General features: G+C 48.6%; 1 protein-coding gene across 1 annotated transcript; it reads left to right on the top strand.

Moving 5' to 3' along the window:
* Positions 1-5,768: 5,768 nt before the first annotated feature.
* Positions 5,769-55,870, top strand: CCND2 (cyclin D2). The gene is made up of 5 exons (XM_068160921.1): positions 5,769-7,060; positions 8,634-8,849; positions 11,577-11,736; positions 29,620-29,750; positions 54,911-55,870. The coding sequence occupies exons 1-5, from the start codon at positions 6,866-6,868 to the stop codon at positions 55,064-55,066; spliced, it is 858 nt and encodes a 285-aa protein (XP_068017022.1). The 5' UTR covers positions 5,769-6,865; the 3' UTR covers positions 55,067-55,870.
* Positions 55,871-70,344: the final 14,474 nt, after the last annotated feature.

The following is a 70,344-nucleotide window of genomic DNA, read 5'->3' on the forward strand; positions in this document are numbered from 1 at the left end:
GATTCAATCATTTTAAGGCGCTGAACACATCCCTGGTTACAAATCTGATTTATAATTGAGTTTTTTTCTGTAATACTGGTCACAGAAACAGTCCTCCTTGAACTGTGCAGCTGTGATTTGCAGTGGAATATACTCTCTAGGCTTTAACCTCATCTAACCTTGAATGAAATATCAAGGGACAAATTAAACTTGCAGTTGAACCAGCTCCCTTAGCTGTTAGCCTAAATGTAGTGCCACCACCCCTACCATCCTGGATCTCCCAGCATTTCCCTAGATTTCTCTAGCTCACATTAATGTCAAATCTGGGCTAACTGTGATGGAATTGCAAAATTTTCCAGCCTAAAACATGAGGAGAGGCTGAGGGAGCTGGGGTTGCTTAGCCTGGAGAAGAGGAGGCTCAGGGAGACCTTCTTGCTGTTTACAGCTTCCTGAAAGGAGGTTGTAGCCAGGTAGGGGTTGGTCTCTTCTCTCAGGCAACCAACAACAGGAGGACACAGTCTCAAGATGCACCACGAGAAGTTTAGGCTCAAGGTGAGGAGAAAGTTCGTCACAGAAAGAGAGACTGGCCATTGGAATGTGCTGCCCAGGGAGGGTGGTGGAGTCCCCCATCCCTGGAGGTGTTCAAAAAAGGCTGGGATGTGGGCACTTGGAGCCATAGTTTAGTTGTCCTGAGGTGTTAGGGTATTAGGTAATAGGTTGGACTTGATCTCTGAGGTCTTTTCCAGCCCAATTGATTCTATGACCTCTGTGAGTCCCAGGTACATGTATCATTCATGTAGCTCTTGCCCATTGGAATGGGCTTGCCCAGAGAGGGTGGTGGACTGACTGTGTCATTGGAGGTGCTCAGAAGGAGACTTGATAGGATGCTTGGTTGCATGGTTTAGTTGATTAGGTACGTTGGATTAGCTGATGGGTTGATGGGACATGATGATCTTGAAGGTCTCTTCCAACCTGGTCTGGTCTGGTCTGGTCTGGTCTATTCTATTCTATTCTATTCTATTCTATTCTATTCTATTCTATTCTATTCTATTCTATTCTATTCTATTCCCTTCCCATCTCACCTGACAAAAGAAACCTCAGCAAAATTGTGGACTGCTTGCACTGGGCAATGCACAAACCGAGTTTCCAGCTCCTGCTCTCACTAAGTTTAAGCTAAGGAACGAGAAAGGAACAGGAACTAACTTTGCATGGAATAGAAAAGGGGAAATCATTAAAAAGTACACTCAGCAATCACACAGAATTCACTAGTTAATGCTGCAACCGTTGTGACTGCATAAAATCACTTTCTGAAGGCAAGTATAGTTTTATTACAGGATAGATTTCACCCCCTCAGTAATTAAGGTGGTTGTAAATGATAAAGCTGCCACTACAGTGGTATTTGGAGTTGAAAATTGCCAGTGGTATTAAACTTAGCTCCTTAAAAATACACAGGCAACGTACAGCAGTTCCTGTGGTATCCACAGCCTTTCTGAGTCTTTAACCAGATATCAGAGGAAAAGTTAATTTTTACCATACTGATCCTGCTTTGATGCATCACTTGGAATGATGGAATTCACCTTTGAACAGCTGAAAATCAGGTACGGGGAGGGAAGGCTCATATATTCGGAAACAAATGGTTTTCTTGCTTCCTTTGAAATGACTGCAAAGCCTTGCAGATCAATGAAAACAGAAGCAGAGACAAGAAGAGAGAAAAGAGAAAAATAAAAGGAAGGGGAAAAGGGAGAAAGAGAGGGAAGGTTTGGGAAGGTTTGGGAAGGGAAGGTTTGGGAAGGTTTGGGAAGGGAAGGTTTGGGAAGGGAAGGGAAGGCTTGGGAAGGGAAGGGAAGGTTTGGGAAGGGAAGGTTTGGGAAGGGAAGGGAAGGTTTGGGAAGGTTTGGGAAGGTTTGGGAAGGTTTGGGAAGGTTTGGGAAGGTTTGGGAAGGTTTGGGAAGGGAAGGGAAGGGAAGGGAAGGGAAGGGAAGGGAAGGGAAGGGAAGGGAAGGGAAGGGAAGGGAAGGGAAGGGAGGAAGGAGAAGAGAAGAAAGAAAAGAAAGAGGAGAGGAGAGGAGAGGAGAGGAGAGGAGAGGAGAGGAGAGGAGAGGAGAGGAGAGGAGAGGAGAGGAGAGGAGAGGAGAGGAGAGGAGAGGAGAGGTTCGGAGAGGAGAGGAGAGGAGAGGTTCGGAGAGGAGAGGTTCGGAGAGGAGAGGTTCGGAGAGGAGAGGAGAGGAGAGGTTCGGAGAGGAGAGGTTCGGAGAGGAGAGGAGAGGTTCGGAGAGGAGAGGTTCGGAGAGGAGAGGTTCAGAGAGGAGAGGAGAGGTTCGGAGAGGAGAGGAGAGGTTCGGAGAGGAGAGGTTCGGAGAGGAGAGGAGAGGTTCGGAGAGGAGAGGAGAGGTTCGGAGAGGAGAGGAGAGGAGAGGTTCGGAGAGGAGAGGAGAGGTTCGGAGAGGAGAGGAGAGGAGAGGTTCGGAGAGGAGAGGAGAGGTTCGGAGAGGAGAGGTTCGGAGAGGAGAGGTTCGGAGAGGAGAGGAGAGGAGAGGTTCGGAGAGGAGAGGAGAGGTTCGGAGAGGAGAGGTTCGGAGAGGAGAGGTTCGGAGAGGAGAGGTTCGGAGAGGAGAGGTTCGGAGAGGAGAGGTTCGGAGAGGAGAGGAGAGGAGAGGTTCGGAGAGGAGAGGAGAGGAGAGGTTCGGAGAGGAGAGGAGAGGAGAGGAGAGGTTCGGAGAGGTTCGGAGAGGAGAGGAGAAAAGGAAAGGAAAGGAAAGGAAAGGAAAGGAAAGGAAAGGAAAGGAAAGGAAAGGAAAGGAAAGGAAAGGAAAGGAAAGGAAAGGAAAGGAAAGGAAAGGAAAGGAAAGGAAAGGAAAGGAAAGGAAAGAAGGAAAGGAAAGGAAAGGAAAGAAGGAAAGGAAAGGAGAAAGGAAAGGAGAAAGGAAAGGAAAAGAAAAGGAAAGAAAAGAAAGAAAAGAGAAAAAAAGAAGAAAGAAAGCACGAAGACAGACTGCTTCCAGTGACTGTTGCCGGACTAATTGCATTTCAAATATCTTGCACATTTTTTGATTCCCGGTGTTTGTTTGCTTTCGGGGCTTTCCCCAGCTTGGACAGCGGAAACACATTCATCTGTTTCTTTTTTGGCTTACAGTCGGTTTCACTTTCAGATTCTCATGTTTCACACTCCAGCTTTCAGGTTCCAAGCCCTGCAAGGGAATACTTACTTCATTTAAACAAACAAAACAAAACAAAACAAAAAACCAGCGGCCGCCGGGCGCACACATAACTTGGCCATTGGTCTGCGGTTCAAAGGCAAAGCTTCATCCCTCGACGTCCCCCTCAAGCACCTTCAAGACGTTCCTCTGGGATTCGCAAATAACAGAAAGAAATAGGAGCGATGACGAATGAAGGAGCCAGCTGAAAAGGAAAGAAGAGTCACGGCGTTTTGCAGCCTCCTGGGAGTCACGCCAATGAAATACCATTACACAGCACCGATATCATGATAACGGCGTGTCACGTCAATGATGAGGCGCCGGGACACCCCGGGCACCATGACCTGCGCCAGAGGGGCTCCCACGGCAAACGCAGGGCCCGCGACGTTGCCACCCGTGGTGGGGCTGGGAGCAGGGCTGCCCCCTCCCGCAAGGTTGCCGGGAGCGGGGAACAGAGGGCGGCGGCCGTCCCGGCAGAGCGGGTCGCCCACTGCGGCGGCGGCTCCGCATAGGGCTGCGGAGAGCGGCGCTCCCGGCGCCGCCGGGGCAAGAACCGTACACCGGAGATGTTGTTATTTCATCCTTTAGGCTTTTAAAAACGGGCGAAGAGGCTCAGCAAAAGAAGGGGAGAGAGTGCGAAATGTATTTCTTATTTTATTTTTTAAATTTTTTTTTCCTTTTTTTTTTTTTTTTTCTCTCTCTTTTTTCCCCCTCTCTTTTTTTTCCGGAGGGAGGGTGGTATTTAACATATGGCACTCGGTAATCTCTACACGGAGGCTGTTAAAACATCTGCTGCCTCCAAACGCAGGCGGCAGCGCCCGTAGGCACAGGGACAGGAGAAGGGGCAGATAGGGCACACTGGTTGGTTTCCGCGGATGCGGATCTCCCACCGGCCGCCCCGGCTGCCTCCCCGCCGGCTGCGTTTCACAGAACCGCCGTTTCCCCGTTAGAAACGGGGGTTACCGCGTATCTAACACGCATCGCACCGGGAAAGGGGGGTTGTTTTTTGGTTGGTGGTTTTACTTTTCACGACGTCGCTGCGGATCGACGGCACCTCCGCGTGCAGAGCTGGCATGCTTCCATTCATTGATTTTGGGGGTTGGTTTTGTTTTCGGTTTGTGTTTCGTTTTGTTCTGTGGGTTGTTTGGTTTTTTTCCTGACGGGAGTTCCCCCCCCCCCGCTCCAAGAAGGTTGGCGGGGAGAGGCTGCAGCCCTCCCGCGGGGCCCTTGGCTGCTCCCTCGGCAGCTGCCCCATCGCGGGGAGCGGGGGCCCCCGCATCCCTCCCATGGTCTCCGCGGCTCCCCGCCGCCGGCAGCCGCGCCGTGCCCCAGACATCACCCCACTTCGGAAAGTCGGTGCCGGACAATTAGGACACCCGTTGTCCTCCCCCCCGAAACCCACATAAATCACAATCGCTGCATTGTCGGGCTACAAAGCCAGACGGGAGCGCTTATGAATTTAAGTTTGGAGAAGGAAAACGTGCGCTGACACAACACGCTCCCTGTTCACAGGAGTAGCCAGGAAGGGGAAATGAATGGTGGAAGTTAAAGAGCCTTTCATTGCGGAGCACGCCGCAACGCAGCGGGTCACCGCTCGCCGCCCTCGACGTACGGCGGGGGGTGCCCCCTCCTCGCTCCCTTCCTTCGCCCTCCTAAAACGCCAGTCTTGCCGGGCAAAGCTCTGCCTAAATCCGCCTACGGCGGGCTCGGCCCCGGTAAGCTCCCGCCTGGGCGGGGAGGGGGGTCGGGGAGGACGGGAGGCGAGGGGCCACACACAGTGGCCGGCAGCTCCCGAACCACGCCGCGACCGCCACTTGGTTTCGGCTGTGGCCGGGAGGTGCGCGCTCCGTGGATGGGACGAGGGGTCGCGGAAATGATTTTCCGACAAATGCTGCTGGCAGTCCGTGGAGGCTAGAAGGCTCGGCTGTCCCTGCCAGGCTCTGCGTTACTGGGGGACGGGAAGGAAAGGGAATCCTGCTGGCTTTTTTGGTGGCTAGGCAGCCGTTCGCTCCGACGGGGCGCGTTAGGTGCGGAGCTGTCCCAGCCGGTTTTTGCAAGGGAACCCTTGCCGCTGGACGCCGGAGAGATGCAACCCACGACAAAGCCGATCTCATCCCTCCCATCCGTTTTGATCTGGAGGGGCTAGAGCTGGCGTGGGAGCGCGTGCGCTTGACCACTCGCGGGCAACGGCAGCCGGCCGGCCGCCTTCCTTGGTACCAGCAGGACCCGTACTGCTCCCGGGACCGGCGCTGAGGTTAGGTGAGGGGGATCCAGCTCGCCCCCTTCCCTCCTGGGTTGCTTTCGATGCGGGCAGCATGCGTCCTTAAAATATAATCTGCCCGGTAACAATCAGCGCGCAGCGGCAAGAGCCCCAGAGCTATTGGCTATGCAAATAGAGGGAGGGGAAGCGGCGCCCCAAACTCCCCAGTCACACTTTTAAGGCGGTATTTCTTTCCTCCCCCTACCCCCGCCGCTCAGCGCACCTCCGCGGCGCCTGGGGTTGGGAGGGGGGCCGGGGGGAGTGGGGTAGGCGGGTCGGCAGGAGGCTTCGGGGATAGTGCTCCTCGCATCCCCCTGCGGGGCCGCCTCCTTGCCGCGGCTGCCCGGTTAGCTCATCCCCGGGCAGCCTCTTTTCCCCGCTCGGGAGCCTCTTGCTCTGCCGTAGCAGGCAACGGCAGAGACTTCGCAAAGTTGACACATTTTGCAGGCGGGGAGCAACTGCGACGCCGGTGGAGTGCGAGGAGGGTGGAAGTCACCTAGTGCGGGATGTAACTCTTTTCCCCCTCCCCCCCCCCCAACCCCAGCCAACCTCTCTACCTCCCCCGCTGCATTTCCTAGAAAGTTTTATCAGTGTGGTCGTGCAGTGCTAAAACGGTTCGCCTGCTAGAAACTCTTGTGTCTGCCGGATGAAGTGGTGATTATTGTTAGATTTGCACCCCGAAAACGCCGCGGAACCCCGCCCCCACCCCGCTAAGAGGTTTGAAGTCTTTTTCGGGTTTGGTGTTAACGCTACAGTTAGCAGGAAGCTCCGTCCCTCTCCGGGGACAGATGAAGGGGGTGCCGGAGAGGGGAGTGGGTCAAGGGCTTGCGGGGCGTGGATCTGGCAGCCCGCTAAACCGGGACATTTCATCCTTCGCCCCCGTCGGTTCGGTGGGTACCGGTGGAGGCTTAGTTCCTTGCAATAAGAAAAGGGGTCTGAGTTAAGTTCAGATGGGTTCTTGGAGGAGGAAAGTGCGGAGCGCATTTCATTTGGTAGCTGGAAGCAAGCAAAAGAGAAGCTGTCATTTGTGTGTGTCCCTATACGAGGGCCTCCTGGTTCCTTGTTAGCTTATAGAGGGGAAGAAAAAAAAAAAAAAAGCGCGTTTGATGTTACGTCTGACCAGCTGCTGTTCTCCATAATAACAAGAGAGAGAGAGAGAGAGAGAGAACTGCCTGCCCTGGCGAGTTGCGTCACTTTGCTTCAACTTTAGGCTAGAAATCAGAGAGGAGAGAGGAGTTTTCAAGCGAGGCAGGAGCGAGCTGGAAAGCCCTGCCGTCTTCTTCCCACCCACCTACCCCTCCTCCTTTACCCCTCTCCTTTCCCCACCCCCTTCCCCCCCACCTCCGAAAGAAAAAAAAAAAGAAGAAGAAGAAGGAAAAAAAAAAAAGAAACCACTTTTCCATCAGAGAAAGAGGGAGATCTCTTTGGAAACATGGAGCTGCTGTGCTGTGAGGTGGATCCCACGAGGAGAGCTCTGCCCGACCCAAACTTGCTCTACGATGACCGCGTTTTGCACAACTTACTAACCATAGAGGAGAGGTATCTGCCCCAGTGCTCCTACTTCAAGTGCGTCCAGAAGGACATCCAGCCCTTCATGAGAAGGATGGTGGCCACTTGGATGCTGGAGGTTTGTGTCCCGGCGCCTTTCCCTGGCCCCCTAAGAGCGATGACGGTCAGCGCGGGGGGATATCAGGGCGGCCGCCTGCGAGGTTCCTGCCGCGGGCAGCCCCTCCGCTTTGCTTCGAACCCCCCCACCATGCAGCCTTTCGCCCCTCCGGTCGCGGTGGGGGTTCTGCTTGTCCTTCCCCATCCCCCGTCCTGAGCTCACCCGGTGCGGTGGGGGAAGGGGCGCCGGGGAGCAGCAACAACCCGCGGGGGAAGCGACCGTTTCTGGGGTGCTGCTGCAAAGCGGGGTGCCGGGGAAGGGGGGTGTGGAGCTGGAAAAGTAATTTGCAATTAAAAAGTAAAGAAAAGCCGCCTCCGGCTGCGGGCGGCCGGGAGCGCCTGAGATTGAGGCTTTTCTGGGAGAAGGGAGCTGTGCCCGGGGCATGGTGAGGGGCAGCGTTGCCCGGTGACCCCCGCATTTTGCCCAGCGAGGGTTTCATGCCCACGTATGCAGTGGGGAGGACGAGCCTTTTTTTTCGCCATGTTGCGTTGCTTGCAACTCGGTTCGGAGGCGCCGTGCCCGTCTTCCCCCTTCCATTGCAAGAAGGGGCTTGGAAATGCCCCTTGCCACCGCCCCCCCCCCCGGTTTCTCCGGCCGGGCGGGGGACTATCGGGGAGCCCGAGTGTGCGGCGAACCTCCGCTTCGCCTCGGTAACTTCAGGCGGAGCGGCCAAGGGCCCAGTTCCCTGCAGAGTCCCCTGCCTTGCTCCTGGCCCCACCACCCATCATTTGCCCCTTCGGATCTCCTTTTGGGGGGACCGTAGCCGGACCAAACCCCGTGGGTTGGAAAGCCCAGGCTCCCCGCTTAGTTTTCATGTGCGATTTGTGCATTTTCTTCTCGGCTCCGATTTTTGGTAAATTTTTGAAATAATTTTTTTTTTTTTCGTTCGCTGTTGCTGAAGGGCTCCAAGACTGCTCGGGCTCTCCCCACCCCACCTCACCCTTGCTGTCTCTCCCGTCCTCCACCCCGCCAACGTTCCATCGGGGGCTCGGGGCTGGGGAACACCCCCCGGGGGAATTTTTGCAATTGTCGGAAAAGATAGGGGACCGACCCGGCATGCCGCCGGCACCGAAATCAGGACCTCCGGGGGAGTTTTAATATTTTTTATCGATTTTTTGAAAATATGACGAAATCAAAGAGGGGAAAAAAAAAAAAAATGGGTCGCAAAGAGGAAAAAAAAAAAAAAAAAAAGAAGGAGTCGGAGGCTGCTCGCTTGCTGCTGGATTGGGCTTTTCGGCTCTCCCACACAGTGTCTTGAATTCATTTCTTACTGAATGAACTAAAGGAATGTGAAAGCCGATTGACAGCCTTCCCAGGCTCTCCAGAGATCTCCCCCTCCCCCAAAATTTAGCTCCCCGGGAAACAAAAATAGCAGGAGACAGGGCAGGGAGGCAGTGGTCTGGTTTCGTGTGATCACTCATTGATGTTTTTCCTTCTTGTCTCTTTCTGTCTGTCGTGTCCCCCACACCGAACCCTCTCACCCACTCCTCTCACCGTCCCGTCCTCCCCTCCCCACCGCTCCTCCCGCTCGCAGGTCTGTGAAGAGCAGAAGTGCGAAGAAGAAGTTTTTCCTCTGGCCATGAATTACTTGGACAGATTCTTAGCTGTGGTGCCCACTCGAAAGTGCCATCTGCAGCTGCTGGGGGCGGTGTGCATGTTCCTGGCCTCCAAGCTGAAAGAGACAATCCCCCTCACAGCTGAGAAGCTGTGCATATATACGGACAATTCCATCAGACCCCAAGAGCTGCTGGTAAGCAGCAGCAGGCCACCCCGCCACCTTCTCTCCGCTGGCTGCCTTCTCCTTCCCCTCCTTCCCTGGGTCGGGCTCCTCTGAAGCCGGCGTTCAGCCGCTCTCCGTGCCTCATTCACAGGCGCAGCGCTGCCGGCGGGACGCCGCAGGGGAAGTTGTGCTTGGGGTCGTCCCGTGTCCCCGTTCCCAAGCCCCTGCCCCCAGCCGCGTGTGTGCCCGTGGCCTGCCCGCCCGCTTCCCCGTGGGTGTGGGTCTGGGTCTCCCCGCGGGGGGACCTCGTCGGGAGGGAGGGAGGGAGGGGCTGCGCGCACGTGCGCGGGGTGGGCGCCGTGGGCCGGCGGCGCCACCTGGCGGCAGACACGCGGTGCCGGGCATGACTTCACCCTTGGAAGGGCTGACGGGCGGCCCTGGCGGAGGCGGGGGAGCCCCTCGGGGGGGGGAGCCGCCGCAGGGGGAGCTGCAAGCTGCACAGCAGCCTGGTTTAGTGGAAGGTGACTATGCCCATGGCACGGGGGTTGGAGCTAGATGATCTTTTAAGGTCTGTTCTGACCCCAACCATGCTGTGATTCTATCTGGGCAGCCCTCCTGCCGGGTGAGCTGCTGTGCATGCCCAGCAGAACCCCAGGACGGGGTGGGTTCTTCACCCGGGGTGGCTTTTACTGTCGAGAGCTCAGGTGCCAACGGGGAAACGTGTGGGTGTGTAAACTGGGAAGCTGTGGCTTGGTCCCTGTGGCTCTTGCGAATGTGATTCCCCACCGAGGCAGGTGGCAGGATGAAAATCCAGCGTGGTTAATTACAGCCCTGTGAGGAAAAGGCCATGTGGAGGTGCTTGTGGGAAGAGCTCACTGTAGACCCAGCAAAAGCAGAAACGAAAAGAGCCGAGGTTGTTGGGAGGGAATAGTGAGCGTTTGCAAGGCAAATCGTGGTGCAGCGTGCTAGACACGTGTTCGAGCCTCTCAGATGCATGACCAGCCAGGTTGCTTAGTTCTTCTCCTGGTTCCTGGCAAATGCCCATAGCCAGCTGAATCCCAGGAGAGCTTTTCCTGTGAATCACTGGGTGAAGGCAGTGGGAATTCCCCCTGGGAGGGACTGGGAGCTCCTGCCTCTGCAGAGTGAAGAGCTCTGCACTGCGAAAGCCTGCCGTGGCTGTCACGGACCTGAGGTGTCCCACCGGTGGCACGGGCTTGTTGGGGAGTTTCTGTGGTGGCCTTCGCATGAGAGCACCTGGAGCGGTGTGCCTGCCTGTTTTAAACACGTGTCTGAAGTGCTTCCCTGTGTTCAGACCTCTAGATTAAAAGGGCTTTTCTATACCAAAATCTGTCCCGTTAGCAACAGAAGAGAAGTCCTCAGCTTCTTGGTTACCTTAACGGTTATTACAGTCAAACATTTTCCAGGTTTTCTTGAGAGAGAAAACAAACAAAAACCCAAACCTTTTACATACATGAATGTGAGATTATTTTTTTTCTTCAAGCTATAGAGGACTGTGTCATAATCCAGTAGGAATGTCTGTAGGAAGGCAGCTTGCTGTTGGAGCGGGCATCTATTCAGAGGAACAACTGCAGAAATGGCATTGTGGGGTCCATGTTTATGGTTTCTCAGCAACGCTGGTTGACGTCTCCTCGGCTGCAAAGTTAAAGGACTGCTGTTTTTTTTTCTTCTTCTTTTTTTTCCCCCCCTTTTCTTTTTCTTCTTTGGACTTGCCAGCTCTACAAGCTTAGCTGGGGCTCCCCCCCCCCTCCCCCCACGCCACCACGCTGGGTTCTGTCAGGCTCACGCATCATCAAGGCTGAAGAATCAAGTGCATGGAATTTAGTTAAGAGCTAATAGTTGATGTATAAAGACAGGAAGGAGTCCAGAGCCTGAGCTTTGTTCGCTCTGTGGGGCGCTGTGAGGTGTTCAGAAGTTGCTTTAAATGGTGAAGCCTGCAGGTTTAGCCCTGCTTTGAACCCCGTGGCTGGGATCTGTTGGTTAGGTACCGTTCCTCTACGTAATCACATGGCAGGGAATGGCCAGTGGCTACGTACGTACCAAAGCTTTCCTCTGATTTCACTGGGAGTTTTTGGGCATGCAAAGAATGTGGGAATGGATCCTACATGATTTATTGGCAGATAATTTACACAGGCTACTCCTTGGCTGTGTTGTGTTGTGTGCATTTCCTTTCTGCAAGGGCTGTGTTGGGAGTAGTTTGAAGCGCCATCAGATTTATTTGCAGGAGCTTTGGAATACCGTTTTGGGAGGGAATGCCATCAAGCTAACTTTCTCAGTTTTGAATTGAAAAATAAAAACCATTTAGCTGGGTTATTTTCATGGCATGGTTATCCCTAGGGCTTTAAAAGGTTATAAAGTAAGGCCCATAGCCATTTAAAAGAAGTTACTAGGAAAAGACCACAGTGACCTTGGCAATATCTAATTGCAGGCTGAACTTTCTGGGTGGGCATTCAGCACTGGATACAGAAAAAGTAAAATCTTGGCAGGAGCTGCCAGGTCTCATTATTTTCAGTAGAGCTTGACATTTCCAGTGTTCAAAAAAAAAAAAGGGGGGGGGGGTAAGAAAAAAGTCAACAACTTCAAAGCAGTAAGGACGTGTGGGGAGAGTGTGGAGAAAAGGTTTGAGCCGAACTGATTCAGCAGTGATATAATTGCAGACATAAGTGAGGTGGGGTCTGTTTTCTCCTTTTCAGGTTTGCTTATAGCTTTTCTTCTTCCCTCTCCATCTCCTCCATGCAGGAATGGGAGCTGGTGGTGTTGGGGAAGTTGAAGTGGAACCTTGCAGCCGTCACTCCACACGACTTCATCGAACACATCCTAAGGAAGCTGCCCCTACCTAAAGACAAGTTGCTTTTGATCCGGAAGCATGCACAAACCTTCATTGCCCTTTGTGCTACAGGTAGGCCAAGGGGCTCTGGGTGTGCCTGCTGCTTGCCATGTGGTTGAAAGAGCAGAGTAGTGCTACAAAGCCTTTGCATCCCCTTCATGCGTAGGTGGAACAGGTTGCCCAGGGAGGTGGTTGGGGCCCCATCCCTTGGAGATGTTGGCCAAGAGAGCCAGTGGCATCCTGTGGTACATCAAGAAAAGTGTGGCCAGCAGGTCTAGGGAGGTTCTTCTGCCCCTCTATTCTGCCCTGCTGAGGCCACACCTGCAACACTGCATCCAGTTTTGGGCTTCCCTGTTCAAGAGAGACAGAGACCTGCTGGAGAGGGTCCAACAGAGAGCCATGAGGATGCTTTAGGGGACTTGAGCATCTCTCCTGTCAAGAGAGACTGAGAGGCCTGGGGCTGTTTAGTCTTGAGAAGACTGAGAGGGGATCTGATCAGTGGCTAAGTATCTGAGGGGTGGGTGTCAAGTGGAGGGGGCCAAGCTCTTTTCTGTGAGGCACAGTAAAAATACAAGGAAAAATGGATACAAACTGGAACACAGAAGGCTTCACTGCAACATGAGGAGAAACTTCTTTACAATGAGGGTGACAGAGCCCTGGAACAGGCTGCCCAGGGAGGTTGTGGAGTCTCCTTCTCTGGAGATTTTCCAAACCCACCTGGATGTATTCCTGTGTGGACTACCCTGGGTGATCCTGCTTTGGCATGGGGGTGGGACTGGATGATGTCTGGAGATCCCTTCCAACCTCTAAAGTATTGTGATACTGTGATATTCAAGGTGAGGCACAACAGGGCTCTGGGCAGCCTGATCTAGCTGAGGATGCCCCTGGTAACTGCAGAAGGGGTTGAACTGGATGACCTTGGGAGGTCCCTTCCAACCCAGACCATTCAATGATTCTTGCAATTGGGAGCTTGCAGTCCTGCTTCTAAGGCATGCTGTGCTTCTGCAGTGAAGTCAGTAAGACTGAGTTAGGCTGATTGATTTTCTACTTTGCCCCTTCCACTGGTTGTTTCCAAGGGTCACAGATTGTTTGTAAGGATGATGTGGCCAAAGTACCGTTGTGGCACATTAGCCCAAAATGCATTGACCCAGTGCATTAGATTGATGTGTTTGTACATTTTGCATTAGCTGGAGGCTGTCCAGGTGAGAGGTAGAATCTGTGTTTCGAAGTGTGTGTGATAATGCCACATTACTGCAGCACAGAGAATGATACTTTAAAAAGCAACCACTTAAAAAAACCCCAACAGTTGGGTTCTTTCTCTTAACTTCCAGATAACAGTGAAACTAGTTTTTTGGAGAGGGAATTGTTATACTGCCCTTGTGTTGTGTCTTCAGCTGAGGGCAGTGTCTGAAGACTGAGATGAGAATGTTTTCTTCTGTTGAAGAGAAGCTGATCCCCAAGGGTCAGTGCTGGGCCCCATGCTCTTTAATATCTTTATTGATGATCTGGGTGAGGGGATTGAGTCCATCATCAGTAAGTTTGCAGATGCCACCAGGCTGGGGGCAGGAGTTGATCTATTAAAGGGTAGAGAGGCTCTGCAGAGGTACCTAGACAGGCTGGACAGATGGGCAGAGTCCAAGGGCAGGAGATTTAACACATCCAAGTGCCAGGTTCTGCACATTGGCCACAGCAACCCCATGCAGTGCTACAGGCTGGGGTCAGAGTGGCTGGAGAGCAGCCAGGTAGAGAGGGACCTGGGGGTACTGGTTGATGATAGGCTGAACATGAGCCAGCAGTGTGCCCAGGTGGCCAAGAAGGCCAATGGCATCTTGGCCTGCATCAGGAACAGTGTGGCCAGCAGGAGCAGGGAGGTCATTGTGCCCCTGTACTCTGCATTGGATAGGCCACACTTTGAGTCCTGTGTCCAGTTCTGGGCCCCTCAATTCAAGAAAGATGTTGAGTTGCTGGAAGGTGTCCAGAGAAAGGCAACAAAGCTGGGGAGGGGTCTGGAGCACAGCCCTGTGAGGAGAGGCTGAGGGAGCTGGGGTTACTTAGCCTGGAGAAGAGGAGGCTCAGGGGAGACCTTCTTGCTCTCTACAACTCCCTGAAGGAAGGTTGTAGCCAGGTGGGGGTTGGTCTCTTCTCCCAGGCAGCTGGCACCAGAACAAGAGGACACAGTCTCAAGCTGCACCAGGGGAGGTTTAGGCTGGATGTTAGGAAGAAGCTCTTCCCAGAAAGAGAGATTGGCCATTGGAATGTGCTGCCCAGGGAGGTGGTGGAGTCACCATCCCTGGAGGTGTTTAGAAAGAGCCTGGATGGGGTGCTTGGTGCCATGGTTTAGTTGATGAGATGGTGTTGGGTGATAGGTTGGACTTGATGATCTCAAAGGTCTTTTCCAACCTGGTTAATTCTATTCTATTCTGATTTATACCTGGCTGCAAAAAACAGTTGTTGGTTGTGGGGTTTTGTTTTGGTTTTGTCTGGGATTCTTTTTTCCGTAGTGACTCTCAGCCAATCACTGTCCTCTAAATTCCATCTCAAGGATTGATGATTTGATCACTTCTTAGCAGCTAACTCTGGAACAGATAAGCAGCATGCAGTGTTTTTCTTTCCAGGGTTGTTGTCAAGTAGTGTATGGCTCAATGTTGGAGTTCACTGTGGCTTGATGCACCTATAGGAACTGTTCTGCTTGTGCTTTTGCAGAGGGAAAGGAAGACACGGCCCAGGTTTTGGGGATGAGTGTCTGCTTCTGTGCTTGCTTAATGTTTGAGATGTTGTGACAGCTTTTGCAATGTAAGGCAGTTTTTGCTATCTCAGTCTGTCTTAGAGAATCTTATATGGGCTATGTTAGGATAATTTGACTTTTTGGTTACCAAGATGTTCAAGCTTTCATAGAATCACAGGATTGGGAGGGACCTCAAGGATCATCCAGTTTCCTCCCCCCCTGCCATGGGCAGGGATACCTCATACTTGATCAGGTTGCTCAGAGCTGCTGCCTGGCCTTAAAAACACCCAGGGATGAGGCTTCTGCCACCTCCCTGGGCAACCTGTTCCAGTGTCTCACCACCCTCATGGGAAAGGAAATCCTTCCAAACATCTAATCTAAATCTCTCTTCCTCTAGCTTGGATCCATTCCCCCTAGTCCTATCACTACCCGACACCCTAAAAAGTCTCTCTCCAGCTTTCTTGTAGGCTCCCTTCTGATACTGGAAGGCCACAATAAGGTCTCCTTGGAACTTTCTCTTCTCCAAACTGAGTAACCCTAACTCTCTTCATAGAAGAGGAGCTCCAGCCCTCTGATCATCCTCAAGGCCCTTCCCTTCTTTGCATACCGCTGTATGATCATTTTCAGGCAAAAGACTACAGGACTCAATAGAAATATTACCCTGTCCTAGGGTCTGCAGAGTCACTCTTGGTAATTCATCAGACATTTCTGGACTAATTAGCTTTTTACTTCAGGATTATTCTTTGCCTTTTCCCCTTAGCCAGGATTCACTCACACTTGGCTTCTGGGAAAGATGATCTTTCCCACAGGCATTTCTCTGGATCCTCTTAACACCATCAGTCATCAACCTCCAACTTCTTCCAACCCAGACCATTCTTCCCTCTCTTTTGCTTGCTTTCACCTCCTGGGTTACTGTGTTTTATCCAGGAGGACATTACCTTGAGTGACTTGGATTTCAGAACGATTCAGCTTTGCAACTTGTGGTCTGTAATCCTTCGCTCTTGAAGTTTTCCGTATAACCAAACCATCGCAAGGCTGGGTGCCACGAAGGAGTTTCCAAACTCCAAGGCTTCCTTTCATCCCATGAGTTTTTTGATGGTTAGCTCCATGCTTTACTACTCTGTTTACTGAGACCCTAACCAGCATCCCCTTTCCAGCCCTTAGCCCACTTCTCGCCTGTGCTTCCCTCCTGTGGTCTGCTTGTCAGGCTTCAGGCTGTTTGTCTCCGATGCATCATCCCAAGTCCTTTACATAGAGTTTCAAAAGGCAACAAATCAGAGTCTTTGTTTTCTTGTTAAGACACAATTGATGGCTTATGGAGCTTCCTGAAAGTCAGGGCACCATGGTGCTGGCTGTAGATTTTCTTCTCTTCTCATGCTCTTTTCCACAAAGCACTGTGCTGGCGTTTAGTTCTGAGGAGGATCCACAGTCACTTGCAGCTTAAAAAGCAGAGCTCTTGCCCAAGCCCTCATTCCCACTCTTCTACCTCTGCCACAGTTCACTAGCAAGCTCCTACCACCATTTGCCTTACACAAATGTGGTTGTTACTTCATTTCCCTTTCACTGCCACCCTTCTCAAAGTCATTCTCACCATCCTCAGTGAAAAATAAAGAAGTCCCTTCTCATCAGACTTCCTTCCAGGTCAGGCTGTCATTTCCTTTTCTTCTCCCTGTTGGTTTCAGCTGCTGTGTTTCTTCTTTCCCTTTCTCCCTCAAAGCTTCTGCTCTCCACCGGCTTGGGTTAAGCCTGGTATTTCATTTCCCCATTTGCCTTCTTTCAGCAATATGACCTCCTTTGACATGTGGCTGCCCCTTTCATGCATGTTTTTTAGCCTGGTTCCAAATCCTCACTGTTACCAGACCTGACCTCAGTCTCTGGCTACCACCTCTGGTCTGAAGCACAGCAACGGATCTCTTCATTTCCCAATTCATCTCAGTGCAGCTTTGTCTACCCTGAAGGACTTTTTCTTCTTCTTTAGAGTATCAAGCAAACTCTGTCATAGTTTGAACTTCTTCCCTCTAGTCTGAGTTCTTCTTCACCAACATTTCTATTTTAATTTCTTAGCAGAAATGTTACCCTAGAAATTCCCAAAGGTTCCCTGCCTTCACAGAGCCAGCTGTGAGCTTGGTCCTGCAGTGCTTTGTGTCAGCAAAGGGAAAGGGAAGAAATCATTAACAGTGCTGGATATTGTGCTGGGTGTGTAGGATCAAGGATATTAGGATGTTGGCAACAAGTTCTTTACCATGAGGATAGTGGAACACTGGAACAGGTTGCCCAGGGAGGTAGCTGAGGCCCCATCCTTGGAGATACTCAAGGCGAGGCTTGACAGCGCTCTGGGCAACCTGATCTAGTTGAGGATGTCCCTGCTGACTGCAGAGGGGGCTGGACTGGATGAGCTGTGGAGGTCTCTTCAACCCAGACCATTCTTTGATGTCCTTTCCATTTGAGCATGAGGCAAAAGTAGATGATAGCCAGTTCTTTTGTATGTTTATCATTTTGTCACTCTCTCTGGTTCTCTGTCTCTATTTTGAGCCCAGTTTCTGAAACAAGCTCTGTGGATCTAAATCCATGGCCACTCCCAAGCCCTTGCAGTGATTAATGATTCACATGAGCATGACTGAAACTGGAATGTATCCCTCTGTGCCCTTGGTCCCATCTGAACATACAGCTGCTGGGCGACACAAGCTTATTCCCTGAATAAAAACTTTCCTCTTTCCTCTTCACTCACAACCCTTCCAGAAGACACTCTTCTCCACTGAAAGAGGCCAGAAGCAGTGAGTGTGCAGCCATGTACTGTCATAAAGTGAGAGCTTGATCTGTTGGCTGAGAGCTGCCATGCGTGGGCTACCCTTCTTCAAGCAGCCTTGCTTATTGTGCCATCAGAGCATAGGGATTGACCTGCACTGGCATAGCCTAGTCTGGCATGATGTCATTTGTTTTCTCATCCTGCTGGTGGCTCCCCATGCAAGCTAAAATCTCCTTCAGGAGTTTTCTGAATTTGAAGGGCACTAAGGCTGCTTCTGGAGCCTTCCCCCTTACAGTACAGCTTGGCAAAATGAATGCTAACTGCTTTTTTCAGCATGGGAGGATCCTGTTTATCTCTGAGCTCAATGGACACCGTCCTTCTTTTGCTCTCTGGGATCACTTTACTTTGCTGCTTTGACCCCAGCTCCATCTGCTGATTACTGTGAACCCTTCATTGGGTGACAGAGCACTGGAACAGGCTGCCCGGGAGGGTTGTGGAGTCTCCCTCTCTGGAGATATTCAAGACCTGCTTGGATGAGTTCCTGTGTGATCTGCTCTAGGTGCTCCTGCTCTTTGGAGATCTATTCCAATCCTTAACATTCTGTGATGATTCTCTGAGTTCTCCTCTGTCTCCAGTTCTGGGCTCCTCAATTTAAGAAGGACATTGAGACTCTTGAATGTGTCCAGAGAAGGGCAACGAGGCTGGGGAGAGGTCTGGAGCACAGCCCTGTGAGGAGAGGCTGAGGGAGCTGGGGTTGCTTAGCCTGGAGAGGAGGAGGATCAGGGGAGACCTTATTGCATAGAATATAATTAACCAGGTTGGAAAAGACCTTTGAGATCATCAAGTCCAACCTGTCACCCAACACCATCTCATTAACTAAACCATGGCACCAAGTGCCTCATCCAGTCTCTTCTTAAACACCTCCAGTGATGGGGACTCCACCACCTCCCTGGGCAGCACATCCCAATGGCCAATCTCTCTTTCTGGGAAGAACTTCTTCCTCACCTCCAGCCTAAACCTCCCCTGGCACAGCTTGAGACTGTGTCCTCATTCTGGTGCTGGTTGCCTGGGAGAAGAGACCAACCCCCACCTGGCTACAACCTTCCTTCAGGGAGTTGTACAAAGCAAGAAGGTCTCCTTGCGCCTCTTCCAGGCTAAGCAACCCCAGCTCCCTCAGTCTCTCCTCACAGGGCTGTGCTCCAGACCCCTCCCCAGCTTTGTTGCCCTTCTCTGGACACCTTCCAGCAACTCAACATCTTTCCTAAACTGAGGAGCCCAGAACTGGACACAGGACTCAAGGTGTGGCCTAACCAGTGCTGGCTATGCTCCCTACAACTACCTGAAGGGAGGTTGTAGCCAGGTGGGGGTTGGTCTCTTCTCCCAGGCAATCAGCACCAGAACAGGAGGACACAGTTTCAAGCTGTGCCAGAGGAAGTTTAGGCTAAAGGGGAGGAGAAAGGTCTTCACGCTTGCTTCTTAGCTTGCATGTGCCGTGTGCCAAGGTGGGGAATTGCTCCTGGAGGACCGGGAGGCAGCACTGGCCACGGAGCTGCAGTGCAGAGCATGCCGCAGTGTTGATGAAAAGAGAACCATGCATCGTTTCCTCAGCTTCAGCCTGGTGCCCTTCCTTTCTTCCTCTTCTTCTGGGCTTCTCAGAGTCACAGCTGCCCAGCTGCTTCCTTGTTGTACACTTTCTCCTTGAGGGCTGTATGTGCTGCTGTTCTGGTGCAGGATATCCCTTGTTATCTCACTGTCTGTAGTGAGCAGGTTCTGGGGGAGGACAGGCTGTGCAAGCCAGGCTTTCAGGAAAAAGGAGCTGTGAGTCTCTGAGCATCAGCTGTCAGGGAGGGATTAACCTCAGCAAGGAGGTTTCCAGTGTTTTGTTTAAAGGGCATGGAAAACTTAAGAGGAAAAAGCTTTGCAGGCTTGCAGGGACAGAGGGCAACTTGTGTAGATCCCTGGTGCCAGCCTTTTGCATGGTCAGCTTGGAGTCCTGTGGCAGGTGAGATGTTCTCTTGACAGATACAAGGTAGCATTGCACAGAGCAGTAGCTCTCAAAGGCTGTGTCTGAAAGAGGCTAGGGATCAGGAGGAAAATTTAAGCTTGAAGTCAGTTCTGTGCTGTGTGCCAAACCTCTGCCCACTGTTCCTGGGACATTAATCATCTACATTTGAAAGCTGAGAAGGCTTTTTTTTTGTGTGTGTTTTTAAACCTCTAGCCAAATGCTGGATCCTTACTCAGACAGAAGCTCTGTGGAAGTCAATGGGAGTGTTGTCTGAGCAAAGACTGCAAGATGAGGCTCACTCTCTAGGAGTGATCTAGAGGGTAACCACACAGAATGCTTTGTAACACCAAGAGGCATGCTTAGCCCTCTGGCCTCCTGCTGGTCAAGTCCACTATGTTTTCCCCTTCCATGTAAAGAGTTACTGGGTTCTGTCCCTACAAAGGATAAAAGTGTGATAAGAGTTTTATTTGGGACCTGGTTTTTTGGGTCTTCCTTATTTGGCAGAGGGACAGAAAGAAGTCCACAGAGGTGGTGTTGGGTAGGTTAATCCCTTAGAAATAAAATACATACTGAAAAGTGGCAGTGGTTGCACAAACACTTCTTGCATGACAGAAGAAAGAAGAGTCCAAATGAATTTATTACCATGGAAAAGAAAGCTCTTGCCTATTAACTGGGAGAGGCAGCTCCCATCAGTATGTTGGACTTCCCAGCAAAAGGAAGCCCAAGAACCATGTAAGCTCCATCAACAAGTAAGCAGAGCCTGGTAAGTGTCTTCTATAAGCAGACTCACTCCTTAAGTTGTAGGACATGTCAGGTCTGGGAAGATAGGGTGGAAGGAAATGGAGGGGAAGAGCCTTTGCTGATACAAGCTGGTGTAGTTCCACTGCTGCCAGGTAACTTTGCCCTCCTTCCTACCAGCTGCAGATCTGACTTTTAGGTGCTTTAAGCACTACCATAGTACTGATCCTTGGTTAGGCTTCCTTAGGGAAAGGTGTGGAATAAGTGGTAATAATAATCAGTGCAAACAACTGTTCAGAAACACAGAATACAGAATTAACCAGGTTGGAAAAAGACCTATGAGATCGACTCCAACCTGTCACCCAACACCACCTCATCAACTAAACCATGGCACCAAGTGCCTCATCCAGTGTCTTCCTAAACACTCCCAGTGATGGGGACTCCACCACCTCCCTGGGCAGCACATTCCAATGGCCAATCTCTCTTTCTGTAAAGAATTTCTTCCTAACCTCCAGCCTAAACCTCCCCTGGTGCAGCTTGAGACTGTGTCCTTTTTGTTTTGTTGATGGTTGCCTGGGAGAAGAGACCAACCCCCACCTGGCTACAACCTCCTTTCAGGTAGCTGTAGACAGCAAGAAGGTCTCCCCTGAGCCTCCTCTTTTCCAGGCTAAGCAACCCCAGCTCCCTCAGCCTCTCCTCACAGGGCTGTGCTCCAAACCTCTCCCCAGCTTTGTTGCCCTTCTCTGGACACCTTCCAGAATCTCAATATCTTTTTTTAAACTGAGGAGCCCAGAACTGGACACAGTACTCCAGGTGTGGCCTGACCAGTGCTGAGTCCAGGGCAGAATGACTTCCCTGCTCCTGCTGGCTACACTATTCCTGATAGAGGCCAGGATTCCATTGGCCTTCTTGGCCACCTTGGGCACACTGCTGGCTCATTTTCTGCCTACTGTCAACCAGTACTTCCAGGTCCCTCTCTGCCTGGCTGCTCTCAATAGTATTTAGTATTATATTTATAGAGTAAATAGTGTTTATGATCAGCTAATAGACATTGTACTTTATAGATATTATTCATGTTTCCCTGTCTCTGCCTCACATGGGTGGTTGTGGTGGAGCGTTAACATTTAGGCTACTTTAGATCCATTTCTATTAAAACCAAATACTTTTTGCTTCACTCTAACCCAGGAACAGAGTCTGCCCTCCTGACTACTCAAAAGACTAGAAGCTAGTTCTGCATCCTGTTTTACTTGACAGTTTTTTTTGTCTGCTCATCCTTAGCACTGCCATGCTGAGGAGCCATCTGGTTTTGCCTTTAAAAGTAGAAATAGTTAACATGGGGGGGGGGGGGGGGCGGAATTCGAGTGTGTTGTAGAAATATGACAGCAAGAGGGAAAAAAATGGGCAATGCCGTTAAAAACCAACTGCTTTTGAGAGAGAAAAAATAGGATACTGACACTGGAACCTCATATGGATCAAAACAGGCAAGAAGGAAAGTCATGATTTGCCTTGTTCTCCTTAGACGGACCTTTACAACTCGGCTGCTTAAAGGCAGATCCATACTTGTGTTCATTGTACACTCGTTGGCTGGTGGAAGTTTGAGGCTGGGTGACATTTGACCATGATCTAAATGGTTTTATAAACTGGTATTGGTGATTGTCATGATTCTGTTCTCCTGATGGTGTATAATTCTTTTTTCTGCCCCCTGTCCCCCATTCCTCAAGGCAGCAGTTTCCAATTCTCTGTTTTCAGCTCTGACAATAAACCTCTGTTAAGTGATAGAAATGAAAATGGGCTGTTAAAAAAAACCCTCAACCAGCAGCCAGAGCATTCATAAGGGTCATTAAAGAAGGTAGAATCATAGAATGTATGAGGTTGGAAGGGACCTTAAAGGTCATCTGGTTCCAGCCCACCTGGCTTTGGCACACTGAGCACGTTCAGCCTGGGTGTTTGTCACTGCTCTTTTCCTTCCGCCAGTTTTCATTTATTGGCTGGGAGTGAGGGCTGCTTCCCCTTGCAGGACCTCTCTGGGTTTCTGTGTCCAGTTCCCTCCTGCTTCAGGCTAATTGTCAAACTTGCATTTTCCTGGCTCAGAGGTAGTGAAGTCCACTGGATCAGGAGAGAGCCAGCAAGACAGCTTGGTGTAGGGTCCTAGAACTTGACCATGGATGATGTGCTGAGCTGGCAGCAAGAGCACAGAGTCATAGAATTGTTAGGCTTGGAAGTGACCTCAAGGATCATCCAGTTCCAACCCCCCTGCCATGGGCAGGGACTCCTCATACTTGATCAGGTTGCTCAGAGCCACATCCAGCCTGACGTTTAAAACCACCAGCATGAGGCTTCCACCACCTCCCTGGGCAACCTGTGCCAGTGTCTCACCACCCTCATGCTGAAGAACTTCTTCCTAACATCCAATCTGAATCTACTAATTTCTATTTTTTTTTCCATTCCCCCCAGTCCTATCACTCCCTGACACCCTCAAAAGTCCCTCCCCAGCTTTCTTGTAGCCCCCTTCTGATACGGAAGGCCACAATTAGGTCTCCTCGGAGCCTTCTCTTCTCCAGACTGAACAGCCCCAACTCCCTCAGTTTGTCCTCATGGGAGAGGAGCTCCAGCCCTCTGATCATCCTTGTGGTCCTTCACTAGACACACTCCAGCACTTCCAGATCCTTCCTGTACTAGAGGCTCCATAACTGGACACAGTACTCCAGGTGGGGTCTCACCAGAATAGAATAGAGGGGGAGAATCACCTCAGCACATGCATGCACCCTGACTGTGTGAGCTCCACCTCACCTGAAAGCTGGGTGCTGATTCAAGGTACCCTGAATTTGCTTGATGACTCCAACCAGCTGGTCCAGAGGCAGCTGTCTTGCAGAGGGCACCTTTCTGGTCTCATTATTTTCCCTTCCTAACACTGAAGTCAGTGGACTTGTGCAGGGATGGTCTCTTGGTTTTAAGGTCCTTTAGGGAAAAGGTGGTACCAGAATGGAGATGGGACAGTTTCTAGTGTTCATTGTTTGGAAATAGAAGGTAAAACAAGTCCTGCTGTGTAAGAAACCAGTGTTTTCCTTTGTATTTATTTGAGTGCTCAAATTCTCCTGGGTTTCATGCTGCTGCATTCCTCCTCTGACTTTCAAGGAGACTCATTGTGTACTTTCACATGGAATTGCGTAAATCACCACAAAGTTAGAGATAGAGCTGTGCCTTTGGGGCCAACCCGGGGCGCCCCTTAACCAAAGTTGCACTTCAGTCCAAAAGTAGGACTGAGTTTGTAGCCTTTCTTCAGGTGTCCAGAAAAGGATGCTTTTTTGTAAGTGTCCCTCTCTGTTTTTGGAGATGATGAAACCTGAAATAATCTGACATAAAAACACCAGGTTCAGCTTTACATAGATTCATAGAGTCATGGAATTGTTAGGCTTGGGAGGGACCTCAAAGGATCATCCAGTTCTACCTGCCCTGCCAGGGGCAGGGACACCTCACACTAGAGCAGGCTGCCCAGAGACACATCCAGCTGGGCCTTAAAAATCTCCAGGGATGAGGCTTCCACCACCTCCCTGGGCAACCTGTGCCAGTGTCTCACCACCCTCATGGGTAAGAACTTCTTCCTAACTCTTCTTATAGCTTGGAGCCATTCTCCCTAGTCCTGTCACTACCCAACACCCTAAAAAGTCCCTCCCCAGCTTTCTTTTAGGCCCCCTTCAGATACTGGAAGGCCACAATAAGGTCTCCTCAGAGCTGCCTTCTCTCCAGACTGCATTGCCCAGCTCTCTCAGTCTGTCATCTTTGGATTCTTTCCCTTTTATTTAGAACTTTTTTTTCTTAAAGTCTCAGGGCAAGCTTTTGACCTAACCCTGGGAGCAGTTTTTACCTGATTGAAAACTGAGTGAGGATGCTGGGACTCGGTTGTCCTGGGGAAAGCAGAGGTGTGGAGGTTTATAATTGAAAATAACATATGAAAATAGGAAAAAAAAAAGCTTGGTTTGAATCTCTCAGTGTAAGATAAGAGGTTCAGAGGGGGATTCTGCATCCCCTCACATACAGCACTTTATATGTATCCTTCCCCTGCACCTTGACAAACATTTCACATAGCTTTTTGTGACCTTCCAGTATCACAAGAGGGGCTACAAGAAGCTGGGGAGGGACTTTTTAGGGTGTCAGGGAGTGATAGGGCTAGGGGGAGTGGAACAAAACTTGAAATGGGTAGATTCAGATTGGATGTTAGGAAGAAGTTCTTCCCCATGAGGGTAGTGAGACACTGGCACAGGTTGCCCAGGGAGGTGGTGGAAGCCTCATCCCTGGAGGTTTGTAAGGCCAGGCTGGATGTGGCTGTGGGCAACCTGCTGTAGTGTGAGGTGTCTCTGCCCATGGAAGAGGGGGGTTGGAACTGGATGATCCTTTGAGGTCCCTTCCAAGCCTAACAATTCCATGGTTCTATGAATATGGAAATATGTTAATGGCGGCCTTTATTCCCCCTTGCCTGCTCTTTTCCTCAGCCCTTTTCTATTCAACCCTCTAGGTGGCCCGGCACAATGTGGCTTCTTTTCTTTCAGCCAGCTCTTTCCACGCTAATAGGGTGCAGGGTGATGTGGGGAACCATGTGCAGGAGAATTGGTGCGCCACCCCCCGCCCCCACACACCCCTTTGTGGGCATGTCAGGTTAAATTCATATCAGCAGGAGGGTCGCTGCCATGATTTTCAATAGGCGCGAGATGAGGTGATGACTTCAGACAATGGTGCCACACTCTCCAGTTGGAGGCACTTTGCCTCACCAGTTGCAGTAGTTAATTAATATGCTAAAAATAGAAGGCAGTGATACAAATCGCTGCCTGTTGTACAACAAAGGCCGGGCATGTGTAGCTTTGATAGCCAAGTTTATGGCGCTCGTGATGGAGGGAAGTTAGTTTAGGGCTAGAGGCGATGTAAGGCTTTCTGGATGCTGAGCTTTAGTCGCTTCTGGGCCTCTGGCCATTCGCTCGCTGTCTCATTTGCATCGTGAATGACATTAAGGGAGCTAACAAGGTTATTGGGCATAGAAATGTTCTCATGTGACCCCACGTGGAAGCAGACCTACAGCAGTGCTGGTTGGCAGGGGCACTGTGGCTCTTTTATTCGGCTTCCTAGGAAGATGGTTTCTGGGAGCAGGTCTAAAATCAACCGCGAGAAGACCGGCGTTTAGATAATGTGAAGGTCTTGGTGCAAGCCCCTAGGAGGGCAGGAAGTTCAGAAGGGGCAGGCTGCAACTGTGTCCTTCACTCAGCCCACGCTGTCTGGCCAGCGCTGAGCCTTGAGTGGAAGACATGGGGAGCTCCCTGTTGCTTGGATCTCTCCACCAGCCGCTCGGGGCTGGGGGAAGCTGCTCTCGTGAGGATTCAGCGACCACATATGATGGTGTGGGTCCATTTGGGCCTCCATGTGAGTCCATATTCCCTGCTGCTGGCTCAAATGATGAGTGGAAGGGAGTGGGCTTTGGTTCTCACCCACTGCTTTGTAGGTCCTGTGGTGACTGTCCAAGTACTGCCAGAGTTTGAGAGGTTTCACATCATCTTTTTACTATGTTTCCCCCAAAACTCAAGAGGAGAAGGGGTAAACTATGGAAGGTCTGTTGCCAGCTGTAATTCCTGTGTGTAACTGGGAGATGTCTTGCTAAGTCCAAAGATTAAATGCAGGAGGTGCCCTCCCAACTTAGGGCCACGTTGGCCAAAGTCCAGCCTGATGCATGCCAATGCAAGCAGACAGGATTCACAAACCCAAGCAAATGCAGTGCAGGCAAGAGAAGAAACAGACTGGTGGAGATGTAATCTGCTGTAATTTATCCCTTTTCTAAATCAATTAGTGGGGTTGCTGATGAGTGTGTAGATGAGAGCAAGGTCTCTTCCAGAAAGGTTTGAACATTCTTAAATTTTACTGATATTTGTTATCTGCTCTGTGGAGCAGGAAGGGTCTCTGAACACTTGACACAAGCACACAAACATGAGCAGCCTTAATGAAAACCTCTCCTTACCAGAGTTCTTTAACCATTCCTGCTCTTTGTGTTGGGCTTTGTAAACTGGTGGCCCAGCAATCACATTTCTTCTGTGGAGCCACTAGCTCCCAGATCAACCCAAAGGAATGAGCTACTGCAACGGTCACCCAGAATTGAGTCCTGGGGCCTCCTGTCACTAGCAGTGAGTAAGGAGAGAGGCAAACTGCTTGTTTTGAGGGCTTAAAATCTGTCTGCTTTTGAGGTCTGGCCTGATCATAGCATCACAGAGTAGTTAGGGTCAAAAGGGCTCTCAAGGATCCTCTAATTCCAACCCCCCTGCCATGGGCAGGGACATTTTCCACTAGATCAGGTTGCCCAGAGCCACATCCAGCCTGGCCTTAAAAACTTCCAGGGATGAGGCTTCCACCACCTCCCTGGGCAACCTGTTCCAGTGTCTCACCACCCTCATGGGGAAGAACTTCTGGCTTGGATCCACTCCTCCTAGTCCTATAACTACCCGACACCCTACAAAGGTCCCTGATGAGAAGTGCAGCCACACTGGGGATGGAGCAGGCTTTGTGAGCACTGCATGTGCTATGTTTCAGGGAGCCTTACTGATTTCCCCTCTTCATCCATTTACAGGCTAGTCCTCTCATGCATGTTTATAAATCCACCTAAGGTAAATGTGAAAGAAGTTTTGATCATCAAACAGCAGTTCCTGTTACGTTGACAGGGATCAGCATCCTCAGGGCTGTTGCATGCACTGATAAATAGAGGCCAAGGCTCTTTTGGCAACTCACTCTTTAGTAAGGGCAATGTGACTTCATTTCCAAGATCACCAACTTTGCAGTTTGCAGTGGACTCTTGCAATAGTGCATAATTAATTGTTTTCATAATGATGATAGTCCATATTAATTGCTTCAGTCAGCTGGATTTTGTTCTTTCAGAAGCACTTGTGAGAGTGGCAGGGGGGTTGGAACTAGATGATCCTTGAGGTCCTTTCCAACCCTAACAGTTCTATAATTCTATGTCTGCTGAGCTCAACCTGGTAGGAAGGCCAGTGGGCTTCAGCAGTGGCCTTACAGGTGCTCATCTTCTGGTAGCTTCGTGAGAGACACAAATCCATCTGTGGTAGTTTTAGGCTGTGCCTAGAAAAATTCCCACAGATCTTGAACAGAAAGTGATAGAATGTAAATAAATTACCTTTGGATGCAAAAGCAAAATAATGATGAGGTCTAAAAAATACCCATTAGCCTGGGATCAGGGTTTCAGCTCCTCCTTTTTTCACCCCACTTCTAACATTCCACCTCCAGTCTGGATGAAGGTTGTGACCAGAGTCCATTCTTACCTGACTGCTGCTTTTCCTCATGGGACATTTTGCAGCCTGGAGAAGTGCATGCCACCTCCACATCTCAGAATCACGCAGAATCAATAAGGTTGGAAAAGACCTCAAAGATCATCAAGTCCAACCTGCCACCCAACACCTCATGACTACTAAACCATGGCTCCAAGTGCCACATCCAATCCCCTCTTGAACACCTCCAGGGATGGGGACTCCACCACCTCCCTGGGCAGCACATTCCAATGGCTAACAACTCTCTCTGGGAAGAACTTTCTCCTCTCCCCCAGCCTAAACTTCCCCTGGCACAGCTTGAGACTGTATCCTCTTGTTGTGTTGGTGGTTGCCTGGGAGAAGAGACCAACCCCCACCTGGCTACAGCCTCCCTTCAGGTAGTTGTAGACAGCAAGAAGGTCTCCCCTGAGCCTCCTCTTCTCCAGGCTAAACAACCCCAGCTCCCTCAGCCTCTTCTTACAGGGCTGTGCTCAAAGCCTCTCCCCAGCCTCCTTGCCCACCTCTGGACATGTTCAAGTATTTGCCAGCTCAGCGTCTGGGAGGCTAGAAACAACTCTGCCCGTGTCTAAAACTTGAGCAGGCATCAACAGAGTTACAGAACCTGTGTTAGCTGAGCAGAGAGGATGCAGGATCTGCCCTTAACACACCCATGACAATCTGTTTCTATAAACAGACTGCAGGTATTGATTGTGGTTTGTTTTTTACTAAGTCTTACTTGGGTTTCCTTTACTACCTTCAGTTTTCCCAACTGGTACAGAAGAGTTTGTGAATGAGTTATTGTGGGATCAAAAAACTTGCAAGCCAAGTTTCATCTTAGAAGGGTATCAGTAACCCAGGAGACTGGGAAATAGAATCATAGAATTGTCAGGGTTGGAAGGGACCTCAAGGATCATCTAGTTGCAATCTTCCTGCCATGGGCAGGGACATTTAACACTAGATCAGGTTGCCCAGAGCCACATTCAGCCTGCCCTTAAAAACCTCCAGGGATGAGGCTTCCACCACCTCCCTTGGCAACCTGTGCCAGTGTCTCACCACCCTCATGGGGAAGAACTTCTTCCTAACATCCAGTCTGAATCTACCCATTTCTAGTTTTGCTCCATTCCCCCCAGTCCTATCACTCTCTGACACCCTGAAAAGTCCCTTTCCAGCTTTCCTGTAGCCCCTTTCAGATACTGGAAGGCCACAAGAAGGTCTTCTTGGAGCTTTCTCCTCTCCAAACTGAACAGTCCTAACTCTCTCAGCCTGTCCTCACAGGAGAGGAGCTCCAGCCCTCTGATCATCCTCATGGCCCTTCTCTGGACACACTCCAGCACCTCCAGATCCTTCCTGTAATAAGGGCTCCAGAACTGGACGTAGTACTCCAGGTGGGGTCTCACCAGAGTGGAGCAGAGGGAGAGAATCACCTCCCTTGCCCTGCTGGCTCTGCTTCTCTTGATGCAGCCCAGGATGGGATTGGCTTTCTGGGCTGCCAGTGCACACTGTTGGCTCATGTTGAGTTTCTCATCCACCAGCATCCCCAGGTCCTTTCTTCAGGGCTTCTCTCTTCCCTGCCCAGCCTGTATCAGTGCTTGGGATTGCCCTGACCCAGATACTGATTGAATGATACTTAATAAGACATGCTGCCAAACCCTATGTTTATGATGCTGGGCCAGCATCATAAACCATCAAACTGTCTTTAAAATGTCACAGTGTTATTTTCATTCCTCCTCTGGTCTCTCCAAGATGTGTTTGTGTGTGTGAGAGAGAGCAAGGTTTGAAATGTGGTCTCAGTTTATTTATTAAGAAAGGGGAGTAAGGACAAACGTGACCACTGCTTTTGCTCTGGTTACGTAGCTGTGGGCTGTAAGTGCTCTCATTTCCTAATTGCAAAGGTGGCAAAGATGAACTGCTAATTAAAAATCTCTTTCCTGGGCAGGCCTGTAAATGTTCAAGTTAATTAAGTCTTTAAAACTTGACGTGACTGAAAGTCTCAGTTGGGTCCTTTGTGATGCCTTATCCCACTTAGTTGTTCTGCTCCTACAGAGAGCTCTAATGCGATGGAGACCCAAATTTCTGACACGAATGACAGAAAGCCTCCTTCTTCTCTTTTTCCTTTTTCTTCAAAACTAAGGAAAGGCTATTAAAAAACAAAACAAAATTGCCCAGGTTTGCTTTATGCATCAGTGAGAATAAAAGCCTGAACTGCATTTCCATTTTAATTTGCAGATCTGTTACCCCTCCTTTGACTGCTCGTGATGAGCAGTGTGACTAATGAGCTCCACCAGACCCCAAAAAAAGAGTGGCACTTTGCCCTTTCTTCTACTTCCCAGGTTTTTTTTTTCATTCTTGGGTGTGCCTTTTTCTTTTTTTTTTTTTATGTTGCTTGCCTCTGATGTTTTACAGCTTTTCTGGTCTGGGCTTGGACTAATTCCCAGATCTGTTCTTGCAGACTTTAACTTTGCCATGTACCCACCGTCAATGATAGCAACTGGAAGTGTGGGAGCAGCCATCTGTGGCCTTCAGCTCGATGACGGGGACAGCCTCACAGACCTCCTGGCCAAGATCACAAACACAGATGTGGTGAGTGTCCCACGTTCCTCTTCTCTTTTTGTTGGTGGAGAACTGGGCTGTCAAACCCAGCCTGCTCCTGAAAACCCAGTGGAGCAAAAGAGGGGCATGCTTCTGGAGTGAGAGGTTTGCCCGCCTGGACCCGGCGCCTTGGATGTGGTGGTTTGACTGTCCAAAGCTTCTTAGCCTGTCAGGATCAGTTTTCATTCACACTTTGGTCAACAGCTTGGTGGGGAGAACCTGCTCTGCCCACCCAGACATGTTATAGTGGGGAGCCACCTTTGGTACCACGCCAGGTGACAGGGCTAGCAGGCAGATGGCATCCCCTGGGGCATAAGGTACACAGCACCTGTCCTGTGTTCTTAACCTTGGAACTGCTTTTCTGGCCCTTATTGAGGAATCACATCAAAATCCTTGCCTTGTTGAAAGTGAATAATGAACTGGTCCTGCAGCACTGGCACTGTGTGAGGCAGGTAGCTTTTGTCTATAACTTGGCCCAGCTCACTGCCTGAAGTGCAGTTTTTGGCTATCAGAAAGCCCTGCCAGCAAGGAGTGGTGAATCTAGCAGCATTTCAGTGGTGCTCAGACTCAGGCCAAAGTGAGTTTACTGGTCTGGGGTCCACAGACCGTGGGGACACTGGTAAAACCCAAACCTCCCAGCTATGTGTCTGCCGTCCCAGCAGAAAGCAGGTGGGAATGAAAGGAGCACTGAGGCTGCCTTCCCCCAGGGGTGGTGCCTCTCCTGCTGCACCCCTGTGTCGGGGGGGACACTGCAGGGAAAGCAAATCCAAACTGTTTGGTCTGTGGGTAAAGAGGAGTCTCATCCCCTGTGAAGCTTGACTTGTTTTGCAGCGATGAAACGGTTTGGGTTTGGCTGAGGTGGAGTTAGCATCTTCCACAGTGCTGTGTTTTCCAGTGGCAGCTGGAACACACCAGTGTTTTGGCTACTGCTGAGCAGTGCTTGCACAGTACCAAGGCTATGCTCTGCCAACATTCTTCCCCCCAAAGAGTAGGCTGAGGGGTGGGCAACGTCTTGAGAGGGGACACAGCTGGGCCAGCTGACCCAAACTGACCAGAGGGGGATTCCATACCCTATGATGCCAGCTCAGATATAAAAACTGAAGGAAAGAAGGGAGTGTGGGGACATTTGTTGATGGTGTTTGTTCTCTGGAGCATCCACTCTGTGCATTGAAGCCCTGCTTCCTGGACAGCATGTGCTGGTGGGAAGTGGAGAAGAGCAGCTTTGTTTGGTTTTGTTTCCACCTGTGGCCTTTGCTTTTGCCCTATTAAATTGCCTTTGTCTTGACCCAAGAGGGCCCTTCACAGAATTGTCACAGAATCATAGAATTGCCAGGGGTGGAATGGACCTCAAAGATCATCCAGTTCCAAACCCCTGCCATGGGCTGGCACAACTCACACTACAGCAGGTTGCTCAGAGCCACATCCAGCCTGGCCTTAAAAACTTCCAGGGGTGAGGCTTCCACCACCTCCCTGGGCAACCTGTTCTAGTGTCTCACCACCCTCATGGGGAAGAACTTCTTCATACCATCTATCTAAATCTCCCCTCCTGTAGCTTGGATCCATTCCCCGAGTCCTGTCACTCCCTGACACCCTAAAAAGTCCCTCCCCAGCTTTCTTGTAGCCCCCTTCAGATACTGGAAGGCCACAAGAAGGTCTCCTGGGAGCCTTCTCCACTGCAGACTGAGCAGCCCCAACTCCCTCAGTCTGTCCTCATAGGAGAGCAGCTCCAGCCCTCTGATCATCCTCATGGCCCTTCTCTGGACACCTTCCAGCACCTCCAGATCCTTATTGTCATAGAGGCTCCAGAACTGGACACAGTACTCCTGTTTCGCTCTCCCTTGTCTGTCTCAGGAGGGGAGTGATAGAGTGGATTTGGTGGGCATCTACTCCAACCTCCCTGTCATGGGCAGCGACACCTCTCAACCAGACTCAGCTGCTCAAGGCCTCATCCAGCCTGGCTTTGAACACCCCCAGGGAAGAAGCATCCACAACCTCCCTGGGCAGCCTATTCCTGACTCTCACTAACCTTGTATTGAAGAACTTCTTCCTAAAATCCAGTCTGACCCTGCTCTCCCTCAGCTTCAAACCATTCCCCCGGTCCTATTGCTAGACATCATTATAAAAAGTCCCTCTTCACCCTTTCTGTAGGATCCCTTCAGGGATTGGAAGGCAGCTCTAAGGTCCCCCCAGAGTCTTCTCCAGGTTGAACACCCCCAGCTCCCTCAGCCTGTCCTCACAGCAGAGGTGCTCCAGCCCTTGGATCATCTTTGTGGCCTCCTCTGGACTCACTCCAGCAGCTCCATGTCCTTATGCTGGGGACAGCAGAACTGGATGCAGTATTTGAAATGAGGTCTTAGCAGAGCAAAGGGGCAGAATCCCCTCTCTTGCCCTGTTGGCTGCACTCCTCTGGCTGCAGCCCAGCACACAGCTGCCTTCTGTGCTGCATGAGGGCACTGCTGGCTCATGGGGAGCTTATTATCACTCAGCACCCCCAAGTCTCTTTCTTCAGAGCTGCTCTCCACCCACTCTGCACCCAGCCTGGATTTGTGGCTGTTTTTGCAGAAGGTGGAGGTGCTGTCCTTTGTTTCAGGGTGTTCCCACTGTTGCAGCAAAGGTGGCCTTAACTCAAAGTCTGTTTTCTACAGGGCTTGAAGTCTCAGCCCAACCAGAATGTTGAACTTGGGCAAAACAAAATTTTTCATTGACCAGCTGTTTGGAAATGGGGGAAAATATTTTAGTAGAAAACTTCTTCTGTGGCTCTTGCACTGGGGAAAAAAAAGCAAAAGGGATGAGGGCTGGAAACTTTCATCCCACATGTTAAATGTTGAGAGAGAGAGAGATAAGCAACTGAAAATAGGGTCTGAGAGAAGTATGGGACAGTTGTAGTAATAAGCTTCATCCTTAAATTGTATTGTTGGGCAAAAAAAACACCATAGTGGCTAGGTTGTGCAAGAGTTAGCCCAGGGCTGTGTTAATGAAGAGTAAAGACTATTGTAATGTATTTTGTGCTGGGGCTTTAATTAAACTTGAATGAACAGCTTCAGTTCTTTCACTTCCTAATTTCTGATGCCCGAGAGCTATTCCTGCAGGGACACAATTAATTCATCGTCATTGTGTGAATGACTTTGTTTTCAAAGGGGAGGTTAGGAAAGAGGAAGAAATAAGAGGTCCTAGGATTCAGCAGCATCATGTGGTGAAGAGAGGGAACTCACAGAAATTACAGCTTTGAAGAGGAAAAAAAATCCTTGCCCTCCCCACCTCATTGCTCCTGGTAGCTCGCAGGGAATAGTAGAGAGCTGGAGGAGTGTCCTTCCCAGCTGGAGGGTCTCAAGGGCTTCTTTTGCTTTTCATAGAATCATAGTAGTATTAAGGTTGGAAGGGACCTCAAGGATCATCCAGTTCCAACCCCCACTGCCATGGGCAGGGACACCTCACACTACAGCAGGTTGCTCACAGACACATCCAGCCTGGCCTTAAAAACCTCCAGGGATGAGGCTTCCACCACCTCCCTGGGCAACCTGTGCCAGTGTCTCCCCACCCTCATGGGGAAGAACTTCTTCCTAACATCCAATCTGAATCTGTTTATTTCTACTTTTGTTCCATTCCCCCTGGTCCTATCACTCCTTGACACCCTCAAAAGTCCCTCCCCAGCTTTCTTGTAGCCCCCTTCAGACACTGGAAGGCCACAATTAGGTCTCCTCAGAGCCTTCTCTTCTCCAGACTGAACAGCCCCAACTCTCTCAGTCTGTCCTCATAGCAGAGCAGCTCCAGCCCTCTGCTCATCCTTGTGGCCCTTCTCTGGACATATTCCCAGCACCTCCAGATCCTTCCTGTACTAGGGGCTCCAGAGCTGGATGCAGTACTCCAGGTGGGGTCTCACCAGAGTGGAGCAGAGGGGGAGGATCACCTCCCTCAGCCTGCTGGCTTGGTGTGTGTGTAAACAGATAATGAGACTTTTCTCATTGGCTTTCCAAAAAGTGTTGCTGAGGTGAAGCATGACAAATTTCAGCTTCAAGGTTTCAAACATAGGAAAATAGAGAAAGGTGATGGAATCCTGATGCAGCTGACATGCAGTGAGCTTCTCTGAGCCTTTTACTGCTTTCTAATGATGATTTGGGGGTGGGGTTTGCTAGGAAGGCTGATATCTATGGAGTTACTTGAGATTTGAAGTGGTTTAACTGAAACTGGAGTTTGGCATTTAGAGGTGTAGGATTTTGAATTGATGTTTCATTGAAGAATCAGACCCAAAATATGTTACTGGTTTTGGGTTTAAATTTATTCTTAACATATTTATGTGATTTATTTTAGAGCCCAGCTCTTGGGTAAGCAACCAACCAACAAACAAATGTTTACTTCAAAAAAACACTGCTGTCAGCTATGCTTAGATAGATCCAAAGCAGCACTCCAGGCTTTGGGTGAGCTAGCACAAGACACTCTGCCAGTGTCACCCTAGGAATAATGCTTACTTCTGATAAAGAGCTGTCCTGGACTCCTTGGTGAAGGTTGAATCACAATCTGAAGAGACAGTGACCACAAGGCCATGCAAACCTTGGTTTAGTTACTGCTTCCACCCACCAAAATAAACCACAGGGATCTACTCTTGGAGAAACTGAGAAGTTCAGCAGACTATGGAGTGGAATGAGATGGAATGGAATGGAATGGGATGGGATGGAATGGGATGGAATGGAATGGAATAGAATAGAATTAACCAGGTTGGAAAAGACCTTTGAGATCATTGAGTCCAACCTATCACCCAACACTATCTCATCAACTAACCCATGGCACCAAGTGCCTCATCCAGGCTCTTCCTAAACACCTCCAGGGATGGTGACTCCACCACCTCCCTGGGCAGCACATTCCAATGGCCAATCTCTCTTTTTGGGAAGAACTCTTCCTAACCTCCAGCCTAAACTTCCCCTGGCACAGCTTGAGACTGTGTCCTCTTGTTGTGCCACAGGTTGCCTGGGAGAAGAGACCAACCCCCACCTGGCTGCAGCCTCCCTTCAGGGAGTTGTAGAGAGCAAGAAGGTCTCCCCTGGGCCTCCTCTTCTCCAGGCTAAGCAACCCCAGCTCCCTCAGCCTCTCCTCACAGGGCTGTGCTCCAAACCCCTCCCCAGCTTTGTTGCCCTTTCCTGGACACCTTCCAGCATCTCAACATGTTTCCTAAACTGAGTGGCCCAGAACTGGACACAGGACTCAAGGTGTGGCCTAACCAGTGCTGAGTACAGGGCACAATGACCTCCCTGCTCCTGCTGGCCACACTGTTCCTGATGCAGGCCAGGATGCCATTGGCCTTCTTGGCCACCTGGGCACACTGCAGGCTCATGTTCAGCCTACTATCAACCAGTAGCCCCAGGTCCCTCTCTGCCTGGCTGCTCTCAGCCACTCTGACCCCAGCCTGTAGCACTGCCTGGGGTTGTTGTGGCCAAGGTGTAGAACCCAGCACTTGGATGTGTTCAATCTCCTGCCCTTGGACTCTGCCCATCTGTCCAGCCTGGTTGATCAAAATACCTCTGTGTGGTAAATCTGACTTGCTGTTTCTGATTGTTACTGTCCCAAAGCTTCACACAGCTCTGTAGCATCAGGGTAGCTTACAGAGGCTGGGACTGTTCCCTTTGGCCTTGTTTGAAGAGGAGTGGCTAGTGAGGAAGGAGTTAACAGACCTACTCACAGGAAGCTGCTGAGCTCCCTGTGCAGCTCCTGGTGGGTCATTGCAATGGAAAAATAAACAACTGGGGAAGTCAGGAATTTCCATAGCATCCCAGAGCAGCACTCCAGTGTGTGCAGCATCCTGTTCCTGATGGAGCCAGATGCTTCAGAGGAGGATGCAAGCATCTCCATTGCGTACAACTGTGGGATGTGGGGAAGGACAGCTGAATGGGCCAGGCACATTTGAAGACCTTGCAATCGATATTCTGCTTTGCCACAGGCCTGTGTCAGGCAAGTCTATCTCCTTAACTCCTGGAAGAGCAGCTGGCCATTCAGTGTGTCAGCTCATGAGCCTGAAAACTGCTTCTCTGGCCATGCCTGGGAGCTTTCTCATACATCATGTGCAGAGCATGCATGCCCTGGTCAAGTTACTGCTTGCATCTCCCTTGAGTCTGCCCTTAAGTCTATCCCAAGCCATCCCATTCTCTGGTATCCCAGATCTCCTTGTGAAGGAGAAGTATGTTTGGCTTTCTGAGCAGCTCAAGAAACTACTGCAGGGTGAGCCAGATGAGGTCTTTGCCTGCTACAGAGCACCTTGGATCAGGATATTGTAGGCTAAAGTCAGAATTAGGCACAAAACCCTACTTAAAGCAAGAAGGTTGTGTTGGGTGGCCTCCAGAGGTCCCTTCCAACTGGGAGGCTGAGTGCACTGAAACATAGAAATGACTCTCTCATGTGAGAAATGAGTTCACAGTGGCTTACACAACTGACAAAAGCTGGCAAGGTTAGATCCCAAAGTAAGTTGGTTAGTAGCCATTGTGGCCACCAGCAAGGCCAGCCAAGTTCCCTGTGTGGGTAGTAAGGGTTGTGTATGTATGTAGGGACCATCTTCTTCCTAAAGGCTAGCTCTCATGGTTGTGTCTCCAGCTGGAGCCCTCATTACAAGAAAGATCTGGAGGTGCTGGAAGGTGTCCAGAGAAGGGCCAGGAGGATAAGCAGAGGGCTGGAGCTGCTCTGCTGTGGAGGCAAACTTGAGGGGGTTGGGGTTGTTCTGTCTGGAGAAGAGGCTCTGAGGAGACCTAATTGTGGCCTTCCAGTATCTGAAGGGGGCTACAAGAAGGCTGGAGAGGGACTTCTTAGGATATCAGATAGTGATAGGACTAGGGGGAATGGAATGAAGCTGGAGGTGGGGAGATTCAGGCTGGATGTCAGGAAGAAGTTCTTCCCCATGAGGGTGGTGAGACACTGGCACAGGGTGCCCAGGGAGGTGGTGGAATCCTCATCCCTGGAGGTTTTTAAGGCCAGGCTGGATGTGGCTCTGAGCAACCTGATCTGTTGTGGGGTGTCCCTGCCCATGGCAGGGGGGTTGGAACTAGGTGATCCTTGAGGTCCTTCCAACCCTGACAATTCTAATTCTATGATTGTATGACAGAAGGGTTTGTCCTCCTCAGCATCAACAGCAGGGGAAAGGTTTTCAGGTGGAGGCAACATGTAGGCTTGGATGTGGTCACAAGGCCTTTTTAAAAGTCTGATCCCAGATGGGAACTGGTGTGTATGGAGTGGGTTTGAAAATCCAAAGCAGATTTAAGGGCCTGATGTAGAAAGGAAAAAAGGAACCAAGCTTTTCTTAAAGTCTTGTCGAAACAGCTGGCTGTGAGCCCTTGAAAACGTGCAGTCAGGCTGTTACAAGACTAGATCCACCATAAATGGCACTTAAAATATCTCCACTTAAATGTGCTACATATGTCAGTACTGGGGGGGGTTTGTGTCTGATTTTTTGTGTTGGTTTTTTTTTTATCCCAAGGTCTGAAAAGTCCCTGCTTAAAGATCCATGCAGATAACTGCACAGAGATGATGGTCAGAACCACTATGGCTGAGGGAGCTGGGGTTGCTTAGCCTGGAGAAGCAGAGGCTCAGGGGAGACCTTCTTGCTCTCTACAACTACCTGAAGGGAGGTTGTAGCCAGGTGGGGGATGGTCTCTTCTCCCAGGCAGCCAGAACCAGCACAAGAGGACACAGTCTCAAGCTGTGCCAGGGGAGGTTTAGGCTGGATGTTAGGAATAAATTCTTCCCAGAAAGAGAGATTGGCCTTTGGAATGTGCTGCCCAGGGAGGTGGTGGAGTCACCATCCCTGGAGGTGTTCAGGAAGAGACTGGATGAGGCACTTGGTGCCATGGTTTAGTTGATTGTATGGTGTTGAATGATAGGTTGGACTCAACAATCTTGAAGGTCTTTTCCAACCTGGTCAATTCTATTCTATTCCATACTTCAGTGCCCTGTGGGATCCCCACATGGATTAGAATCCATACCAGTTGTAGCAGTTCCACTCTGGGTCCCATCTTTGGGTTTATGTACAAAATCAGGTGTCAAAAATCACCCATTCCTCTATCTCAGAATCAAAGTTGGACCTCAAAAGATGATCCAGTCCAACCCCCTTGGCAGAGCTGGGTCACTTATACCAGATCACACAGGAATGCATCCAGGAGGGTTGATAGAATCATAGTATCAGTCAGGGTTGGAAGGGACCACAAAGATCATCCAGTTCCAACCCCCCTGCCATGGGCAGGGACACCCCACACTGATCAGGCTGGCCACAGCCTCATCCAGCCTGGCCTTAAACACCTCCAGGGACAGGGCCTCAACCACCTCCCTGGACAACCCATTCCAGGACTTCACCACTCTCATGGGGAAGAACTTCCTCCTCACCTCCAGCCTCAATTTCCCCACCTCCAGTTTCCTTCCATTCCCCCTAGTCCTATCACTACCTGCTATCCTGAGAAGTCCCTCCCCAGGTTGGACTTGATAATCTCAAAGGTCTTTTCCAACCTGGTTAACTTGTTCTGTACCCTGTATTAACTACAGAGGCCAGCTGAGCCCCCAGATAACGCTCACAAATTCAGTTCACTGTGCAGCCACGGCACAAAATCATGGAAACCTATCTTGAATAGATAGCATTTGAATATTGCCCCTCCAGAGACATAGCACCGTTTATCCTCTCCTTCGTAGCCATCCCAGGGCTTGAAGTTTTGGAACCCAGCAACAGGACTCGCTGTATCTTACCCTGCCTTATTTGTTGCAGACCGCATTTTGTATGCAAGGAAACAACAGGACAAAATAGCCTGCGAGAGAAAGGAAGAATGAGATAGTTTCCTAAGTTGTCTTTTGCCTGAGTTGGCAGCTGCTCAGCTTCATTCAGCTTTTTGTTCCCCAGTGAGTGCTGTGCGTGTGTAGCAACAATGGGGTGATGCAGTTACACCGCGGGCTGATGGTGGAGTTCCGTCAGATCCATTCATAAAGGCAAGCCTGGGCCGGGACGCCGGGCAAGCCAGGCCCCCCGAGGAAGCGGCTCCACAGCCCCACCAGCACCGCTGCTGGAGCAGCTGAGGGGTCAGCCAGAGACAGGCACAGCATCATAGCATGGGCCAGGCTGGAAGGGACCTCCAAGATCAAGTGTGGTGTCAGTTCTTGGCAGTTCAGTTTCAGGGAGGTGGTGGAGTCACCATCCCTGGAGGTGTTTAGAAGAGACTGGATGGGGTGCCTGGTGCCATGGTTTAGTTGATTAGATGGTGTTGGGTGGTAAGTTGGACTGGATGATCTCAAAGGTCTTTTCCAACCTGCTTTATTCTATGCTACCCTACCCTACCCTACCCTACCCTACCCTACCCTACCCTATCCTATCCTATCCTATCCTATCCTACCCTACCCTACCCTACCCTACCCTACCCTATCTTACCCTATCCTATCCTACCCTATCTTACCCTATCCTACCCTACCCTATCTTACCCTATCCTAAAGGTTAGAATAGAATAGAATCCATTCTGACCTCCCTGCAGTCAGGGATGTCCCCAACTAGATCAGGTTGCCTGTCAGGTCTCAACTGCCTCCCTGGGCAACATGTTCCAGTGTTCCACCACCCTCATACTAAAGAACTTCTTCCTAGCATCCAATCTAAATCTGCTCTTCTCTAGTTTGAAACCATTGCCCCTTGGCCTGTCACTGCAGGGCTTTGCAAACAGTCTCTCTCCATCCATTTTGGAGGTCGTTTCAGGTACTAGGAGGCTGCAATTAGGTCTCCCAGGAGTCTTCTCCACCCCCTGCTCCCTCAGCCTGTCCTCATAGCAGAGGTGATCCAACCCCCTGATCATTTTCGTGGCCCTCCTCTGAACCCTCTCTACTAGGTCCATGTCCTTCCTATATTAAGGGCTCCAGAGCTGTACACAGTACTCCAGGTGAGGTCTCACCAGAGCAGAGCAAAGGGGTAGAATCACCTCTCTGGATCTGCTGGCAACACATCTTTTGACACAGCTCAGGATGTGATTTGCCTTCTGGGCTACCAGCTCACACTGCCTGCTCATGTCCAGTCAGGGTAGAGACTTGTCCTGGACCTCTGGCAGGGCATGCTTATTCAGCTCTTACAGCTTTGTATAATGCAGGCAGTTCATCACAGCTTTTTTAAAGTCCCCTCTTTCACTAAATGCTGGCAGGCTAAAATCACAGCTTTTCACAGCTGCAAACTGTACCTGGTAGGCAGAGGTTAGCAGCTTGAAATCTCAAGTCTCATGAAGCAGGGAGTGTGATTTCAGGGCATGGCATCTGCCCCTGGATCACCCTGCCAGTGTTTTGTCTTTACTCTCACTTTTTCCAGTTCTGACAGCGCTGCCCTCTCTCCTGTTGCTATGAGAAATGTCCACAGGAGCAACAGGAAACCAACAAACTTCACTGTTGAAGCAAACAGTGGAACTGAAATCTAGACAGCACAATGCTGAAAGTGCTGAAAAGAGCAAATGATGGAAGAGGAAAACACTGTGCCACCTCTCAGGTGTTTAATGTTAGGCATCTGAGAGATTGTGTTCTTACACCAATGTAGCACAGAGGAGGTGGGCTTTTTAATTTCATAGAGTCATGGAATTGTCAGGGTTGGAAGAGACTTCAAGGGTCATCTACTTCCAACCCCCCTGCCATGGGCAGGGACACCTCACACTAGAGCAGTGCTCACAGCCACATCCAGCCTGGCCTTACAAACCTCCAGGGATGAGGCTTCCACCACCTCCCTGGGCAACCTGTGCCAGTCTCTCACCACCCTCATGGGGAAGAACTTCTTCCTAATGTCCTGTTTGGATCTTCCCACTTCTAGTTTTGTTCCATTCCCCCTAGTCCTATCACTCCCTGACACCCTCAAAAGTCCCTCCCCAGCTTTCTTGTAGCCTCCTTCAGATACTGGAAGGCCACAAGAAGGGCTCCTTGGAATCTTCTCCTCTCCAGACTGAACAGCCCCAACTCTCTCAGTCTGTCCTCATAGGAGAGGAGCTCCAGGCCTCTGCTTATCCTTGTGGCCCTTCTCTGGACACCTTCCAGCACCTCCAGATCCTTCCTGTAATAAGGGCTCCAGAACTGGACACTGTGCTCCAGGTGGGGTCTCACCAGAGTGGAGTAGAGGGGGACAGTCACCTCCCTTGACCTGCTGGCTCTGCTTCTCTTGATGCAGCCCATGATGGGATTGGCTTTCTGGGCTGCCAGTGCACACTGCTGGCTCATGTTGAGCTTAGTATCATAGTATCAGTCAGGATTGGAAAGGACCATAAGGATCATCTAGTTCCAACCCCCCTGCCATGGGCAGGGACACCCCACACTGCATCAGCCTGGCCAGAGCCTCATCCAGCCTGGTCTTAAAGCTTCTCATCCACCAGCACCCCCAGGTCCTTTTCTTCAGGGCTGCTCTCAAGCCAGTCCCTGCCCAGCCTGTATTGGTGCTTGGCATTGCCCTGACTCAGCTGCAGGACCTTGCACTTGGTCCTGTCGAACCCCACGGGAGTCATGCTGTCCTGGTGAGTCTGCATGCAGTACCCTGTGAAACTGGAAATTGCTGCCTTTTTCTTTTTTTGGCACTTGCAGATGGAAAAACAGAGCCACAGCCACAGGTCTGTAATGGGTGCCCTTGATTGCAGTGGCAAAAACAGACACAATCAGGAGGGGAAATAGTGCTGGTTTTAAACGGCCTCGGTGAGATGTGAGATCACCAGGATACAGTGAAGGGGAATCCACAGCAGCTCCTCAGGCTCTTGTTTTGGAGAACAGCAGTGAGCTGAAGGCCAGTGCTTGGCACAGGAAGGATCTGCTTTGGGAAGGAATCCCTGTTTATGTCAACAGTGAAGCATAACCTTTGGAGAGGTTTGAATTGGGGCTTAAATATGAACCAGTTGAGGGGAATCCAGCTGGTTTTTGTACCTAGGAGTGCAGATGGCACATTCCATGCTGGAATCTATCTAGATCCCAATTCTTTGATGCATGTCTGATTGCTGCTTTCTTGGATATCCAAGCAATGCATACATCAGGTGATTAAGGGAGTGGAGCACCTCCCTCATAGAGAAAGGCTGAGGGAGCTGGGGCTCTTCAGCTTGGAGAAGAGGAGCCTGAGGGGTGACCTCATTCACATTGATAGAGATGTGAAGGTTGAGTGTCAGGAAGATGGAGCCAGGCTCTGCTCAGTGAAGTCCACTGGAGAATAAATCTTACAAGTACTGACTGAAGGAGCTGGGGCTGTTTAGGTTGGAAAACAGGAGGCTGAGGGGAGACCTCAAGGCTCTCTGCAGCTACCTGAAAGGAGACTGTGGAGAGGTTGGTGCTGATCTCTTCCCAGAGGTAATCAGTGATAGAACAGAGGAAATGGCCTCAAGCTGCCACTGGGGAGGTTTAGACTGGACATTAGGAAACATTTTTTCAGGGCAAGAGTGGTCAGGCAGTGGAATGTGCTGCCCAGGGAGGTGGTTGAGTCACCAATCCTGGCTGTGTTTGCAGGTGGTTTGGCTGTGGAGCTTGGGGCTATGGTTTAGGGGTGACCCTTGCAGAGCAGGGTTCCTGATTGGACTTGGTGATCCTGAGGGTCTTTTCCAGTCTGAATGTTTCTGTGATTCTGTCCAGTGACAGGACAAGGGGCAACGGGTGCAAGCTGGAGCAGAGGAGGCTCCATGTGAATGTAAGGAAAAACATTTTCACTGTGAGGGTGCCAGAGCCCTGGAGCAGCTGCCCAGAGAGGTTGTGGAGGCTCCTTCTTGGAGACATTCAACCCCCCCTGGATGTGTTCCTGTGTGACCTACTTTAGGTGATCCTGCTCTAGCGGGAGGGTTGGACTGGATGTCATCTTTCAAGGACCCTTGCAACCCCCAACATTCTGTGATTCTGTGGTGACCAGTGAAGAGTATTGTCACTTTGAGTATCTCCAGCATACTTTCTGTTTACCATGCCAGGGCCTGCACCTAAAAAATATAAGATAAAATGGTGTTTTCTGGTTTTCTCTTTGCAGTTGCTTTTAAGAAAGAGGAAGAGATCAGAGGCATTAGTAAATAATTTGTGAAGTAATTCATGTATCTGTGGAAAACCAACCAGCCTTTAACACAAAAGTGCCAGAAGGTTTGTGTGGCATTCCCAGCTTTGGTACTTAGAGCACTCAGCACAGCACTCAAAGTTTGGATCCAGGCTCCTCAATATGGTCAGGAACTGCAGGAGCATCAAGAAGTATCTGGTAGAGCTGCAGCTCAGTGTTTTGTGTCTTCTGTATTCATACATTGCACACAACTACCCTGCTGTCACTCTTCTGCTGCTGGTTGTAAAGGGAGAGTAGGGTTGTGGCTTGGCTTTGGAAAGCCCTTGAGAAATGTATTTAATCCATGGTTGCTGATGCACAACCCCTCACCATAAGGCTAAGTTCTTGTCAAGGCTTAACCAGTATTTAAATGTAGCAGAATTAAAATGGAGCCTTGCTAAATAGTAATTTTTCAGTCTTTGGCTTCTTCTAGTTTGGTAGGTCTAGCTCATGTTCAGCTGCTCTCAACCAGTCCAGTCTGGTCTAGTGGTCATGAGGTCTTGGCTGCCAGGTTGGACTTGATGATCTTCGAGGTCTTTTCCAACCTTGTTGATTCTATGATTCCTTAAACGCTGTCCCTAGCACATTCTCTCTGGACCAATCCCAAATGAGTGCCATCTTGGATGGGCAAAACCTGGATGCCTGCAAGCCTCAGCCCAGTTTCCATGCACCCAGATGTTTCCCTAAATTCAGTTTTTGATAAACAACCAATATTAGGAGGGGTTTGTGGGGGGAGCTTTCTAATTTCTTCTCCCAGGAAAGACTGAAACTGAGATGCAGAAGGGGAATCTGTAAACAGAAGTACAAAAAACACTGTGTCCTGAGGCACTGTGGAGCTAAGTTCCTCACTTCTAGCACACCTGGGTGTTGTATGATCAGTATACAGGGGTGCACTATGTTGTTTATTTCTGTCCCTGCCTGGCTGTGAAATGAATTTGGAGGTTTAAATGTGGTTTAGAGCAGTTGCTGACTTGGGAGTAGGTGCAATGAAAAAACAACTGCAGTACCCTTAGGTCACAGAAGCTATGAACTGATTGAAAATGGAGCAAGGATAAAAAGATGCATGGCTGATGTAGTTTGCCTTCTTGTGATAGCCCTCCACTGTCTACATTTGAGAGGAGTGATACTGTTCTTTATGGAGAAGATGGTGTACTGCCTCTCAGTTGTGGTAGGATCTGATAGAGAATACAGGATTAACCAGGTTGGAAAAGACCTTTGAGATCATCCAGTCCAACCTATCACCCAGCACCATCTAATCAACTAAACCATGGCACCAAGCACCCCATCCAGTCTCTTCCTAAACACCTCCAGTGATGGTGACTCCACCACCTCCCTGGGCAGCACATTCCAATGGCCAATCTCTCTTTCTGTGAAGAACTTCTTCCTCACATCCTGCCTAAACCTCCCCTGGCACAGCTTGAGACTGTGTCCTCTTGTTCTGGTGCTGGTTGCCTGGGAGAAGAGCCCAACCCCCACCTGGCTACAACCTCCCTTCAGGGAGCTGGAGAGAGCAAGAAGGTCTCCCCTGAGCCTCCTCTTTTCCAGGCTAAGCAACCCCAGCTCCCTCAGCCTCTCCTCACAGGGCTGTGCTCCAGACCCCTCCCCAGCTTTGTTGCCCTTCTCTGGACACCTTCCAGCAGCTCAACATCTTTCCTAAACTGAGGAGCCCAGAACTGGACACAGGACTCCAGGTGTGGCCTAACCAGTGCTGAGTTCAGGGGCACAATGACCTCCCTGCTCCTGCTGGCCACACTGTTCCTGATGCAGGCCAGGATGCCATTGGCCTTCTTGGCCACCTGGGCACACTGCAGGCTCATGTTCAGCCTACTATCAACCAGTACCCTGAGGTACCATTCTCATCTGAAGGGTACTGTCTGTCAGCTTCAGTTTGGATGGGAGGTCCAGGAGGACTTTGCAAATGGCTAGATAAAGTCTGTGGCAGAAACTCAAGCCAAGCTGCTAAGAGAGCTATAAAATTGTCTTTGCAAAACCTTCTCCTTTTTTAAGAAGAAAATAATTGTGTCACTCCACTCATGATCTTGCAAGGTGGAGCAGATGGTTTGCAGGTGTTTACACAGAATCACACAAAATGTTAGGGGTTGGAAGGGAACTTGAAAGATCATCCAGTCCAACCCCCCTGCCAGAGCAGGATCTCCTAAATCAGGTCACACAGGAACACAACCAGGAGGGTTTTGATTGTCTCCAGAGAAGGGAACTCCACACCCTCTCTGGACAGCCTGCTCCAGGGCTCTGTTGCCCTCACAGTGAAAATGTTTTTCCTTCTGTTCACATGGAGCCTCCTCTGCTCCAGCTTGCACCCACTGCCCCTTGTCCTGTCATTGGGCATCCCTGAGCAGAGCCTGGCTCCAGCCTCCCAACATTGCCCTGCACATCTTTATCAACAGGAATGAGGTCACCCCTCAGGCTCCTCTGCTCCAAGCTAAAGAGCCCCAGCTCCCTCAGCCTGTCCTCATCAGGCAGATGTTCCACTGCCTTCAGCAGCGTTGTGGCTCTGTGCTGGACTCTTTCAAGCAGTTCCCTGAGGTGCTGCTTGAACTGAGGGGCCCAGAACTGGACACAATATTCCAGATGCAACCTCACCAGGCACTCAGTAAATCTCTAGCAACAGGCTGCTCGGGTCACAGTGAGGCAGTTCTTGACATCAGAGCAGGACGGAAAATTCCTGTGATTACCAGTGCAGAAGAAGTGCTTGTTGCTGGAGTTGAGTGGGATTTTCTCCCTTAACAGTTTGCCAGTGCAGTATGGATATTTTACAGCTTGAATCTGGGGGGCAGTACTGGGCACATTTATTATGGAGGTGCTGAAATGTTCCAGGAAATTAATTATCTGTAACACTCTGCAGGATCTTAGTTGTAAAACACTTTGTGAGTGTTTGAGCTTTCTTGTCATGAATGGAAGTTGAAATGCTCAAACATTACTGACTGGAGGAAGCAGCAGAGCCTTGCCCCAGTGCTGCTGATTCTTCCTCCCAGTCATTTGCACTGCCAGCATTCCCATCACAGCCATGAGCGTACTCCTCCTCAGACACACTCAGATGCATTTCAAGTGTGCTTGTAAAATCACCTGGGGGTGAAAAGGCTCAGGAAAAAAAATATCCCAACTACAACAACCAGAACCCCCAAAGTTAATTGCCTTTTTAGCTCTGCACATGCTGAAGTCAAAATAAAACTATGGAGTGGAAAGTACCTGAGCTATTTTAATCATTAAGGCTACTAGACCAGAGAGAGGAATGGGGAAGTGGGTCCATGTGACACCCCCTGTGAAAAACTTTCTTATATAAACCAACAAAGGCAACCCAACAACATTCTGAAGGAATGGCCCAGTCCCTCTGTTGCAAGGGGAGTTGTTCTGCCCCTGTACTCAGCACTGGTCAGGCCACACCTGGAGTCCTCTGTCCAGTTCTGGGCCCCTCAGGTTAGGAAAGATGTTGAGTTGCTGGAAGGTGTCCAGAGAAGGGCAACAAAGCTGGGGAGGGGTCTGGAGCACAGCCCTGTGAGGAGAGGCTGAGGGAGCTGGGGTTGTTTAGCCTGGAGAAGAGGAGGCTCAGGGGAGACCTTCTTGTTGTCTACAACTACCTGAAGGGAGGTTGTAGCCAGGTGGGGGTTGCTCTCTTCCCCCAGGCAACCAGCACCAGAACAAGAGGACACAGTCTCAAGCTGTGCCAGGTGAGGTTCAGGCTGGATGTTAGGAAGAAATTCTTCCCAGAAAGAGAGATTGGCCATTGGAATGTGCTGCCCAGGGAGGTGGTGGGGTCACCATCCCTGGAGGTGTATAAAAAGAAACTGGATGAGGCACTTGGTGCCACGGTTGAGTTGCTTAGATGGTGTTGGGTGATAGGTTGGACTCAGTGATCTCAAAGGTCTTTTCCAACCTGGTCTGGTCTGATCTATTCTATTCCATTCCATTCCATTCCATTCCATTCCATTCCATTCCATTCCATTCCATTCCATACTTCAGTGCCCTGTGGATCCCCACATGGATTATAATCCATACCAGTTGTAGCAGTTCCACTCTGGGTCCCATCTTTGGGTTTATGTACAAAATTAGGTGTCAAAAATCACCCATTCCTCTATCACAGAATGAAAGTTGGACCTCAAAAGATGATCCAGTCCAACCCCCTTGCCAGAGCTGGGTCACCTATACCAGATCACCCAGGAATGCATCCAGGAGGGTTTTGAATATCTCTACAGAAGGAGGTGTTTCTTTATAGGTTTCCCTAGAAGCTTTAGGCTCTTCATACAAACAATAAGGCATCATGTTGGCCATCAGGTCTTTGTATAATAACAGTGCAAAGGATCACATGTAAGGGTGTTTAGAAAAGGCAAACTGGCTCCAAGTTCTCAAGCCTTACCTTCCGTGTGTCACCACCCTTCCTTCCCCCCAGGCCTGGCTGTGAGGAAATTGCCTCATTAAGTTCTCCAGTCTGAAGCTGCTTGTCAGATACCTAGCTTAAAGACATACTGGTTTGTAATTGTGCACCACTGTGCTTTAAAAGAGATTCTTACACCACCACCCCACCACCCCAAAAAAAACCCAACCAAAAGAGCATTCTGAATGCAGTCTGTTGGAAGAGTCTCCAAACTGCTGTCTTTGCTCTTTCTCCCCTTGGAAAATGTCACAGGGCCACAGGATGTTAGGCGTTGGAAGGGACCTCTGGAGGGGATCGAGTCCAACCCCCCTGCCAGAGCAGGACCATAGAATCTAGCACAGGTCACACAGGAACACATCCAGATGGGGCTGGAAAGTCACCAGAGTAGGAGAGTCCACAACCTCCCTTGGGAGGTAATTCCAGTGCTCTGTGATCCTCACAGGCTTGACACTTGAAGTGATTTGTTGCCATTGCGCTCTCACAAGCAGGTTGAATGCTTACAAAAGAAGGGAGGTTGTAGCCAGGTGGGGGTTGGTCTCTTCTCCTGGGTGGCAGGCACCAGAACAAGAGCACACAGTCTCAAGCTGTGCCAGGGGAGGTTTAGGCTGGATGTTAGGAAGAAGTTCTTCATAGAAAGAGAGATTGGCCATTGGAATGTGCTGCCCAGGGAGGTGGTGGAGTCACCATCACTGGAGGTGTTTAGGAAGAGACTGGATGAGGCACTTGGTGCCATGGTGTAGTTGATGAGATGGTGTTGGGTGACAGTTTGGACTTGGTGATCTCAAAGGTCTTTTCCAACCTGGTCTAGTGTGGTCTATTCTTTCTATCCTATCCTATCCTATCCTATCCTATCCTAACCTAACACCTGCCCAAGGTATTGTCTTTCCCTGAGTTTCTGATAGGTGCTTGAGAAGAAGGGCCATGAGATTTGTCCAGCTTCCTTCTTCAACAAGCAATTCCAGGATTAGGAAATTACTAAGCCCACCATAACAGAAGAGCAAGCTCCAGCTATAAAGCAAACCAACAAAACAAATTACCTGGCTACACAAAAGTGCATATTCTTACCTTGGAAAAAAATCAGCTTTGCTAGTGGCAGCAGGAAGGTGGTGACAGACAGAGAAGCCTTTTTCCTTAGAATCATAGGCTGGTCTGGGATGGAAGGGACCTCTGAAGGTCACCTAGTCCAAACCCTTCTGCAGTCAGCAGGGACATCCTCAACTAGATCAATTTGCCCAGAGCCCTGTCAAGCCTCACCTTATCTCCAGACATGGGCCCCAACCACCTCCCTGGGCAACCTGTTCCAGTGTTCCACAACCCTCAGAGTGAAGAACTTGTTCTTAACATCCAATTTAAATCTCCTTGTCTAATTTGAAACCATTGCCCCTTGTCCTATCACTCCAGGTCTTTGTAAACAGTCTCTCTGCATCCTCCTTGTAGCCCCCTTCAGGTACTGGAAGGTCATTTACCTTTTGCTAAAAGGGAAGAATTCATGAGGTGAGGAAGGTTACATTTTCTTTCTCTGTCCTGGATCTCATCACCAGAATATCCACTGTGTTCCCATTTTAGTGCATCTTCAGAGGCATTTGCCTCAGTCCCTCAACCCTGAGGCTTCCTGCTCCACTCCAAGTAAGTTAAAATGCTAAAGCTTCCCTCCTCTCCAGGAGCAGGAGTCCAGCAGAGTGCAGCTCCGCAGACGGGAGTGCAGTAGGGGGTGAGCTGCTGCTCAGTTCCCTGTTTACCAGGTAGCTTTAGGTTGGACCCTCCTTCATCAAACCCTGGCTGCAACAAAGCTGATGCCTCAACCATGTTTGGGAGCTGTGCATTTTCTTGATTAACCTTCTGCTGATCTGTTTGCCACAGGAGGAGCTGCGGGTGTGTGATGTTGGCATAGGCAGCAGCCACTGCTGTGGGAGTGGAGACAGGGATGCAGCCCAATGTGGGTCTACCCAGGGCTGCAGCCTGGGTACTAGGAGGAGCTGGTGTCCTGTCTCAGGGCAGGGGAAGCAGCAGCCAGGCACAGAGACCAGCACAGCCATCCTGCCATTTGACTTGAGTGGTGATGTCTTTACTACACCAGTTTTATCTGCACCCCACTGAGCTGCCTTGACATTTCAGGTGTTCCGTGGTGCTGAGCCTTATGGTTATTGACTGGTTACAGATGGTTGTGATTGTGTGCTGGCTGTGGCACTGCAGTGGTGGTGCCCATGAGATGCTTTTGCTCTTCCAAGAGTACCATTCTTACTCACAGTGTCAGGATGAATTACAAGGAAGGACATTGAGACACTTGAAGGTGTCCAGAGAAGGGCAACAAGGCTGGGGAGAGGCCTTGAGCACAGCCCTGTGAGGAGAGGCTGAGGGAGCTGGGGTTGCTTAGCCTGGAGAAGAGGAGGCTCAGGGGAGACCTCATTGCTCTCTACAACTACCTGAAAGGTGGTTGTCACCAGGAAGGGGTTGGTCTCTTCTCTATAGTAACCAGCGCCAGAACAAGAGGACACAGTCTCAAGCTGCGCCAGGGGAGGTTTAGGCTGGAGGTGAGGAGAAAGTTCTTCCCTGAGAGAGTCATTCATCATTGGAATGTGCTGCCCAGGGAGGTGGTGGAGTCACCATCCCTGGAGGTGTTCAGGAGGGGATTGGATGTGGCACTTGGTGCCATGGTTTAGTCATGAGGTCTGTGGTGACAGGTTGGACTCAATGATCTTTGAGGTCTCTTCCAACCTTTGTGATACTGTGATACAAGAGTGAGGGAAACCAGGGTCCAACCCGGAGCTTGGGGTGATCTCTGCAGGCAAGGGCTGGTATGAGCAAGAACAATTTGCAGAACTCCCTGGCTGTCCTGTGGCTATATTGCTGCCTGCTGGAGCTCAGAAGCAGTGTGTGGTGCTCCATGAGATGAGGAGCCCACAGCCAGTCACCTGAATTCAGCCTTCAGTGCTCTCCAGCCCATCTTAAACAAACCTTCCGCGTCCCAGCTTCCTTTGGCGTCATGCTTTGTTTGCATTCTGGCTCTGGGCCAGGGGTATGGGACCTTAGCACCATTTTTCCTGTAGCCTGATTTCCAGAGGAGGGAAACGTGGGTGCCTGGGCTGGAAGGGAACTTTGGTACACCCTTGCAAGGTCCCTTCTGTGCTCAGCCTGCCTTGGATGCAAATGAGGAAGGCAGCTGCCTTCCTCCGAAGCACAGACCTCCTTGATCATAAGGGCTCTGAATCAACGCAGTATTTCCTGACCCATGTATCTTTGCTAAGCTCAAGCTGCATTTCATGGGGCTCTCTAAAGGTACCTGACCCACCTCTCCCATGTGCCATGCCAAATTCTAATTCTAATTAAATCTTCTCCCAAAAGTGCAACAATTGGAAGCTTCAGTTAAGAGCCGGCTAACCTTAGGGAAATCCTTTCCTTAACTCTCTTTCCTTGGAAAAAACAACACTTCACTTTGTTGTGGTTTCTCCCCTTCCATAAAAAAAACACCAGCCTGAGGCAGAGGGCAAAGTGTGGGAAAGTTTAGCTCCAGTGACTTCAGACTTTGCTTAGAGTGGAGCTGTGCTGGGGTAGGAATGGTACAGCTGCAAGCAAGCCAGCTAACTCCACCACAGCAGCTTGTTCAGGGGCAGTCCTGCAGGCCCCAGCTCTCTGGATCCCGGCCTCTGGTGTTAACTGCGCTGAGGGAACACACTCAGGAGGTTCCAGGGCCATCTCACTCTGGCTTTAGCTGGTGTGATGCACATCACTGTGAATACTTTTGTCTGGTAATACAGCCAGGATCTCATCCAACCCCTTGTCACTGGGTGGATTTGAGAAGCCCTCCCTCGCAGCCTTCCTTTGGCAGATGCACCTTCTCAGGGAAGGTTGTGATGCTTCATTATGTTAAGCAGGACAGTTTTCATGACAAGGAGAAGACATGATATTGCAGGCAGCAGCTGCTGGCTGGTAGTCAAGAGCAGTGGGTGTTCGTGACCCACTGGAGCTAATTGCGTGCATCACCAACGTCAATGTCACCAGCAGCACAGACGCTCTGCATTTGACGTGTTTCCCCAGCCTGCCTAGGGTGACAAATTAAACCTCCACACATGGCTATTTCAGACTCTTCCAAATAATCTGGTATTGCATGGAGAAAAGGGGCTGCTGCTGGTCAGAGCCCAGCTCCCCAGAGTTGCAGTCCTATCCCATATTGGGATTCCACTGAGGGCGGTGCTCAGCTCTGTTCTTCAGCTGCCCTGCCTGAAAAGTGGCAGTGGTGGCACAGAGTCTCACTGCCCCTGCCAGGTGCTGCCCACAGCTCTGGGTAAAATACTCTGTTGTAAAACTCCTGCTGCCAAAAGCTGCACTTCTCGACTCTCTGAAGTCTTCAGGAGAGACTCAGCTCTTACACAGACCGAGGCTTCAATGGAGCAAAAATAGAAATGGGTAGATTCAGGTTGGAGGTTAGGAAAAAATTCTTCACCTATGCTATAGAGAGAGACTGAGAGTTGGGGCTGTTCAGTCTGGAGAAGAGAAGGCTCTAAGGATACCTAATTGTGGCCTTGCAGTATCTGAAGGGGGCTACAAGAAAGCTGGGGAGGGACTTTTGAGGGTTTCAGGGAGTGATAGGACTGGGGGGAATTAAGCAAAACTAGAAATGGGTAGATTCAGATTGGATGTCAGGAAGAAGTTCTTCCCATTGAGGGTGGTGAGACACTGGCACAGGTTGCCCAGGGAGGTGGTGGAAGCCTCATCCCTGGAGTTTTTTAAGGGCAGACTGTATGTGGCTCTGAGCAACCTGATCTGGATGGGGTGCTTGGTGCCATGGTTTAGTTGATTAGATGGTGATGGGTGATAGGTTGGACTTGGTGATCTCAAAGGTCTTTTCCAACCTGATTACTTCTATTCTATCCTATCCTATCCTATCCTATCCTATCCTATCCTATCCTATCCTATCCTATCCTATCCTATCCTATCCTATCCTATCCTATCCTATCCTATCCTAACCTATCCTATCCTGTCTAGTGTGAGGTGTCCCTGGCCATGGCAGGGGGGTTGGAACTGGATGATCCTTGAGGTCCCTTCCAACCCTGACAATTCTATGATCCTATGACTTTACAGTACTGGTGCCTTTGCCTATATTGTAGAAGGACTCCACAATACTGCTTCTAGAAAAAGCAATAAATATTTATCACAGCACCACCTGCCCACTCATACAGTGTTGTATTAACACTCTCAGAGTCCCAGCATGCTGCACATTCATGGTATTGTGTTTATACAGTCATGGCTTAGGTTTAGGTTTTCAGTTTCTGATATAACCAATTGCTTGTTAATGTTTTCTCACACTTAGAAAAAAAGACAAACACAAACCTCCATATTGTTTAGTCTTCCAGCATACTATCAAGAGCATGGAACATCTTGTAATGTTTAGGAGAGGCTGAGGGAGCTGGGGTTGCTTAGCCTGGAGACCTCAGGGGAGACCTTCTTGCTCTCTACAACTTCCTGAAGGGAGGTTGTAGCCAGGTGGGGGTTGGTCTCTTCTCCTGGGTGGCAGGCACCAGAATAAGAGGACACAGTCTCAAGCTGTGCCAGGGGAGGTTTAGGCTGAATGTTAGGAAGAAGTTCTTCCCAGAAAGAGAGATTGCCCATTGGAATGTGCTGCCCAGGGAGGTGGTGGAGTCACCATCACTGGAGGTGTTTAAGAAGAGACTGGATGGGGTGCTTGGTGCCATTCCATTCCATTCCAATAACCACCTTCTCTGTCAGTGTGTCTGTTTGAAGTGTGCGGAACCCTTCACATTTATTTGTTTTTCCCTACTTTGTTTTCTCCTGATGTCCAGGGCTCCCAGGTCTGTGATGCTGGGCTGTCTCCTGCTCTTTCTCCAAGTGCTTTGCAGTACAGTTTGTAACGCAGCGGTCTCTGAGGCTTGATTGTTTGGGTTTGATTTGCTTCTTTGTCTTGTGTCTGCCTTTGCTTTCATGTTGTCTTGCAAGTTATTGCCAGTAACTATTCCCAGGGCTGTTAAAATAGTCCTGCTCTCAGACTGTAGATGTGGGAGTCTACCCTACACCTCCTCCTCCTCCACGGCTGCTGAAATCACATTTTCATCTCTGGAATGCTCTGAGAGAACAATACCATGGCTGTGTGTTTGGGGTTGCATCGTTCCTTCCCCTTGCATGAGCTTTACACAGATAAACAGACCTTTATTTTTGCCTTTGCCTTGAGGGGGGACCAAAATGTGTGACTGATAAAAACTCAGTGACAGAGCACTGCACTTTTTCAGGGACCTCAACATTTCTCCTTCACCTTGGTTACTCTCAGTTTGCTTGACACTAAACCTGAAGTGCCTCTGTCTGTCTGTCTATGGTATTGGTTATTTCAGGAGGCAAATGCAGCTTTTTTGGAGTGAAGACCCACCCAAGTCACTTCATCTTGCATAGGAAATACTTCCAAGCCGTGCCAGGGGAGGTTCAGACTGGATGCTACAAAATACTTCTTCACAGAGAGGGTTGGAATGGTCTGTCCAGGACATCAGTGAAGTCACCATCCCTGGAGGTGTTCAAGCAATGTGTGGACCTGGTCCTTGGGGACATGGTTTAGTGGTGAACCTTCAGTGCTGGGTCAAAGGTTGGACTGGGTGATCTTTGAATTCTCTTCTTCCAACCAGGTGTTTCCTATGATGCAGTGAATTCAAAAATTCCTATACCATGCCCTCTGCTTTTTGCAACAGTTTGGATTCCTGCTCAAGAAGACCACACAAATGAGCAAGCACAGGTGAAATACTGAGACCTGGGGAGTCAAATAAATACATTAGCAGTGTTTAACCCAGGGAGTTTGTGCACAGTGATGGTGCCCCTGTGCTCAGCCCTGGTGAGGCTACAGCTTGAGCACTGGGTTCAGTTCTGGGCACCTCTGTAAAGGAAAGACATTTTGGTGCTGGAATGTGTCCATAGAAGAGCAATGAGGCTGGAGAGGGCTTTGGAGGGACTCAGATGAGGAATGGCTGAGGGAGCTGGCGTTGTTTAGTCTGGAGAAGGCTGAGGGGAGATCTTATTGCTCTCTACAGCTCCTGGAAAGGAGGTTGGAGTGAGGCTGATGTTGGTCTCTTCTCCCAAGTAACCAGCAACAGGGTGAGAGGAAATGGATTTAAATTGTGCCAGGAGACATTTAGATTGGACATGAGGAAAAACTTCTTCACTGAGAGAGTGGTGAGGGGTTGGAACAGGCTGCCCAGGGAGGCGGTGGAGTTGCCATCTGTGGAGTTGTTCAAGGAGCTGTAGATGTGGTGCTTCAGGGCATGGTTTAGTGGTCATGGTAGTTGGATTACAGCTGGATTCTGTGATCATGGAATGGAATGGAATGGAATGGAATGGAATGGAATGGAATGGAATGGAATGGAGTGGAATGGAGTGGAATGCAACGGAATTAACCAGGTTGGAAGAGACTTTTGAGATCATCAAGTCCAACCCATCATCCAACACTATCTAATCAACTAAACCATGGCACCAAGCACCCCATCCAGTCTCTAAATCTGATCTTGAAGGTCTCTTCCAACCTTAGCTGATTCTATATAGGCTGGACTTGATGATCTCTGAGGTCTTTTCCAACCTTATTGAGTCTAGGATTACCTGTAAGAATTCAAAGTCGTTTTCTCTCACAGCAGACACTCCTCCTTGGGAGCACCAGATTGATGCTCTTCCAAGTTCTGCTTGCTCAGTAAGGAAAAGAAAACAAAACCCCACGCACCCCATATCCATCTCCACTAACAGAACAATTTGTTTTCTGCCCTCTAGGACTGCCTTAAAGCTTGTCAGGAACAGATTGAGGCGGTGCTAGTAAACAGCCTCCGGCAAGTCCGGCAGCAGCAACAGCAAAGCAATCCTTCCAAGACGGTGGACGAACTGGACCAGGCCAGCACTCCCACAGATGTGAGAGACATCAACCTGTGAGGACATCAGCACAGAAAGCCACACTTGCTCCCCCCCAACCCCACCTCCACCCCTGCCCCCCCAGTCCTTTTACTTCTGTTACCATTTTTTAGAGTGATTTTGGTTCGGTTTGGTTTGGTTAAATCTGCTCCCACATAGAACATATTTAAAGCTCTTGGAGGTTGAAAACAAAAAGCAACAACGAAACAGGACACAAAACACACACCAAAAACTGAATAATGGCAAAAAAAAGAAGAAACCTTTATAAAAAAAAAAAACCAACAACAACAAAGCATTTGGTGTGGCTGTGATGTTCTACAGAAGGGAATTCCCCCCTCCCCCACGATCTATTTGGTAATTGCTATTTGATTATGTATCAGTGATCATTAAAATGCTTATGAGAGGCATGCAAAGTAGCTAGCTAAAGGTAAGCCTGCATTTGTGGGAACAAAGTAGAGTGGCCTTGCCTGTGTAGTTCTGACCTAGTGCATACACACACACACACACCCTCTCCCCCTCTTTCTTTTGTGTGTTAGCTGTAAGAAAGGAATTGTGTCTGCAGTTTTATGGCTTGACTTAGATTGCAAAGCAATAGAAGAAGCTCTGTGTGTGTGTGTGGGAGGGGTGGTTTAGGACAAAATGGGAAAAGATCCCTGAAGCAATTGAACCTTTTTTGAGTGCAGAAGAGACTTTTTTTTTTTTCACTATTTCTTTTTGCTAAGTCAGAAGTGTTTTGTTGGATCTCTGTATGTTAGTTGTGTTTACTCTTGCTGTCTGTGGTAGCTGCTACCTAAGAAAGAAGATGCTTTATTTTGCCAGCCGGAAGAGCAGGTGGTGGTTTTTGGGGTTTGGTTTCTCTTTTGGGGGGGGCGGGGAAGGGTTGGGTTTTGGGGTTTTTTTCTGTTGTTTATTTTCTTCTTTTTTTTCCCCCCCCACATTCCCCTCTCCTTTTTCTACTTCCTTCAGAAATGGTTTGCTCTGAACACAGCAGCATCTTTGGCATAAGGGCAATTGTGTTTACCCAACTGTGGGCCAAAGCCAAAGTCACCAAGTGTTACGGTAGTGGGAGGGGAGGGAGGGGGAGGAAATGTGCCAATTAAATGCTGACCAGTTGGGCTCATCAGACCAGCTCTGACCTTTTGGGTTGTGAGATGGCAGTGGATCATCTGTGACAAGCATTCTATTCCTTTTACAGTGCTAATGCTTCACCTCAGTGTTAACTGTTGGCAGCTCCTTAGCTTGGCCTTAAAGACATTTAAACGATGCTGTCTGTCCCATCTGCCTGTTTACCATAGCCTCACTGTGTTAAAGAAGATGAGATTGGGTTTGATCCCTCTTCTGCCTGCCCATCTTCCCCCACCATCCCCACACACTTTTTTTCTCCCCCCTCCCCCCAGCATTTCATTAAGTTTATTGATCCACAGTGAGCATTTGGTTTGGTTTGCTTTGGTTTGTTGTTGGGGTTTGGGGTTGGTTTTGTGTGTGTGTGTGTGTTGTGTTAAACCATTTCATTCGAAAAGCACTTTGAAAATTGTTCCTAAGGGATTAAATGAGATGGTTTGTGATGACTTTGCTGAGGGAAACAAAAAGAAAGAAAGAAAAGAGAATAAAGAAAAACACAAACAAACAAACAAAAAAAGGAAAATAGAGTAAAAAAGGAAAATAGAATTTAAAAAAAATGAGAAAATAGGAAAAAAAGGAAATAAAAAAAAGGAAATAGAAAAAAAAGGAAATAGAAGAAAAGGAAATAGAAGAAAAGGAAATAGAAGAAAGGAAATGAAAGGAAATAGAAGAAAGGAAATAGAAGAAAGGAAATAGAAAAAAAGGAAATAGAAAAAAAAGGAAATAGAAAAAAAAGAAAATAGAAAAAAATAGGAAAAATGGAAATAGAAAAAAGAAAATGGCAAAAAAAGAAAGAAATGAAAGAAAAAAGAAAGAAATGAAAGAAAAGAAAGAAAGAAAAAAGGAAGAAAAGAAAGAAAAAAGAAAGGAAGAAAAAAAAAAAGAAAGAAAATAAAAAAGGAAGAAAAAAACCCACGTCACAAAAGCAAATAGCTTTTTTACAGTCAATATTTTCCAGTATCTGGTGTACTTGGCTTAGTTGTGGTGTTGCTGGAAATACCAACACCTGCTTTCAGATGACATTCCTGTCACGACATTCCGGATTCAAAAGCCTGACAAATTTGTCTTTGTCAACGAGAAGGATCTCGAGGACCACCTGCACGGCCCCGGCCTACGGACAACGAAAGCAACGTGGCGGTGCGAAAGACAACGAAACAACGACGAGTGCTTGTGAAAAACACCCAGGTGTGTGGCTGGGAGATTGATTGCAAAGGTATATTCAGTGTACTTGAATTTATTTTACTGCTCCACCTGTAACGAAGAGGCATTCAGACAGCAAAAGAAAGAAGAAAAGCAAAGGAGTTGGAGCAACTTTTGGTTTCGTTTGGGTTTCTGTCTAGGTTTTTGGGGTTCTTTTTCAGTTTGGGTTTTCTTTCTGATTTTTTGTTGTTGGTTTGTCGTTTGGGGTTGGGTTGGGTTGTTTGGTGGTTTTTTTTTTTTTTTTTGCACAGTTGTATTAACAGTTTGCAAATATCCAGTGTGAAGCTGTTTTGGAATAAAGGGTTTGAAAGGTTTGCAAGCCTTAAGGCAGAAAAGCACGGCCGCGATGGCTGCGAGGAGTCACTGCGTGCGAACGGCCTCAAGCCGGATCGGGCTCGATGAGGGTAGAGAATGGAGCAAGATTCTAAAGGTTTTGTTGGGTTGTTGTCGTAATTATTATTATTATTATTATTATTTGGGTTGTTTTGGCGGGGGGGGGGGGGGGGGGGTTGGGGAGGGGAGGTTTAGGTTTGGGTGTTTTTATGATGATTATTATTGTTATTGTTATTATTATTGTTATTATTATTATTATTATTGGGGTTTTTATTTGCGCTGCTAAGAAGCTATGATTTGTTTCATCCTTATTCACATTAACAGTACTTAGCTGTATTGTTTCACTGAGTGTGCTGCTATTTTATAAACATTTTTATAATATATTATTTTACTGCTTAAAAGTTTCAAATCCTGAAGTAGTAGATGGTTAAGTGGAGATATGATGAGTTCTTTGATTTACTGGAAATGCCCTGTACAGTTTGGTTTGTTTGGTTTGGGTTCTTTTGCTTTCTCCTGTTGGTGTGTTCATGATTTCTTTCTTCCCCTTTTTTCTTAAACTCTTATTTTATTTCTTTTCAAATTCTATTTTTTTTTACTTCTTTTTTTTTCCTCCTTAATTCCATTTTTTAATGCTGTTTTTTCATAGCTCTGGTTTCGAATTCTATTTTTAATTCTATTTTCCTTAATTCTATTTTTTCTTAATTCTAATTTTCAATTCTGATTTTAAATTCTATTTTTTAATTCTTCTCACTCTATTTTATTTTTTCTTCTTTTCCTTTGATTTTTTAATTCTATTTTTTAATTCTTTTTCTAATTCTATTTTATTTTTTCCTTCTTTCCCTTTGATTTTTTTAATTCTATTTTTTAATTCTATTTTTTAATTCTATTTTTTAATTCTTTTTCTAATTCTGTTTTATTTTTTCCTTCTTTCCCTTTGATTTTTTTATTCTATTTTTTAATTCCATTTTTAAATCCTTTTTCTGATTCTATTTTATTTTTTTCCTTCTTTCCCTTTGATTTTTTTTAATTCTATTTTGTAATTCTATTTTTAAATTCTTTTTCTAATTCTATTTTATTTTTTTCTTCCCTTTGATTTTTTAATTCTATTTTAAGTCTATTTTTTCTTTTTCTAATTCTATTTTAGCTTTTTCCTTCTTTCCCTTTGATTTTTTAAATTTATTTTTTAATTCTTTTTCTAATCCTATTTTACTTTGTTCTTCTTTCCCTTTGATTTTTTAAATTCTATTTTAAAATTATTTTTCAAATTCTATTTTACTTTTTTCCTTCTTTCCCTTTGATTTTTTAAATCCTATTTTGTAATTCTATTTTTTAATTCTTTTTCTAATTCTATTTTAGTTTTTTCCTTCTTTCCCTTTGATATTTTAATTCTATTTTTAATTCTATTTTTAAATTCTTCTATTTTTTTTTCTTCTTTCCCTTCGATTTTTTAAATCTATTTTTTAATTCTGTTTTTTTAATTCTTTTTCTAATTCTATTTTACTATTTTCCTTCTTTCCCTTTGATTTTTTAATTATATTTTTTCTAATTCTGTTTTACTTTTTAAATTCTATTTTATTTTTTAATTATATTTTATTTTTCTTAGTAATTTTTATTCTATTCTATTTTCTTAATTCTATTTTCTTAATTCTATTTTCTTAATTCTTTCTTTTCCTTTTGACTTTTTTAATTTTTTAAAATTCTATTTTATTTTTTAAATTCTATATTTTTATTCTATTCTGTTTATAATTCTATTTTCTTTCTTTTTTTTTTCCTTCTTTCCTTTTTTTAAATTCTATTTTCTTTTTTGATTGGTTTTTTTAAAATTCTGTTCTTTAATTCTATTTTTTAATTCTTTTTTTCTTCTTTCCTTTTGATTTTCTTTAATTTTATTTTTTAAATTCTATTTTGTTTTTTAATTCTATTTTATTTTTTAAATTGTATTTTTAAATTCTATTTTTTAATTATTTTTTAAATTATTTTTAATTTTTTTTTAATTTTTTTTTAATTCTTTTTTTTTTTATTAATTTTTTTAATTCTTTTTTTTATTTTTTTTAATTTTTTTTTTTGGTGGTGGTTTTTTTTTCCCCCTTCTTTCCTTTTGAGTGTTTTGGGTTTTTTTTTTCCTTCCCTTTCTTCCTGATCACATCCTGCAGAGACAGTATGCTTACCTCAGGTTTACTGGACAAAACAGAAATGGTTCCTCTTTTCACAATACCTCACAACATGACAGTTTGGGTTTTGTTTTTCCCCTCCCATCCCCCGGGGCCCACACCCTGGCCATGCTGGGGAGAGGTTGCAGGCAGCCGGGGCACCGGCTCCCTTTCAGTCTTGGGTATCCTGTTCATAGTGGAAAAAATGCATTGACTCTCCACCAGTGGTTTCACCAGAGCAGCTCCATTCCTTCCCAAAAAGCAGTGGTGGGAGACAGCCTTGTTCTCCACTGTCATCACCTCCCACCTTAAATGTTTCACGTCGGGAGCAAGTGCATTCAGCAGTGGTATCTCTCCTGGAGGGAAACAAACAAACAAACAAACGAGTTAATTTTGTGGAAGCAAGACTCCAGAGCCGCATGTAGTGTGTGTCTGTGACAGATCAGATCAGTCCCTGGTGACAGCCCTCCTATGTTAGCAGATGTAACTTCATGGGGAGGTGTGCCCGAGGGTTCTCAGGCGCTGAGATGACCTCTTGGCACGCTGGGCAATAGTGCAGCTGCCTACAGCAACCATAGGCACTATGTCCATCACATTGGTGTGGTTTGCTCTTCTATATGCTGTAGGTCAAGTGTAGGCAGGAATAGTATTTTGGGGTGCCTGCCCTTGCTCTTCGTCCCACCTCCTGCAATGCTTTAGTCCCATGCAGAGGTCCCCAACTGCAGCATCATCCTCCAAAGGGCTCTGCAGTGCTGATGAGGAAGGGAGAGTGAGGTCTCCCATGCAGAGATCCACAATTGCAGCAGCATCCTCCCAAGGGCTCTGCAGTGCTGAAGGGGAAGGGAGAGTTAGGTCTCCCATGCGGAGATCCCCACCTGCAGCATCATCCTCCAAAGGGCTCTGCAGTGCTGATGGGGAAGGGAGAGTTAGGTCTCCCATGCAGAGATTCACAGTTGCAGCATTATCCTCCCAAGGGCTCTGCAGTGCTGAAGGGCAAGGGAGAGTTAGGTCTCCCATGCAGAGATTCACAGTTGCAGCATCATCCTCCCAAGGGCTCTGCAGTGCTGATGGGGAAGGGAGAGAGGTCCTCCATGGAGGTTGAGTAGTGCTGGAATGGGCAGCACCAGCACCATTCAGCAGCCCCCAGCTCTTCACAGAGACCCAGTGGGTCAGTGCACTTACAAAATACCATCTGGTGACACCCAGAGGTGTACTGTAGTTGAAGCCTAGAAAAACCTAATAAACCTTTGAGCATTTACACAGCAGCCTTCCAGATAAAACCACTGCATAGTTCTCCTTTTTAATAAATGCTAAACAAATCATAATTAACCAAATCATTCTTGCAAATGAGGTGTGAGATGCTTTTTTCCCCCCACCTAAATTGCAGAAATCATTAACCCCTCCTACTGATTGATTAAAAGGCATTAATAAGGTGCTGATCACATCCTCACAGATGCCAAAGGATTGCAGAAATCACTGATCCCTCCTCCTGATTAAAAGAAACTAATAAGGTGCTGATCACTTCCTCACAGATGCCAAAGGATTGCAGAAATCATTAACCCCTCCTGCTGATGAACAAAATAATAAGTTGCTGATCATATCCTCATGGATGCCAAAGGATTGGCAGCGAAAGCATTTCTCTCAGCATCCAGTTCCTGCTGCTAGTACTTGGATGATCTTTTCCCCCTTCTCCTTATTCCTGTAGGATAGGAGCACCTGATGATTTCTACTCCCAGCATGCTCATGAAAATAGAAGAGTACTTACTTGCATCCCATTGATGCTGGAATAATTGGCTGGCTCTTAATGTCTCGGCAAACCACCTGGCCACTGGATTTTTTCCACTGTGTTTTATTACCACGTTCTCATGTACCTCAGAAATCACTCTTGGTTGCACAGATTCTGTTCTCAGAACTTCTTCCTCTTTCTCTTTTTTGTTGTTGTTGTTATTTTCTTTTGGGTTTGGTTTTCTTTTTTGTTGTTGTTGTTCTTTTTTGGGGGTTTGGTTTGGGTTTGTTTTTCCTCTTGCTTTATCGAGTGTGATGCCATATCAAAGTCAATGTTATTCTCTCACAACGTGCTCTTTAAGAGGTGTGGATGTTTATATATGGTCAGGGGATGCTAGAGGAGTGCAGTAGTAGACATGAGCAGTGTAAACAGAGGGAAAAAAGTCTCTAGAAAGTCTGCGAGGTCGTTCTCGGTGGATAAGACTCTGATGCAGTTTAGTCTCGGTTGCCTTTGGAAAAGGTCTTCTTTGTTCAGTGTTGTCATACTTTCTTTTTTATTAATAACCTGTTGTTTTGGCTAGCTTCAAGATGGTTCTAAGAAAAGTGGGGTTTTTTTGGCGGGATTAGGTATGCTGTATGGACAATAAACTCACCTTGACCTAAGTTTGCCTGGCGTGCTTTGGTTCATTCAGTGCGAAGGTGGATGCGGGACTTAAGAGCTCGGATGGGGGCAAGGCTGAGAATCCCTCCCCTGCTCCCCCTTCCTCCTTCCCAACAGAGGGGGGGGGGGGGGAAAGGGGAAGGAGCAAATCCACCAAGAAATAATTTGGAGTTGGCTTGGAAGTAGAGAGGTAAAGAATTTTCTTTAAGATATATATATATATTATATATATATGAAACAATAACAAGGTTCACAAAGGCAAGGAACAAGGATGGATGGGAGGGAAACAAAAAAACAAGACTACAAAACCAGTCTCTTTGAAGAGGTGTGCAGGCAGCAGGGAGAATCATAGAATCAGTAAGGTTGGGAAAGACCTCAGAGATCATCAAGTCAAACCTGTCACCCAAGACCTCATCACTACTAAACCATGGCAACCAAGTGCCACATCCAGTCCCCTCTTGAACACCTCCAGGGACAGTGACTCCACCACCTCCTTCTTCAAGTTCTCAAGTCAGTTTAGGGTAAGATTTAATACCCAGCACTGCTTGACAGTCACCCTCAGCTTTCTCCCCCAAACTTTAATCAAGCACACTATCCACAACTGAAATGCTTCACCCAAAGCAAGCACATTAATCAGGTCTGACCACGAGGCAGAGAAGCAGGGAGCCACCAGCAGTCCTCCTCCAAGCAAAGGCAGGGCCCAAGAGAGACTACTGGCTGCAGTATCCTCCCTTTTATAGCCTTGCTGGGCAGGGAGGGCAGTGGAACAGACTAATTTGGTTTCCCAAGGGGAAAACCCCCTGCAGGGAGGGCAATACTCTTACAAGCCCTCCCCTGCTGCTTCCAGGATGGGCATTAACCCATCACAGTGGAGCCCAAGGATCCTAAGGTGCACCAAAATAAGCCTGGCCAGCAGGTCCAGAGAGGTGATTCTGCCACACAGAATCATAGAATCAACAAGGTTGGAAAAGACCTCAGAGATCAAGTCCAACCAATTACCTAACACCTCCTGACAACTAAACCATGGCTCCAAGTGCCACATCCAAGCCTTTTTGGAACACCTCCATTGATGGTGACTCCACCACCTTCCTGGGCAGCACATTCCAATGGCCAATCTCTCTTTCTGGGAAGAACTTTATCCTCACACCAAGCTTAAACCTCCCCTGGTGCAGCTTGAGACTGTGTCCTCTTGTTCTGGTGCTGGTTGCCTGGGAGAAGAGACCAACCCCCAGCTGCCTACAACCTCCCTTCAGGTAGTTGTAGAGAGCAAGAAGGTCTCCCCTGAGCCTCCTCTTCTCCAGGCTAAGCAACCCCAGCTCCCTCAGCCTACCCGCAGCATTTTGTAGGTGCAACTTGGAGCCTGTGAAGAAGTGGAATTTGGTGGTTTAAAGATCAAAAGGGTGCTCTCCAGTCTAATTTCAGGGTTTAGAGGGCTCATTCCTTGCTCACTATGGTGTCACCAATAGTCCTTGTGAACTGCAGAGATGTCTTCCACAGCTTTATGGTTGAAAAGGTTTTACTAAGTCTGGCTTTAGTAGCAAAGAGATTTTCTGTGGTCATTTCAGTAAATGTATGCTTTCAGAACTAGTGGATGTAAGGCCCAGAAGCTAAAATTGAAATTAATTGGACAACAGCCTGTTCCCTCCCTTTAAAGAATGCTGGCAAGCCACAATACAATAGGGTTAAGTTCCATTGTTATGTGAAACTCTTTCTGTAGTGCCTTCATGCCATCTGCAACCAATTTCTGCCCATCATGGTCCTACACTTTACATAAGGACAGCCTGAGGATTTTAAGGAAGGACACCACAGCAAAGTCATGCTTTAAAACAGCTGCCTGGGGAACTGACTTTTGTGTTCAAGAACATTTCTGAGGCGAAGGAGAGCAAGCTTGAGCACTGAGGTGCCAGCAAAAAGCCACCAACCATGCAGTTCCAGGCAGGAGGGGCTCAAGAGCACCCTGGAGGAGAAGGACTTTGGGGTGTCAGTTGATGTAAAGCTCAATATCAGCCAGCAATGGCTGCTTGCAGCCCAGAAAGCAGCCATGTCCCAGGCTGCATCCAAAGCAATGAGAGCTGAGGTGATTCTGTCCCTCTGCTCTGCTCATGTGAGGCCTCACCTGGAGTGCTGCAGCCAGTTCTGATGCCCCCAGAATAAGAGGGACATGGAGCAGATGCAGAGGAGGGCCCTGAAGATGATCAGAGGGCTGGAGAACCTCCCCTTTGGGACAGGCTGAGAGAGCTGGGGCTGTTCAGCCTGGAGAAGAGAAGGCCCAGGGAGACCTTAGAGCAGCCTTCCAGTACCTGAAGGGGGCCTACAAGAAAGCTGAGAAGGGACTTTTGACAGGGGCTTGTAGTGACAGGATGAGAGGGAATGGACTGAAGCTTGAGGAGGACAGATTTAGATGTGATATCAGGAAGAAACTCTTTAGAGTGAGGATGGTGAGACACTGGAACAGGTTGCCCAGGGAGGTCAAGGATGCCCCCTTCCTGGAGATGTTCAAGACCAGGATGGATGAAGCCTTCAGCAACCTGGGCTAGTGGAAGGTGTCCCTGCCCATGGCAGAGGAGTTGGAACTAGATGATCTTTAAGGTCCCTCCCAACCCAAACCATTGTATGGATGTAGGAATTGCTTGGTGCTTCCAACCTCAGTGTACAAGTTAGAATATGTTTTGTCTTTCCCCAAATCTCTCTGTAAGGGCCAGCAGTGCAGGTTGATCTTTCTAAGCAGGGAATTTTCCTTTGCATTTCAGAGAAGGTACCTTCCATGCTCATTCCAAACACTTCTGTGGCCACTGCTGTGGGTTTGAATTTGTTCATGAATGATCCTGCCACATTGCAAAGTTCCCTACAAATCTCATGCAGAATGAAGTTCACAGAATCACAGTATCACAGTATCACAAAGGTTGGAAGAGACCTCAAAGATCATCGAGTCCAACCTGTCACCACAGACCTCATGACTAAACCATGGCACCAAGTGCCACATCCAATCCCCTCTTGAACACCTCCAGGGATGGTGACTCCACCACCTCCCTGGGCAGCACATTCCAATGGCTAACTCTCTCGGTGAAGAACTTTCTCCTCACCTCCAGCCTAAACCTCCCCTGGTACAGTTTGAGACTGTGTCCTCTTGTTCTGGTGCTGGTTGCCTGGGAGAAGAGACCAGCCCCCACCTGACTACAACTCCCCATCAGGTAGTTGTAGAGGCCAATGAGGTCTCCCCTCAGCCTCCTCTCCTCCAGGCTAAACAATCCCAGCTCCCTCAGCCTCTCCTCACAGGGCTGTGCTCAAGGCCTCTCCCCAGCCTTGTTGCCCTTCTCTGGACATGTTCAAGTGTCTCAATGTCCTTCTTAAACTGAGGGGCCCAGAACTGGACACAGAATCAATGACGTTGGAAAAGACCTCAGAGATCATCGAGTCCAACCTGCCACCCAACACCTCATGACTAGCTAAGAAGGCTCCGAGGAGACCTAATTGTCGCCTTCCAGTATCTGAAGGGGGCCTACAGGAAGGCTGGGGAAGGACTTCTCAGGATAGCAGGTAGTGATAGGACTAGGGGGAATGGAATGAAGCTGGAGGTGGGGAGATTCAGGCTGGATGTGAGGAGGAGGTTCTTCACCATGAGAGTGGTGAAACCCTGGAATGGGTTGTCCAGGGAGGTGGTCGAGGCCCCGTCCCTGGAGGTGTTTAAGAGCAGGCTGGATGAGGCTCTGTCCAGCCTGATCTAGTGTGGGGTGTCCCTGCCCATGGCAGGGGGGTTGGAACTAGATGATCCTTGTGGTCCCTTCCAACCCTGAATGAAACTATGAAACTATGAAACTATGAAACCATGGCTTCAAGTGCCACTTCCAATCCCTTCTTGAACACCTCCAGGGACAGGGACTCCACCTTGGAAGAACCAAGCCAGGAAAGCATCTGGCTTTGCTCATGCAGGCAACTCTGCTGCTGATACACTTTCACACCCTTCTGCAGTCCCTTCCAGGCACCGAGTAGTTGCCATCCAGATTTGAAAGGATTGTGTTAGAGCCTTTTCTGTGCTGTTTGCAAATCGAAGCCAGCCAGCTGGCACGGAGGGAAACGGGCTATGCTCTGCTTCTTTGCCCCCCACTGCACACTGAATCATTTTTCCCAATTAAGGGAAAGTTTATTTTAAAAGGACTTTGGGGATCCCTTAAGATCTGTGGAGAAAGCCAGCTGGACCACGTTCACTTTGTACCTCCTTGGAATAGAAAGAAAAGAAACACACCCAAAACATGCTCTTTCATTTTTCTCAACATAATGTTCCATGTCAAAGGGTTCTCTCAAAGGTGATTTGCACTGCAGCAGGTACCCCTTACACTGAAAGGGCTCAATGGTAGCTGCTGTTGATGCTGCCAGAAGACAGCACAGAAAACTGCAAGGGTCTTAGTACAGATACTTGTCAGGGAGAACATCAGGCCAAAGCTCCTGCGCTCAGCACTGGTTAGGCCACACCTGGAGTCCTGTGTCCAGTTCTGGGCCACTCAGGTTAGGAAAGATGTTGAGTTGCTGGAAGGTGTCCAGAGAAGGGCAACAAAGCTGGGGAGGGGTTTGGAGCACAGCCCTGTGAGGAGAGGCTGAGGGAGCTGGGGTTGCTTAGCCTGGAGAAGAGGAGGCTCAGGGGAGACCTTCTTCCTCTCTACAAGTACCTGAAGGGAGGCTGTAGCCAGGTGGGGGTTGGGCTCTTCTCCCAGGCAACCAGCACCAGAACAAGAGGACACAGTCTTGAGCTGTGCCAGGGGAGGTTTAGGCTGGATGTGAGGAAGAAGTTCTTCCCAGCAAGAGAGATTGCCCATTGGAATGTGCTGCCCAGGGAGGTGGTGGAGTCACCATCACTGGAGGTGTTTAGGAAGACACTTGATGGGGTGCTTGGTGCCATGGTTGAGTTGAAAAGATGGTGTTGGGTGGTAGGTTGGACTCGATCTCGAAGGTCTTTTCCAACCTGGTTAATTCTATTCTATTCTATTCTATTCTATTCTATTCTATTCTATTCTATTCTATTCTATTCTATTCTATTCTATTCTATTCTATTCTATTCTATTCTATTCTATTCTATTCTATTCTGCTCTGCTCTACTCTACTCTACTCTATCCTAATTCTCAGCTGAGCTTCAGGTGCACTGTGAGGAATAGCCTCCCTCAGCAGCAGATACATTAAGTCAAGGCTTACCAAGTTAAGGCAAGTAAAGCTGAGGTATTTACACTTAGGTTTGAGGACTGCATGCAATATGCTGGGCGTGAGGGGCTGCTCTCAGTTCTGCTGCAACCTGCTAGAGAGAAATAAAGGAGCTGATGCAAAGAGGGGAAGAAAACAGAAAAAGAACAAGAAAAATGTCTGTCTCCTTGAGTGTCTGTCCCTCTGTGGAAATGATGTGGTGATAGCTCTGTCTTGCTGTTGAGTTTTCCCTCTAAAAATAAACTGGCATGTCATTTGAGCTCTTCCAGAAAGCAACATGCAGAAACTACAAGGAGATTTAGGGCAGTGCAGGGAAGGAAAAGGTCAGCAGACTGGCCACACTCAGGGCTGTGGCTCCTCAGATGACTTGGTAATGCTTTTCACAGCAGAAACTGGTTGGTCTGGCAGGGGACAAGCAAGCATCCCTGAACAGCAGGAGGCTTTCCTTCCTCATGCCTAGGGTTTGCAGAACTTGAAGAAAACTGTGAGTGGAACATAACCAGCTGGAGGGTGAGGAATGAATTCAGGGTTGTTCAGCCTGGAGACCTACTAGCAGCCTTCCAGTACTTAAAGAGAGCCTGCAAGAAGGCTGCAGAGGGACTGTTGGCAAAGGCCTGCAGTGATAGGATGAGAGGCAACCGTTTGAAACTAGCCAAGAGTAGATTTAGGTTGGATGATAAGAGGAAGTTCTTTACCATAAGGTTGGTAGAACACTGGAACAGGTTGCCCAGGGAGGTAGTTGAAGCCCACAGGGCTCTGGGCAACCTGATTTAATGGAGGGTGTCCCAGCTCACGGCAGGGGAGTTGGACTAGATGGCATTTGGATGGCCCTTCCAACCCAAACCATTCTATGATTCTATGATTGTTACCCATCACATACAAACAAAAACTTCTCACACTTTCCCCCTACTTCCTCAAGTTCAACATCTTTGCTTCTCCAAGAAGTTTTTTCTTTCAGTTTCCTTGGATTTGCTTCTTACACACAACAATGCATTGATCTTTCTGGAGTGCCCTGATGCTATCCTTTATTTTCCTAAGTTTAGGTGTTAAGGTTTGGCCCTAACTTTACAGACACTTGCAACAGAAATGCACAGAAGGTTGGATGTGATTGCCCTTGATGGTTAGCAGCAGCAGCAGCACAAGAGATAAAAGACTTCATCTAAGTGAAATGCAAAGCTTGGTGAATGGGAGCTGTCTAAAAGCAGACCACAAAGCCCGAGGGTGCAGACTGCAGGAGGACCACTAGATGACAGTAAAGTAACTCCTACAGCTGCAGCTATTCCTGAAGCTACTTCAGGAGCTGCTTAGGGTTTCCTGGCCTGTAAAGTGAAATCACAGTATCGCAGTATAACTAAGGTTGGAAGAGACCTCGAGGATCATAGAATCAATAAGGTTAGAAAAGACCTCAAAGATCATCAAGTCCAACCTGTCACCCAACACCTCATGACTACTAAACCATGGCACCAAGTGCCACATCCAATCCCCTCTTGAACCCCTCCAGGGACATCGACCCCACCACCTCCCTGGGCAGCACATTCCAATGGCCAATCTCTCTTTCTGGGAAGAATTTCTTCCTAACAATTCCCCTGGCACAGCTTGAGACTGTGTCCTCTTGTTCTGGGGCTGGTTGCTATGCAATGGCTAACAACTCTCTCTGGGAAGAACTTTCTCCTCACCTTGAGCCTAAACTTCCCCTGGCACAGCTTGAGACTGTGTCCTCTTGTTCTGATTGCCTGGGCAAAGAGACCAACCCCTACCTGGTTACAACCTCCCTTCAGGTAGTTGTAGAGAGCAAGGAGGTCTCCCCTGAGCCTCCTCTTCTCCAGGCTAAGCAACCCCAGCTCCCTCAGCCTCTCCTCACAGGGCTGTGCTCCAGACCCGTCCCCAGCTTTGTTGCCCTTCTCTGGACACCTTCCAGCAACTCAACATCTTACTTGAATTGAGGGGCCCAGAACTGGACACAGGACTCAAGGTGTGGCCTAACCAGTGCTGAGTGTTTAGCTGAACCTTCTCATTTCTCCAACAGCTCACCTGAACACTTTCACCCACCAGAAAACCTGCAGCCATGGCTTGAGCTTTTACAGCTGGGGGCTTAAGGAAATTAGTCTGGAGCACAGAAAGTTTTCTGTTCAGCCAGAGGGACAAGGAATTGGCCTTGCTCCCTGTTTGCAGCCAATGTATCACACTGAAAATCACCTTAAAAGTAATTAGCACTTTCCTAAAGTTACTTCATGAAAGCAGGTGATGCAATTGCTGCAAAGATATTGCACAGCCATGTTCCCTAGCCCATCCCGTTCAAGGATTGTCCATAGCACAAGTCTCTGTGCTTGGGTTTGACCAAGCTAGTAATTTCTTCACACATAACGCAGTCTTTGAGATGTATTATGCAGGGAGGGGAGTTGGGGAGGAAGAACACTAACAAATTCAGCCTAGGTTTTGGTTGGGCTGCTGTAATTGTAAGAGCAGGAAGCAAGATCACATCCTGAACTGCAAGAAGGCAGCAGGGAACATAGCCAAGTGATGATTTCAGTTTTGTGTTCCTAACTGCCAGCTGTTGTTTCCTGGAGACCAGATAACTCACCCTGGGTTGATGGTATTGTCTGATGTTAGTGATATGCAACCCATATGATGAGGAGTTTCCTAGATAGTCAACATGACTCCAGTATAAGATGGGTATGAGTAAAAAATGTTTAATTTCCAGCTCCACAAAAGCTTTTGCTTCCTAAGATCATAGAATCATACAATGGTCTGGGTTGGAAGGGATCTCCAAAGGTCATTTAGTCCAACCCCTCTGCACTCAGCAGTGACATCCTCAACTAGATCAGGTTGCTCAGAGCCATGTCCAACCTGACCTTGAGTATCTCAAGGGACGGGGCCTCAGCTGTCTCCCTGGGCAATCTGTTCCAGTGTTCCACCAC

Source organism: Melanerpes formicivorus, unplaced genomic scaffold, assembly GCF_026170545.1.
Source record: "Melanerpes formicivorus ecotype bairdi unplaced genomic scaffold, bMelFor1.0.p_v2 SCAF_54, whole genome shotgun sequence".
Taxonomy (NCBI): domain Eukaryota; kingdom Metazoa; phylum Chordata; class Aves; order Piciformes; family Picidae; genus Melanerpes; species Melanerpes formicivorus.

What these genes read in the sequence shown, in the direction of transcription:
- CCND2 (XM_068160921.1), top strand. Translation starts at nt 6,866, where the DNA reads ATGGAGCTGCTGTGCTGTGAGGTGGATCCCACGAGGAGAGCTCTGCCC. An exon ending in TCAGACCCCAAGAGCTGCTG is followed by an intron (nt 8,850 to 11,576) that starts GTAAGCAGCAGC and finishes TCCTCCATGCAG; the next exon opens with GAATGGGAGCTGGTGGTGTT. An exon ending in AGATCACAAACACAGATGTG is followed by an intron (nt 29,751 to 54,910) that starts GTGAGTGTCCCA and finishes TCTGCCCTCTAG; the next exon opens with GACTGCCTTAAAGCTTGTCA.